At 37.9% G+C, this 72,089-nt stretch overlaps 1 protein-coding gene and 2 long non-coding RNA genes across 3 annotated transcripts; all 3 read left to right on the top strand.

The window, feature by feature from the left end:
* Window positions 1-38,947: 38,947 nt before the first annotated feature.
* Window positions 38,948-39,515, top strand: LOC145801123 (uncharacterized). Its single transcript, XM_082891435.1, has 2 exons — window positions 38,948-39,025; window positions 39,102-39,515. Exons 1-2 carry the CDS (start codon window positions 38,954-38,956, stop codon window positions 39,498-39,500), a joined length of 471 nt encoding a protein of 156 aa, XP_082747561.1. The 5' UTR covers window positions 38,948-38,953; the 3' UTR covers window positions 39,501-39,515.
* A 1,213-nt stretch (window positions 39,516-40,728) lies between these two features.
* On the top strand, window positions 40,729-41,478 carry LOC145801122 (uncharacterized). The gene is made up of 4 exons (XR_014342030.1): window positions 40,729-40,913; window positions 40,993-41,082; window positions 41,178-41,249; window positions 41,360-41,478. It is a non-coding gene; the product is annotated as an uncharacterized LOC145801122 (long non-coding RNA).
* Window positions 41,479-41,651: 173 nt separating this feature from the next.
* Window positions 41,652-54,295, top strand: LOC145801121 (uncharacterized). The gene is made up of 3 exons (XR_014342029.1): window positions 41,652-41,701; window positions 41,799-41,882; window positions 54,257-54,295. It is a non-coding gene; the product is annotated as an uncharacterized LOC145801121 (long non-coding RNA).
* Window positions 54,296-72,089: the final 17,794 nt, after the last annotated feature.

Raw genomic sequence — 72,089 nt, 5'->3', positions numbered from 1 at the left:
TATGAACAATTATTTTGATTTTAGAATACCATTTTTGAATATAAAGCTTGTTGATTAAACTTAATCGTTTGTCTTCAGGATTATTGGATTGAGAGTGGTGTGATCGGTTATCAAATATCAAATTATCAGGATTAGTAGGATCAGACTCATGTTCAGATTCATGTGGAGATTCATGTTCATTAGTTTGGAAATTATCTAAACTTTTATCAATTTTTAAAGTAATAATTTCATCTTCGAGTTTTTTATCTTTATGTTGTAGTTCTTTGATTGTTTGTTTAATTTGATTGATCTCTTGTTGCAAATCTTGTAAGGTAACTTCTTTTTGTTTATTTTTAAATCTTTCCAGAGTTTTAGATAGGCTGATTATTGGTTTATCAAACTTTGGTTTGGAATCTGAATGGATTAATAAGGATTTTAATTTATCTGTATATTTTTGTTTTAATTTTGGATCATCTAATTTACTAATTAAGTCGATTAGAGCAGATTCTTCCTGAGTACTTTTGGTGAGAACAGTAATTTGTTTAACTGGTTTACAACAAACATCATTACAACCTAGATTAATATTATTATCAGAATCACTACTAGGTGAATGATAATCGGATGAAGTATCAGATGGATCAGAAGAGGAAGAATTACTAACAGAGTGATTTAATTGGAAAATTTCATATAACTGATTTTTGGAGTTATCATTAATTTGGAGTTGATTGACTCTATCTTTTAATTTTTGTTTTTCTTTACATTTATTAGAGTAATGACCTTTTTGACCACAGTTATAACAAGTAACATCTTTGGTAGATTTAGATTTATAATATTGCTTTTTAGGTTTGGTATAAAATTTATCATTGGATTTGGAAGGTGAATAATTCTTCTTATACTTATATTTATTGGAATGTTTGTAGGAGGATTTATGTTTGGAGTATTTGTGTGATTTCCTACGAGAGGGTGCAACAGGAGGTAAACCATATTGTTCACAGAAATTTCCTAATTCATACTTAGCTTTATGTTTATCTTTATTAGCTTTTTGAGTAAGTTTGAGGTCAATACACATTTTTAATCCTTCTTTTTGGATAGTGCTAATTATATCACCATAAGTGAGGTTATCATATTCAATAACACCAGTGGGTTTACTAAGAACTTCTCTAATTTTATGAGCAAATAAACTAGGTAATCCATTAATAAATTTTTCTTTCCAAAATGATTTAGTACAGTCTTCTCTTAACATGACTCGAGAGGTAAATACATCTTTATACCAGCGGAAATCACTTAAGGTTGGACAGTTAAGATTACTAAGTTGATCATGTATGCGAGAATAGATATGGGTAGGAGTACCAATAAAATGTCGGACTATGGTATATATGAGTTGGTTAATACCATCAGGGTGACAACATCCGATAGTTTCATCAAAAATAGGGAGACCATTTTCATCAGTTTGATTAGCATATATGATTGTGTCACGTTGGTCTTCAGTGAGGTATTTTTCCCACCAAGATTTGAGCATACCAGTAAAACCAGAGGTGAGTAAAGAAACAATTTCAGGTTGAGAATATTGGGGATAATTGCTAAGATAACTATTGGCTACCATTGATAAATGATTTAATTTTTGAAGGATTTGATCTTCACTAAGACCATCAATATTCCATTCGTATAATCGTTTAGCAGAGACAGAAAATTGATTACTAATATTAGTTTCTTCAAATTGGAGGTCGACAGGAGTTGGTTTAGAATACCAGTTTTTGGTATTGTGAGGATTAACTTTGGGATAGTGGATTTTATTCAGATGAGAAGGTTGAAATTGTTGAGCTAATTGATTTATTTCATTATCAGTAGTGTCAGTGTCAGATTGATCAGATACATTATTAGTAATAGGTTGTTGATTTAAAACAGTAAGACCTTTGTCCTTAGATGTAGAAGTATCATTGGGAGTTAATTTAGTAAATAATTGTTCAATAGCTTTGACAGTAGATTGATCATTAGTAACCAGGCTAGTTCGTTTAGAGCGATGACTAGGTAAATTAAGTAATGGTTGATCTAAAGGTTTAGTTGATTTGGCAGATTGGTCATCTAAATTAGTTTCTAATTTATCTAATTGTTTACCAATTGTTTTTAGACATTGATTAGTATAATTATTTTGTTCAATAACTTTTTTGATTTCAGGATCAGTACCAGGTAACTTAAAAGGAGAGGCTGGGACTTCAGAACCTTGGTGATCAATAATTATATTTTCTAATGGAGGATGATTAGAACTGACAGAAGTATTTGGAGAAGTCTTCCATTTATGTTTTGTAATTGTATTTATCTTTTTGTAATATTGATCCATATAATCAAAGAAAGATAATTCGAAACCATATTGAACCATAAAATCATACCATTTCCTAGTTATTCGAGATTGTTGAACAGAATTATATTGAGCACTATAAGCATGTCTTTTAGACCTATTTTCTTTGGATCGAAAGTCAATAAGTAATTTGTCTAAATCAGGAGTCAAATCCTTTTTGATTGTCATTAGTTGAGGATTGACAGGTGGTATAAATTCTTCGAAATCAGTTTGTGTTGGGGAATTATTTAAAGCTATTTCTTCTTCAGGGAAATGTGAGGTAGTAGTATAAACAGGTTTACTGATTTGAGAAGTTGTAGAGTTATCAATTCCTTTTAATTTATTTTTAGAAGTTGGATTAGTTGGACCAAGATGGATTTGACTATTTTTTCTAAATAGAGGAGTGTTAAATATTTCATCTTCAGTTGATATTTCGGAAGGGACACTAGATGTACTATGTCGAGAAGATTGACTGCGATTAAATTTAATATTAACGGATCCATCAGTATTTTGCTGGATATGTTGAATATCTTGGATTGAAGATTGTTGTTGATTATGTTTGTAATTTTCATTGACAGTAACCCATTGATCAGGTAAATTAATATCTTTCCATTCAATCATGTGAGGAATATTAATGTTTGATTCATTAGTACTACTGCTTTGGATTAATAAAGTTTTATCTTTGGGACTTTTATGTAGAGCATGAACATTTAAATTAGTTTGCATACATTTATAATGAACACGATAAATTAAAGCAATATTATGAGAAGAATCTAACATTTCAGTATATTCACCATGTAATTGAATGTTCAGTGTTAATGCCTTGAGAATATGTAGATCTCTTAAACTTAATGTAAAATCAGGAAAACAGTTAAAATGTACGGGACCTTTATTAAGACCAGTTTCCATCATTCCCATTAAACTAGCATTATAATTGAGAAAACGGGCATCTCTTAAACAGAGTAAAACAGAAGTATTTTGTCCTATCATAGTTAATGGATTGACACCTATTTGAATTAAACCAATATGCATAAAATTGTAATCACGATCTAAATGTCGTTTGATTAATTTTTTATCAAATAACTGACAGGTTTCTCTTGGTTTTTCGAGAGCATAAACTTGTTCAATAGTTTTAACATGGAGAGTAACTTTAAAAACATCCTGTATAAACGAAGTTTTATAAATCTCTTTAATAGGTAGTTTGGGAATATTCCATCCAGAATTAATTTGGTCATTTTGTATTTCAACATCTTCTTCATTAATTATGATGCCTGGATTAGGTATGGAAGGCAAGGTCGTTGACCTAAAACTGACTGATGAGTTACTTCTAAATAATCGATTCATTGTTTTGTGTTAATTAATCAGTTTTACAGATATCTTAATACATACCCTATTCTTGTCAAGTTTATCACAGACCTAGTATACATACATACCCTATCTTTAAACCCAAAAGTCTGACTCTGCCTAAACCGAAGGACTTACAGAAGACTGGGAAGAAGTGGGTGACTTAAACTAGGTGGATAGAACAGACTGATCTCTTGGGTGATTAAGATGAACTGAAAACAGGATTAATTAAACAAACAACAAAGACGATTGAGCAGAAGTAGCTAAACAGTTAGAAAGAAAGTCCCTACCTCAAGTTTTGAAGAAGAAAATGAGATGAAACCCTTGAAATCAACGGTGCCAAAACCCAATCTCCACCATACACAATGTAGCCCTTGAGGAGTTCTTCAACTTTGATGAAGGAACTTGGGTCAAAATGTTTATGGATTTAGAGAAATCAAAGATCTAGTGAGGTTTGATGTAGGAAATGTAGAGAGAAAGAGGAGAAAAGGGTTTTTAGAGAGAGAGAGAGAGAGAGAGAGAGAGAGGTGTATAAAATGACATACACTCAGCCCAATGAAAGAAGAAAAAGCCAATTTTCGTACTCAGCGTCTCCCGCATGTGCGGCGCCCATTCTCGCACGTGCGGAGCATGCCTCCCGCATGTACGGCCCTCATCCCCCGCACGTGCCTCCCCATGCGTGCCTCCTCGCACGTGCCTTCATCCCCTGCTGCTTCAAGTGCATTTATTTCAGTATGCACTCAGGTTTTCTCATGTTTTCCGTACGTGCGGCCCCTCTCCCGCACGTGCGGCCCTAGTTCTCCAATCCAGAATTTTCTCAGCTCAACTCCAGACATTTCAGACCTGACCTGGCACCCTTCGAAACAAGTGAAATTCAACACCAAAATAAACAAGAACAAAAATTTTGAGAAAAAACTTCTGAACACAACAAACCCAAACGATTAATAAGGTTCCAAGTCAAACCGACACCCCAACAAGACAAACCCAAGGTTAAACGAGGGAAAACGAAACAAGTAGCGCACCCGGTTATCACAATTTTTGAGGCCTAAGGAGGAATGTTAAAATTGGGGTCTTTCATGTATAAATAATAAAAAAATATTTATTTAAATTATTTACTCTAAAGGTGTATAATGTAAATTCAAAGTTAATATAATGCAAGTCATCCCTACAATGAATTAGATCTATAAATATATAGTTTTTGATTTCGTCTTTAAGAGAGACATTTTTTTGAAATCAAATTTGAATTTGATAAAAATTTAAAAAGATATTGAAGATAAAAAAAAAAAAAAATTCCCCATCAAATTTGATGAAAAGAAAATTTTGGGATATGAAGAGAATTTTAGAAAGATTTTCATAAAATTTTAATGAAAGAGTTGGAATAATTCATATTAAATCAAGTTTTTTACTCAAATCTATAAACAAATTAAATCGGGAAAAAAAATGAAGAGTAAGAGATGCTCTAAAAACCTTTAATTTAGATTGTGAAGTTATATGAGTTGGTTTTGACCTTTATTTTTAAACCTACTAATGCCATAAGAGTTAAAATTATCCGGGGCCCTTAAAATTTGTCAAAATTTGGGGGCCCAAGGAGGCCGCCTTGCTTGTCTTGGGCCAAGGCCGGCTCTGAGTTTGATTAATTTATCTTTGAAACTAATCTTGAAGTTTTAATTGAGTTGAACTCGAGTAATATGATTTTGTATGACGTATATAACCTTATCAACATAAATTCAAGCCGAGTTAAGAAATTAACAATCTTCAAAAAAATATTTAAATTTGTTTTGTATATAATGAGCAGATTTCGAATAGGCTTTTAAAATATTGAGCTTGAGTTGAGCTCCACTAACTTAACTTGTTTTACAATCTTAAATTGAATATGTAGTAAAAAGAAATGTAGAGGTGACTTTACTCTGTTTGGTTCTTAAGAATAAAATGAAATTGAATTGATTGATCATTCCTAATTAGTGCATCCCATTAAAATGGTTATTCCATTACAATGACAAATGACATTTCTATTTGTAATACATTTTTTATTATTTTTTTAATTACCCAAATATAAAAATAAATATTTTGATAGAATAATTATTGCATTCATTTCTATTGAACCAAATACTACCATAATGTCTATGCAAAATCACAATTGGACAAACCTTGAAAGACCTTTGAGCAAAGAATGAGCACCATGTCTAAACGGACTTTAATCTGCCCCAAGTCCGTACCTCCTGCGTGTTGGGCCAGCCCGAATGAAGCTTAGGCTAGGCTTGGGCTTAGCTGTTGAATCCTAGTCCCAAAGAGCGGCGCCACTCGCAAGTGGACAAACAAAAAGAAAAAAATATAAGGGCGATTGCTCAATAAGTCCTGTATTGTTGACTTGTGATCCATATAAATATATATATATATATATATTATGTGATTCATTAGTCTTTTTAGATGTGTAATGACTTATTTATCTGTCACATTGGAGTGTCACATTCGGAAGAAGTAGACTAATGAATTTTTTAGTGTTGCATCATATCCACAACATTGAAGTATCAGATTTGGAAAAAGTACATTAAGCAGTTTTTAATTTTTTTAAAGTGTCGTATCATACCTGTGACATTGGAGTGTCACATGTTACATTTGAGAAAAAGTTTACTAAGAAGTTTTTACTTTTTTTAGAATATCATATCATAATTTTTAGTTTTTTTTAGTATCATATCATACCAGCCACATTGGAGTATCACATGATACATTTGAGAAAAATATATTAAGAAAATTTTACTTTTTTGGAGTGACATATCATATCTGTCACGTTATCACATTGGGAAAAAAAATACAGTAAAAAGTTTTTAGTTGTCACGTTATGTTCACCACGTTGTCACAATTGAAAAAAAGTACGCTAAACAATTTTTAATTTTTTGAAGTGTCGTATCATACTAGTCACGTTGGAATGTCACATGTTAAATTTGGAAAAAATACACTACGGAGTTTTTATTTTTTTTGAAGTGTCACATTATACCCTACACATTAAAGTGCCACATTAATACTTGCTATATTGGAGTGTCACATCATATATGCTACATTAATAAAAAAAAGGTATAATCGTCCACCAAAACACCATCAAAATCGAGAATAGGACCACATGGAAAGAAAATCTCCACTAATAAGACTTAACAGATCAATAGAAAAAATTTAGTATTAATTGTAGTATTTGTTTGTGAGATGAGATTTAGTGGTAAATATAAGGAAAAATTATAATTAAAAAAAAAACCGTACACTTTGGTCCTTGTAATAAAATAAATTCCCAGTTTTAAATTTAGTCAATTTAAATATTAAACTTTTGATTTGTTTTTAATCTGAACTATTTGCCTATTTTCATTAAGTAAAATCGACATAAAAATAAGTATTTTAGACATTTTATGTATATTTACATTTGATTTTAATTAAATTATTATTTTCTTTTGACAATTTTAATTAACAAAAATAGGCAAATAGTTTAAATTGAAAACAAATTGAAAAAATATAGTTCAAATTAACAAAATTAAAAATTCATGATTTATTTTATTAAAAGGTCTAAACTTGAATTATTATTATTATTATTATTATTATTATTATTATTATTATTATTATTATTATTATTATTATTATTATTCTTATTATTGTCCCCCCAAAAAAAATTATAAAAAAATGAGTGAAGCACCAATAAATCTCAAAATGTGATCTTGTGAACTGTTTAGTCCTTCCCTTTTTCTTTTTCTTTTTTATGAACCTGAAAGTCTCATTAAAGTGAAAATTACATAAAAAGATAGTCATTTACATGATTGGGTTTAATTTTTTAGGGATAAAAGTGGGTTTCTCAAAATGTAAAATTACACATTTGGGCAATCCGCACTATAGAAGTTTTGAATTTTTCCTCATTCTGGAACAAATTCAACATTACCCATAAAAACGTAAAACTCTAATGTAACACTCTAATAATATAGCACTATAATGTAACACACTAAGGTAGCGTTTGGTAACGTTTATGTTTTTTTATTTATGTTTACAAATATTTTATAAACTGATTTTTATTTATTTTTAGAAAAACATAAATAATAAACGCGCTTGATTTGGACAAAATGTTTGAAAATTTTTGAAAACATAAATAAAAAGCATGTTTGTTAAGGCCTAAAATTTTTATTTTTTTATTTTTTTTATTTTTGACAATGGAATCATACACATTGTAATAAGTATCCATAATAACCATATTGATATAATACCAACCATAGATAAATTTAATAACCATATTAGTAATGTTCATAGCAACTTACAAACCATAATAAATCTCAATTCTTCCACAAACCATAAAAAACATCTTCTACAATCTATTATACGCATAAACAATATTTCAATTGTTTCTGACAGGTTCCCAATTGACTAGCAATTTGATTCCTTACATCAGACATGTGACGTAGTTGAGGTTGACTAATGTCTACATAAATTGGTTGCTGAGAACTACTTCATGCATGTGTCAAGTTGCTACTACCACCTCCACTAGGCCCAACATTTTCAACGATACGATCTAGATTGGCCTATTTAGTGAACAATGTGTCACCTTGAGAATGTATCCTAATCCAGTTGTGTATTGTACAACATGCAATGGGGATGTATTTCTGCGTCTTAGTTGAATACGGAGGCATGTCTCTCAAAATTGGAAAACGAGCCTTCAAGACATCGAAGCATCTCTCAATCACATTGCACAGTGAGGAGTGTCGGTAATTGAACATTTGCTTCTTGTTTCTTGGTTGTCGACGTTGAGTACGAAACTCATTTAGATGGTACCTCTCACCACGATATGGCAATAAAAAGCCAGACATATTTGTATAACCCGAGTCGACAACATAGTATTTATCTGTTCAACATGTATGTATCTATTATTATGGGTTACAGAAGAATATTCATTATAAATTAACAAAATACCATATAACACGTACCTCTTGGTGGCATTGGAAATAAATTTGCTGGATCATATACGGTTTTAATGAACACTCCTGAATCATTTGCAGTGCCCTCCTAACTGGCCAATACATATGTAAATCGCATGTCAAATGAGCAAACACACATTACATTTTGCGTTGTAATAGTATGCTTACCTCGATATGGTATTTGCTCAGATGCTGGCACCCTTGCAGATATGTGGGTACCATCAATTGCTCCAACACAATCCTAATTGACAAATGACTTTAATAATGCAGGATATTTTACTAAAATTTATATTTCAAATATTCTGTTAGTGATTACCTTAAAAAAAGGATAGAAGTGTGGATTATGTCGAATTTCTCCCAGCACCTCATCAAAATCTGGAGGCCTTATAACTTGTTTACCAAGCCTACACACTGCCTTCAAGACTCATTTGAAGTGTTTGGAGATGGTCTGGCTAGAATGTAGGAATCGCTCTTGGATAACACGATTTCGTTCGTTCTGACCAATTGTTAGCAAAAATATACAAACTTGCTCTTGGACAATTAGATAATGTGAGTGTTCCAGTTTATCATATACCTTAAGGGCATGTTTGATTGGGTGGATTAGAGCATGGGATTAGGATTATTAATCCGTGGGCCCAATTATCCTATGTTTGTTTTAATATTTTGGTTTATGATTATTAATCCAATGGATAATTAATTCAAAAAATTTATAGGATTATTAGTAATGGGGTAGGGGTGTGATTATTAATCCAATGGATATTAATCCAATTGGATAGTGAATACTACACTAATTTAATAGTCTTGTGAATCAAACATGACCTAAGTGCCTCATACAAACTAATAAATACATCTGGTTCCATTCTAAAATTTTCCTTGGACCTTGTTTCATGGCTATTCAATATTTCTAGCACGTAGTCATGTCCTTGTAATATGGACGTTCGGCATGGTCTAGGTTGAAGGTAAGTATTACAATATTCATGTAGTGCTACACACACCAGAAATTATATATTTTCATCGTCACTGTCTGAGTCAAAACTCAAATCAAGAGCATGCATCGGCTCCATATATATCACTGTGATATTGTGTTGACCCCTTAAAAACAAAAGTATTAGTGATAATGAAAATTCATGAAAATATGGTCACATAAGAATTTTTTATTTTTATTTTTTAATTTTTTTCAGTAGCAATACTTGCAATCTTTATTTTTATTTTTATTTTTATTTTTATTTTTCAATTTTTTTCAGTAACAATAAAGGGGCTTTTCACACAAGTATTAGTCTTTTTTTTACTGATATGTTAGAATGGTCCTAGCAATGCTTGCAATCTTCATTTCGATGTTAGCTTATATACTCAAAATTACTATTATGAAGCATATAGCCCAACTGAAAAGTGAAGATGGAAAGTGGAAATATGTTTATTCCATTGTAGAATAAAAGGTCATAGCAAAGCTACTTTTCTTTATTGGTTGAGAAATTATTCAACAATACTCTTGTGGGATTCAACTAAAAAATTGAATGTAATGATATAAAGAAATTGATTCTTCCCATGCCATTATTTTTATTTTTATTTTTATTTTTATTTTTATTACTACTAGAGACAAATGTAGTGGAACCTAAATACCATGGAAAATACCAAATTTTTGAACCCAGATATATCTTTATTAATGTGGGCCTTTATGTTTGTCTAGTGTAGTAAGAAAATATTTGGAATGACTACCAACAAGCATTATATAGGAGAAGATCATACATACCTTTGGAATCCTAAAAAAACAAATGTAAATATGGTCATACATACCTTTTTCAATTGTTGACAATGCAGAAGCTTTGTTGGACTCTTGATAGAAAAAATACTTGGAATGACTACCAACAAGCATTATATAGGAGAAGATCATTGAATATAACAGTAGCATTCAAGTTGGGTTGTTAGTGTTCAATACTTCAACTGCCCATAAACTCCCATTGTAATAGCATTCAAGATAATTGAATATAGTTGTAGCATTCATTGAATATAGTAGTAGCATTCAAGTGCATTGTCAACAATTTTATATCTACCCATCAACTCACAATGTAATAACATTCAAGATAATTGAATATAGCTGTGGCATTCATTGAATATAGCAGTAGCATTCAAGTGCATTGTCAACAATTTTATATCTACCCATCAAGAGCAATGTAATAGCATTCAGTACAACATTAAAAACATGCTGCATACACCCAACTCTGTTTCCATAATAAATAATTCTGAAACAAATAAAATAAAATAAAAAGTACAATACACTACCAAATATTATCCAACATTTTGAAAACATTAAAACATCCATACGAACTAACATTTTTTAACTACCAAATATTATCCAACATTACTAGTAAATAAAACAACACAAACACATACCTGTCACAACCCAAACCCGCCCCCATAGGTTTAGCGTCGTAACCGGCCAGTAATCCTTGGATTACCAAAGGCCTCTTGACATAATAGCATATAGTTAGGGGCTGCGGAAGCAATTATTCAAAACATACGAAGTCCATTGAGCTGTGAAGACATACATGGAACTGAAAACCTTAAACTTTATATACATACAAGTGACGCCATAGGTATAGTATTTACACGTCACTTTCAAGTACATACAAAAGGCGAACTTGTTCATAAGAGAAAAGAAACAGTCTTATACATTCACATTGACACAACCACAATACATGACTTGATCTGGAACCTCCTCATGAGGCGCAAAGGGGTGGCTGACGAACACAAAATACCCCAGGCATCATCTTAAGCCTGATCACGAGCATACTCATCTACATACATAATAAATAACCAGTGAGCGGAGGCCCAGTGAATAATATCAAAGTAGAGGGGTAAATGAATGATATCCCATATCTGTGGCTGAAACTGAAACTGAAACTCACATTCATATTTTCATTCTGAGCATATATAGAATTCAGAGTTCATGCTTAGTCTTACATAATATATCTATCAGCGCTGACAGATCACACACAGAATATTTTAAATTATACTTGTCAGTTCTATATAAGAACCTCCGGCCGTGTAAGAATAACTTGTCAGTCCCATAAAGGAACCTCCGGACTAGAAACTTGTAAACTTGTCAATTCCACTTACGAACCTCCAACCGGGTATAGATAGCTTGTCAGTCCCATAAGGAACCTCTGGTACCGGGAACTTGCATATACTTGAATCATAGCATAATGTCATAAGTGCTTGTTAGACTTGGACAATCATTCATTGCATAAAACTTGACATTTCATAGAACAGTTCTTAGTCCATGAGCGGAAAATAATTTACTTGAACATAGCTTTACTAAGTTATTACTCACAGATAACTGGTAGCTCCAAGTAGACGGCAAAGTGGGCAATTCAGCTAACCTGAGGCGCGTGACCTACATAACATAGCAGATTCATGCATTGAAACACACACTCGGATTGTACATAACTTATTTCATTTGTTCTTAGTGTGTTTTTAGCCCTTAACCTCATTATGGTGTCTTAATTATGGCCTAGGAATGCCTAGGATAGAATAAGGATGCAAAAATGCACTTGAAAACATTTTTTAAATTTTGCTGGAAACAGGGTCCACGCTCGAGCGTGGCTTTCCTCGCTCGAACGGACATGCAAAAAGTAAGGGTTCGCTCGAGCGTGACTTCCTTCGCTCGAGCAGACTGTAAACTTGGAAAAAGTACTGGTTACTTGTTTTTCACGCCCGATGGACGCTCGATCTCCGCTCGAGCGTAAGACTTAAACCCTCGCTCGAGCGTGACTTCTGTCGCTCGAGCGTGCTGCAAACACATGAACTTCTGGGTGCATGCATTTCACGCTCGAGCGTGCCTCAGGTCGCTCGAGCGAAAGTGCACACACTCAGAGTGCTCGCTCGAGCGTGAATTCAAATTCTGGAATTTCCAGATTTGATCTCCAAGCTTCAAACTCAAGCTAAACACTTCAAAACTCAATATTTTGGGCCAAAACTCTGGGAAACATTAAGGAATTCATAAAACATCATGATTTAAAGATTATTTCATGGAATCAAGGCCCGAAAAGATGGCAAGTGCCTAAGAATCCATCTTGAAATGGAAGAACATGATGTAATTATGCCATGCCTGTATTCATTTGAATTCATGACTTCCAAAACATGATCACATGAGATATTCTTTCCCAAAACATGGTGAATTCTTAGATTACAACTATAATATGAACATGCATGTGAGAATTCTCATGAAAACAACTTCAAAACTTCATGGTATGGACATGCATGCATGGTACAGCTTAATTTTCCTTAATCCCATCTCAATTCTTGCATCAATCAACATAATTCTCTTGAATTCTTGTAGAAGTGAGTCAAAATGAAAGTTTAAGGGATGTAAGACCTACCTAAAGTTCCCAATTCTTGAACTCTTGGTGAATCCTAGCTCAATTCTCCATTTGCCCCTTATTTGCCTAGTAATTCTTCTTTTTCTTTCTTGAGATCACTCTCACTCCCTAATTCTCTCTCTCACATTTTTACCTCTTGGAGGCTCAAAGATGATATGAAAGCAAAAGGCTCAAAATGAGGTGTATAAGCCTTATGTAGGCTTAAGTAGAAGTATAATTAAATAAGGCCAAATAAATATGCATTAAATTAATCTAATTTAATCGTTCCAAATCGAATTTCAATTAAACCTACCATAAAATTCTAAGAATCTCAATTAACACATAAATCAAATCAATTTCTAGATCGGATGCCGATAAGGCCTTCAATTCGCAAACCGAACGAAAAACATGAATAGATCTTTCTACGTTAAACAGATATAAACACTATGATGCAACGCATACATGCAATTTACTCCAGAATTTTACCTTAATTACTAATTAGGCATAATTAATCATGGATTAACGTTAATCAGGGATTAGGGTTGTTACAATACCACACTAAGCTTGAACTCTCTAAGAATAACTTTCAAAGATTAAGGACCCAGTCCCTCGTTACCAGTAGACATATCAACAAATACCTCCCTTATTATGGGATTCGATGCAAGCTTGTTCACAGCTTTAGTGTAAGTAGGCGCAGGAATTTCCTCCACGACATGCAATAGTGCCATGCACTCTTTCAGTAATGAACGTGAGGCAGTAGAGCCACCTTCAATTGAACCACTGTCATCGCCAACATTAGTAATTGAAGGACTTGTCAATCACTTTTCCATTAGGTCTACCTTCCTCTTGCTATTTTCACTCATTTCTTTGAGTGCTTTAGAAATATTAGCTTGAAAAGAGCTCATCTTCTTACTCTTTTTACCTACCATTTTGCTCTTGCCCTTGCACTTGCCCTTGCCCTTGCCCTTGCCTTGGCCATCTCCATTGTCATTATCACTATTAATTTGCAATGCATCTAAGTCCTCATTCTTTACCTTAAATTCAGGATCAGAACTAGCACTACTTTTAGAAGGTGATTTGGTGGAAGGGTGAGCTAGTTTACCAGTTGCGGATGTGTCTCCCAAACGTCATCCGGTGCAGTGATAGTAAGCCGCTGGCTATCCCAACCAACACCAGTATGCTTTAGTAATGGTGTAAATTTGTTAAACATAATACGCAGCTGATTATATTTGTTTTGAAGCTGGTGTGCGTTATACTGGTATTGGGTTTTTGTGTTCATTTGATCTCTCAACCTGTCCAAGCTTGTTTGGTGAATGTCCAAGTTATTTTACTACTCTTGGTTTTCTCCTTCTCATCCATAAGGGTAATGAGAATAGCCTCATTTGCCTGAGGCCATGGACCACTGTTTCCTCTACCAACTTCAACAACATCATCATCATCATCAATGGGGAGATCATTGTGTACTGTTGTTGCCATTGCCTAAATATGTATATTTATTCATAGATAAATATTTTTGAAAAAAATGTAAGTCAAATAAAATGAAGAGGCATTGAAGAACAAGTACCAGTTACTTGAAGAGGCCTAAATATGTATATTTATTCATAGATAAAATGAAGAAGATCACATCACCATAAATTGAAGAAGCCTAAATATGTATATTTATTCATAGATAAATTCAAACAAGAGGCATCGAAGAACAAGCACCAGTTACTTTTGATCTAATTTTCTAGATCTACCTCAAGCAGTAGTTACTTTTGAATAAAATGAAGAATAACAGTTATAATATCATTAAAATGAAGAATATCATTAAAATGAGCTTCAGCCAACAATATCTTTTAAATCCTTATCATGCACTCCAAATTTAAAATGAAGAAGAAGATCTGTAGATTAAAATATCTTTTAAATCCAAATTAGCTTCAGGCAACAATATCATTAAAATGAAGAAGATCTGCAGATTTAAAATGAAGAATAACAGTAATATGTTCTTAAAAAAAAAACAAACAAACAAACAAGCACACAAACAAATTTACATGGATCTAACATAGATCTACAAACAACCATGGCGAAATAGATTTGCAGAACAGATTTGTGGTTCGGAAATTTTGCAGAACAAAGAGAGAGAGAGAGAGAGAGAGAGAGAGAGAGACTGACCTGAGACTGAGATCAATGTGGTTTGGAAATTTTTCAAAAGATCTGCAAAACAGATTTGTTGTTTTAGAAAAAAAATACCATGGCAGCTCGGTGAAACACAGAAAAGAGGGGGAGGAGAGAGAGAGAGACCTGAGATCGATTTGGTTGGAAGATCTACGAAGATCTGTAGATTTGCAACATTAGTAATGTTTTAGAAAAGAAAAAAAATTCGAAACTTGGTGAACATAGAGAAGAGAGGGGAGACAAAGAGAGAAGGGAGGGAGAGAGAGAAGAGAGAGACTAACCTAATTTGTTGAAGTTTTAGTCAACATGAAGTAGAGGAAGATGATAAGATTTAGATACAACTTTTATTTTACCGTTGGGAGAAAATAAATTGAATTCGGGTGCTCCGAAGATTTGAACCATGGTCATTATGCCGACAACTAAGTTACTGTAGCTCCATTATAGTAACTTCTGCTACAGTGCCAAATTTATAAACCAATGAAAACACTTTTTTTCAGTTTACATTTTTTGGGTCAAATTTATAAACTGAGAACTAGTATTATAAATAAAAAATTTACCAAACAAGTTTTTAGCATAGTTTTAAAAATTTTTGTAAATATAAACTGAAAATTGAAAACAAAATGGTTACCAAACAGACCCTAAACATTTACATTATGACCAATTATTTAATTATGATTTTTTTTTTTGATGCCCAGAACAGTCCCAAGGTAGGGCCCTTAGGATCCACCCTTACAAGCCAAACTAGAGGAAGTTAGCCAATCCATCTAAACCGTCGGACTTCCACTTGAGTAGTAGGGGATTCGAACCCTGATCAGTAAGGAGGTGAGTAAACTCCCTTACCAACTAAGATGACTTCTTGGTGGTAAATTATGAATAATTAATTTCTCATTGTTACCTATATTATATTGTTATAAAAGATTTCACATGTTACTTTTTGTGATATCTTATATATGTCAATATCTACATATATAAATATATTAAAAAAATATAAATGTAAATTTATATATGTTAATGTATTCATAAATTGTTAATCTGTAATGCTATATTACCACTGAATACTTTAATTTTCTAATATGTATCGTTTTAGTAATATAGTTATATTTGTTAAGAAAAAATTGTGAAATTGTGTATTGTTCTCCTATCAACTTATGTTCAATATATATATATATATACATATCACACAAACAAGTGTTAACAACAGACATTTTCAATAACAAATCAAAATTTTGCAAAACATCTTTATCACGACAATAATTGTACTTTTTTTTCCTCATAGAAAAAATCACATTATTGAGGGAAATTTTTTTTTGAAATTCATAACAATATGATATCATCTCAAACTCTTATTCATCAAAATATTTTTATTACAATGAGTTATAATGATGAGTAAGAAGAAAAATAAAAAGATGGAAAAACAAAAATTACAAAAGATCTATGACAACATACTCTCTAAGCAAAGTTAGACGAACTGAAGTATGAATTGTCCTATCTGTTGTGAAATTCAAGAAAAACAATGTACTTCATGCACACATTTTAGTCAAATTATAAGAAAAAAAAATCAAATGTTACCCAAACATTATCGCAGCAATTCAATGATACAAAAAATAAGTACATCAAATAAAAAGTTTCGATCAATTTTTGTTATATGTTGATTCTTACAGATGCCATAATAAATTATGTAACTTGACAGTTTCATGAAAGTGACCCTGCAAACACTTATAAGTATGGATCCATAAACATTGTGAAAATAATTATGAAATTCTCATATCGATCGAAATACAAAGCTACAATATCATTCCATTTTCTTAAAAAAACTATTCCACATTTCTACGTAAAATAAAAATATACTAATGATTAATATTGTATTTTTCATCATGCAAGATATTCGTAGCATAGAAAGCGAGACTCAATAACTCTTGATGTATAAAAATATATTATATATTGATATTAACGCATTCTTACACCAATAGTATGCAAATAATATGTAATAGTGGGTTTAATGAATTTGTATTATGAGATAAACTATTAAATCAAATTGTGTAATTAATTTCATACTTTCAATTATATTACATGTACGGATTATGAAAAAGTAAAGTGAAAAGTTGATAAAAAAATATTTGTGTAATACTATATATTTAAAGGACTTGCTTATTGTTTATTGTTTAAAATAAGATTGTGATCTTAATAATCTAGCTATAAATTAATGTTTATGTTTATAAAATTTCTTATTTATCATTTAAATTCTTCAGTCGAGTATGTAATAATTTCTTACTTAGTTGTATTTTGAATATAGATTAATTTATCCATACAAGTCTCAATACTTTGTATATATATCGCAGACTAATTTAAGAGACACGCATAATACAATATTAATAGTTGATAAAAAAAATCATGTATCACGTGCAACACACATTTCCAACCACTAAGTATAAAAAAAGAGTAGAAGACCTTGTCCTGTGTTCATTGATACACTTACAATAAACTGGTTTCATGCTTTCAAATCCCACACTAATTTGTTTATATTATTTCTATCATTCCACTTGGAAATATTGTCAATTATGATTCAGTTTAACTGTTGAATTCCCATATTTATCTTTTTAGACTCCAATCCAAATCTGAAATATCACTAGTTTAAGTGATCTTAGACTCAGTGAAACATTAGAATCAAGTCATTCAATGGTCTAAGCCCCCTACATTATTTTGTATTTTGCCCAATATTGGTTGAGAGCCAACCTTCGCAAGAAGAAAATGAAAATGTAAGACCTTTACTCATATTTTTATTTGATGTGACCCATTAAAAATGATTAAAAAGATTAATAATTTAGTGGTCTGTATAATAAAGTAATTAGAGGGTTAAATTGAATGTCACATTTTCTTTTTTTCTTTTTTCTTTTTTTATTAACGAAAGTTAATAATTAATTTTTAAATTAGTATTGTAGGAGAGTTTAACTCAAACCCTCTCTTTACAAGAACTTAAGACTTGTCTCTTAATTTTACTTTTATGAGTGAAATTCAAGACCTTCTTTTAATAACCAAAAAACTAGGCACATAAGTTACCACCCGTTGATTGAATGTGACACCTACTAGTGATAATGAATCAAAAAGGACATAAAAATGGAGGAAAATGATTCACTTGCTGTCCATCAAAAGGGATTCTCTTTATAGTGATAAATAAATTTGTAGGGCCTACAACAAATCAATTATAGTGATAAATAATTTTGTTCATTCACGTCATGTGATAGGTCGATGAACAAAATTCTCTTTATTTTTGTTGGTTATTTCCCGTCAAACTGTTCTAATCAACTAATTTATTATATTTTGTTAAAACCATCACTGAAATAACTAATCATTGATTGACTAAAAGATAAAACTGGAGCCATATTATGAGAGTTTGATTTTGTCCATTCACCTACAATTTGTTTGGGAATTAACTAGTTAGTATTCTTTTTATTTTTTACAAAAGGATGTGCACAATGATATAGAGGTAATATGATCCAAATACGATAATGTAATCCAAAAAAGTCAACCTTTGCTAAAAAAAGTCAAGAAATCACTAAGTCGTTTGTTATCTTTTAAAAAAGTCAAATATCACATCAATTTATTTTATTCATTAAAACGTAATTTTTTTAGTAACTTCCCAAATTTATTGACTTTTTCAAAAATTAAAAAAAACCCAAAAAAAACAAATAAGCTAATTTGATAAATTTATATATATATTTTTACTTTTTCTAAAGACATTTTAGCATAAAAAAATTTAGCCAATAAGCTTTATTATTAATAAATAAACTCAATTGTAAGTAGGGGTGGACAAACCTCGAGTCCGGCCAAGTTCGTTTTGAAATTGCACTATATAGAAGGGGAATATATGTCATCTCAAGCCTAATTCAATTTGACATTAGGCAAAATTTAGTTATCTCAAACCTAAACTTGAAATAACTTCTAAATCCCGAATCGGCCCACTTACCCCAGTAATTATGAGATATTAATTTTTTATTTTTTATTTTTATCTTGAAGGGATATTAAATTATTTAAATCCTCTTAATTATTATTTAAATTTGAAAAATTAACAAAAATTTAATAGTAAAATAAATATAGTCTTTTAATAAATATTTTAATCTAAACTTTAGAAAGAAGTATGTGCTTTTTTGTCTTTACATTTTTTCTACTTTATTATAGCTAAAAGAATATAAAATTGCAATTAATATTCTATAAATGGATAGGATGGGTTGGGTTGTGCTAAAATTCCTTATCTCAAGCACAACTTAAATATTAAATAGGTATGAAATCTTAGTTTAGCTTTGTCCGATAAACTAAATATTTTTTTGAACTCCACAAATATTAAGTTAGGTTGGGCGAAATGAGCAAACGGACCATGGCCACCCCTCATAAGATGAAGGAAGAAAATCAGACTTATGAGCCCACTTTTCTAATGTTTAGTCAATCAATGATGGGTCATTTTAGAGATATTTTGAAAAAAAGAAAAAGAAAAAAAATGACCCCAGAATAAAACAGCCCATGTGGAGTTGTAGGGAAAAGGAAAAAGACATTGTAGATTTTTATTCATTGAGATCAGATTTGCTCATGGTACAGAAGAGGATAACCATTCTTTATAGTCCAGTGCTTGAGAGAATATAAATTTTTCTCTTAAAATATGTATACTTCTATTGATGGTGTGATATGCTTTTTCTATTAAAGTGGAATAATTGACTTGCGATGATGCCAGACAAAGACTCTATAAAATCTTTAACGCGAAATTACAAAAGAAATCTCATAGTTTGAGGGAAAAATTATTCATAAATCCCATTTTAATAAATGTTGCTCTAGTTAGTCCTAAGTGTTTTTTCTTAAACCAATTAATCCTTTTTATTTTTGGTATGATATATGTTTTTGATATATTGTATATAGAGTTTACATTTTTACCCAATCTCTCCAATTGAAGTTAAACAAAATTCAAAACCCACCATTGAACAACATCATCAACATCAACATCCGAACCCTTGATTCCAGATCGGAGAAGAAGGTGATCGGCGGAATTGAGGATCAACATCAACCTCAAAAACATCATCAACATCAACCTCAGAAATCTCCCGATCGGCGGAATTGAGGATCGTGGAAGCATCGCGACTCGGATCAGAGGAGAATTGAGAGGGGAAAGAATTGAGGAAGTCTTCGGAGTCGGAGGGGAGGTAGAGATCGTCGAAGGTGAAATCAAGGTCGTCGAAATCGGCGTTGAAGGGTAAGGCAAGATCGGAGAAGAAGGAGTCAGACAAAAAGGCGGAGTCAAGGGGTGGGATTGCGAGGGCATCGAAGTCGGTAGGGATAGGGTTTGGAGGGATGAGATCGATGGTGGCCGATTGGTCCGCCATTGCGAGGGTTTCCAAAACACGTCGGAGTTGAGAGAGAGAGAGAGGTGATTGTGGGGGCCTCGAATTCGAAAACGAAGGTGATTGAGAGAGGTTAGTGTCACGACCCCAAACCGCCCCTAGTAGTTTGGTGCTGTGATGGCCAGTAATCCGAGATTACCGAAGGCCAACTTTCAAAATTCACACACAATCAGAGTATAAATATATGGGGCTCACAAGTACGGAAGCAATTCATACAAATCAGATTAGTCCATAGGAGCTGTGCTTAAGTCAAATGAAATAGCAAACATCTTCACATGGGTTACAACTTAGTTACAAAAGAAGCAAAGTACAAATTACATCTTGATCAAAAGGCTTCTCAAGCCGACGTGTGCAAAATACAAATATTACAAGCCGAGAAGCATAATTTTCAAGACTGCCGACGTAAATACAAATCAAGCCGACATAACCAAAAATCCAAAACAAGCTCGCGAATCACATCTAGGCGTCATCGCCTTCTTGCTCATCACCTACATATATATAGAGAGGGCGAGCTTGGATACTCAGTGAATGATATAGATAATAAAGGGGTTTGCATGAATAATAGCCGAAGTCTTTTCAAAACAATACATGTCAAAACTTTACATAACAAGGGATGGACCTCGTCCATCTAACAAATCTTCAAAGTTGCAAGGGATGCTTACTAGCATCAACATATTACATATGATGACATTCCGGACAAACAAACCCACGCGGTAAACCGTCAGTGGCAAAACAAAACAAAGCAAGGGAGATATCTCAAACAAGGGTGCCACAAAAGTTTAGAGTCTTCTAGCACAAAGGACCTATTTTACAAAGGCCCGTAGCCTCCTAACACGAGGGAACTGCGAAAGTTTAGAGTCCTCCAGTACAAGGGACTTTCAAAACAAGGTGTGCTGCGAAAGTTTAGAGTCCTCCAGCACAAGGGACTTTCCGAGGAGATCATCAAAACAAGATAATGCTTGATATACAAAATAGGGACAATCATTCATGCTTAACAAATACTTTTCAAAACAAAGCAAAGCAAAGCAAAGTTCATCAAAACATTGATAACATAGCTTTATTAAAAATACCACTCACATAGTTCTTCGAACGTCGGGGTCAAGGCAAGTCCCAGTCCTACAAACACATGGCAAAGTCTATTGAATGCACTTCTCAAAACAAGTCTTGCATGCATGCAAATGACGTCGGCATTCTTCAAAAACTAAGTCAAATCAAATCAAAACTCAGTTTCTTATCGCTGGAAAATAAGCTGGGCAACCACCAGGTCTAGGCCGAGGTCCCACACCTCCTTGCCGAGGTGTGGCCTCGATGGCCACAGTCGAGGAAATGAAGTCGAAAAAATCTGGGTTTCCCTCTCTTGAAGAACATGACGAACATGAAGAACATGAACATGAGGAAGATGGATGCAAAGATTAAAACTTGCTATTACAAAATCTGAGATTTCATGCTAAGAATCCGAAATCATGGACCTGGGTACCCATATTCGAGGATCTTACGAAAACAAACACAAAAACATGGTTCTAGATGCAAACTTTCGGATCAAAACAAGACTTTTCTTCAAGAACACATGAAAACCATTTTCTCTTTCTAAAACCAGCTTTAAATCAATGCATGACATGCAGAGCAGGTTTGCTCGTGCAATGCAGCTAGATGATCAATAAGAACAATAAGAGTAGTTTAAGATTCTAACCTCAAAACTCGAATCTAACGGTTCAAGCTCCAACGATCAAGCTTGGAAGTTCACTCTCTCTTACTCAAAACTTCCTCTTCTCCTTCCTAGAGCCTCTCTCTCTAAAAGACAAGATTTGATACCAAAATGATATGTTTTCTCGACAGTCACTGACCTAACCCTCTGCTGGGACACGTGGCATCGGCTGAATGGCTCTACTCAAAAAGGTGACTGACTTGACAAGACAAGACCATGACAAAGTGTGTTCAACAAGCTAGACGGCAAGAGCACTCCTTCAAGTGATGATCTCGGCTAAGGGCAAAGCTTCGGCAAGTAGGGTGACAACGACATTGGCTTGGAGGGACAACACTTGACTAAGCTGTGCCACACCTTGGCCTAGATGTGCCACACCTCGGTCTGGGTCATACCATTCCAGGAACAAAATCACTAGGGTGCAAGGATAAACATCTCGGCCTAGATGATACACATCTCGACAAATATGCCAGGGTGAAGATGGAGGCCAACCGAAGTGGTTACAAGATAGTTCTAAGTGTAGAAAGGTTCCACGGTGTCTAGGCTTAAGATGACCTCGGCAACACACCAGGCAAGAACAAAGTATGCAAGAAACACTCAAGTAAAACAAGATAAGATTTGCAAATACACATAACAAAACAAGATCATACATATATGTATGCAAGTATGACTAAGTTGAAGTGAGGGTTGTTACATCCTACCCCCCTTAAAGAAGTTTGGTCCCCAAACTTGAATTACCTTGTTCCAAAAACAATTCTGGATGTCGGACTTTCATTTCCTCTTCCATTTCCCATGTAGCATCTTCACTGTAATGCTCTTTCCATTCAACTTTCACCATTGGTATCGACTTACTGCTCAACTGTTTCACCTGCCTATCGACAACCCGTATCGGCTTCTCTTCGTAGCCTAAATCTTTATTAATTACAATTCCGAAATAGTCGATCACATGTAGTGGATCTCGAATATACTTCCTCAATATCGAAATATGAAACACATTATGGACTTGGCTCAATCTTGGCGGCAAAGCAAGTCTGTAGGCAGCGAGGTTAACCTTCTCAAGAATTTCAAAAGGCCCGATGTAACGAGGTGCTAACTTACCCTTCTTCCCGAATCTTGTAACTCCTTTCATTGGCGAAATCTTTAGGAACACATGGTCCCCGACTTCAAATTCCAACTCTTTTCTTCTCTGGTCGGCATAACTCTTCTATCGACTCTGTGCGGTTTTGATTCTTTGCTGAACGAGCTTAATCTTCTCGGTTGTTACTTGAATTAACTCGGGACCAAGCAGAGCTTTGTCTCCTACCTCGGTCCAACATATTGGCGACCTGCACTTCCTTCCATACAACGCTTCATACGGCGCCATGCCAATGCTAGCTTGATAACTATTGTTGTAGGTAAATTCCACCAATGGCAAATGTACTCCCCAACTTCCCTAGAGGTCCAATACACATATTCTAAGCATATCTTCAAGTGTTTGAATCGTTCTCTCTATTTGCCCATCAGTCTGGGGATGAAAACCTGTGCTAAACCTCAACTAGGCCCCGAAAGCTCTTTGTAGGCTCTGCCAAAATCTGGAAACCAACTTCGGATCTCGGTCCGACACAATTGACATCGGCACCCCATGAAGTCTAACAATCTCATTCTCATATAACAAAGCAAGTTTATCGGCGTTGAAGGTGGTCTTAACAGGCAAGAAGTGTGCTGACTTAGTTAGTCTATCCACGATAACCCAAATCGAATCCATACCCTTTTGTGTCTTCGTCAAACCAACCACAAAGTCCATGGAGATGTGCTCCCATTTCCACTCAGGAATCGGTAAAGGTTGAAGAAGTCCTGCTGGCCTCTGATGTTCTGCTTTCACTTGTTGACAATACAGATACTGCGACACGAACTCGGCTATTTCTCCTTTCATATTCGGCCACCAAAACGTCTGCTTCACATCCTGATACATCTTGGTGTTCCCTGGGTGAACAGCAAACTTGGAACTATGAGCCTCCTGCAAAATTTTTCTTTTCAACTTTGGGATGTCGGCCACACACAATCTTCCTTCAAACTTGAGCACTTGATTTTCTATGGTGTACCCTGATCTCTGCTTTGCGATAATCTCATCGGCTACCTTCTTGAAGAATTCATCCTCCATCTGTCTTGCCTTTACTTCCTCAACAATAGTCGGCTCCACTACGATCGTCGTTAGACAAGCCAGATCTCCAACCATCTTTCTGCTCAAAGCGTCGGCTACGGTGTTAGCTTTACCTGGATGATATTGAATCTGCATATCGTAGTCTTTCAACAACTCAAGCCATCTTCTCTGCCTCATATTCAATTCCTTCTGAGTGAACAAGTACTTTAAACTTTTATGATCTGTAAAAACCTGACAAGAAGCTCCATACAAGTAGTGGCGCCAAATCTTCAAAGCAAATACCACGGCTGCTAATTCTAAATCATGGGTGGGATAGTTCTTTTCATGTGGCTTCAATTGACGAGAGGCATATGCTATGACCTTACCCCCTTGCATTAATACACAACCCAGACCCTTATGCGAAGCACCACTATAAACATGAAACTCTTCATTACCTGACGGTAGTACAAGAACTAGTGCTGTGACTAACCTTGTCTTCAACTCATGGAAGGCTGCTTCCCTATCCTCAGTCCATTCGTAAGCCGCTCCCTTCTTAGTCAGTTGTGTCAACGGAATTGCAATCCTTGAGAAATCCTTTATGAACTTTCTGTAGTAACCTGCCAATCCCAGAAAACTACGAACCTTGGACACATTGGTCGGCCTCGGCCAATTCATAACGGCTTCAATTTTACTAGGATCGATCGAAATACCATCTTCATCAATTACATGACCCAAAAATGAAATAGCGGAAAGCCAAAACTCACACTTGTTAAACTTAGCATACAATTTCCGATCCCTCAAAGTCTGTAAGGTAAGTCTCAAATGATCCTCGTGTTCAGCTTTGCCCTTAGAGTAGATCAATATATCATCGATGAAGACAACCACAAACTCATCTAAATATGGCTTAAGGACTCTGTTCATCAAATCCACAAATGCTGCAGGGGCATTGGTCACTCCAAAAGGCATTACTAAAAACTCGTAGTGGCCATACCTCGTCCGAAAAGCAGTCTTCTTAACATCCCCGGCTTTGACTCTAAGCTGATGGTAGCCCGACCTAAGGTCAATTTTGGAAAAGACTCGTGCTCCTTGCAATTGATCAAACAAGTCATCTATCCTCGGCAACGGGTACTTATTCTTAATGGTTACCTTATTCAGTTCCCGGTAATCAATACAAAGACGAAGTGTACTATCATTCTTCTTAACAAATAAGACGGGTGCTCCCCACGGTGAAGTGCTCAGCCTAATAAAACCCTTATCTAGCAACTCTTGCAGTTGAAGTTTCAATTCCTTAAGCTCGCCGGGGGCCATCCTATAGGGTGTCTTAGAGATGGGCTGGGTTCCCGCCATGATGTCGACAGTAAATTCTACCTCTCTATCGACCAAGTGACCAGGCAAATCATTTGGAAAGACGTCGGGGAATTCATTAACAACTGGGACGTCGGCTAACTCAACACTTCCATTCAAATTACTTAATATACTACACAGATAACCTTGACACCCTTTTTGGATCAACCTATAGGCTTTCATGGATGAGATTAAGTAAGGTGGGGATACTACTCCTTTACCCTGAAACGTGACCTCGGCTAGGTTTGGGGGTTTTAACGTGACACTTTTAGAAACACAATTGATGGATGCGTGATTTTCCACTAACCAATCCATCCCCAATATGACATCAAAATGAGTTATGTCCAATGGCATTAAATCAGCTAACAATTCAACATTCCCAATCACAACAACACATGCTCGATAGATGGATGCAACATTCATAGATCTCCCAGATGGAGTAGATACAGATAACACATAATCAAGGGGTTCTAGTTTCCTATTAATCTTCTCGGCAAACTTAGTAGAAATGAATGAATGCGTAGAACCCGAATCAATCAATACATATGCATTTTGAGAGCCAATTGAGAGTATACCTGACACCACTGTCTCAGCATTCTGAGTGTCTCCTGGTACCAGTGCAAAAACTCTGCCTTGCCTCATCGGTCCCTTCCCAACGTTACCTTTCTGTATGGAACCCGAGGTATTCTCATCTTTCTTACCATCATCAGCTCTTGTTTTTGGAAAGTCCCTCACAAAATGGCCTATTTCACCACACTCATAACAAGCTCCAGACGCCCGACGACAAACCCCGAAATGTGGCTTCCCATAACTTGAACATGTCGGCTTAGTTCCACTTTCCTGCCTTGGGTTGCTTGAACTGCCAACATTCGCTTTCTTCTTGGTACCAAATTGTGCTTGGTGATTGTCATAACTCTGTCTCTTCCTCTGGCTCTCTCTCCGAACTCTGATATCTGTTCAAGTTAGCTTCGGCCAGTATGGCTTTGTCCAGTACTCCGGCGTAAGTCGGCATGTTGAGCATGTTAACTCGACCTTGTATCGGTCCACGCAGTCCACTTTCAAACTTCCTAGCCTTCATATATTCATCGTTGATCATGTGGGGCGTATACCTTGCCAATTCGGTAAAGGCATAGTCATATTCAGTTACTGTTCTATTACCTTGAGTCAAAGTCTGAAATTCGGTAGCCTTGCGACCTCGAACACTTAAGGGGAAATGCTTGGTGTAAAACAACTCCAAAAATCGGGTCCAGGTCAAGTCTGGATTGCTTTCTCGAACCATCATCCACCATCTGCGAGCATCATTATCCAGTGTAAAGGCTGCTAATGTCACCTTCTGGGTGTCGGTGCTGGGAAAGATCTCGAGCAGCTTCTCCATTTCCAAAACCCACGCTTCGGCCTTCATCGGCTCTATACCCCCTTGGAATCTCGGTGGATTCATTTTCTTGAACTCCCTGATCAACGCTATTGTGCCGTCCCCATATAAGGCTGGCTGTGGGAGTACTTGTGGTACTGGAGGTGGTGAAGGTGGAACTGCATTTCGGCCGTTTGTCTGCTCGGTCTGAGTCGATGTAGCACTAGCGTACTGCTGTCTTGTCTGCCTTAACTCGCGGGCCAAACCTTCAACTAACCTTTCCAGTTTGTCCAATCTGTCCTCGGACTGATCTCGGCCAACTGGAGGTCTACCTCTCCTCATGATGCTATGAGTATGCAAAATGTGACTTTAAAACACAATGAACAAATAAACACGTAGGCAAGTAACAATTAAGCATGCCGAGACGATGCACACCTTGTTCACATAGCAAGCAATATGATGCAATCCTAACATCCTTCTAAGGGAAAATCCTAGGTTCTTTAGGACTCAAAGTGTGTGAATAACGTATACTAAGGAACTTGTGCTCTGATACCATTCTATCACGACCCCAAACCGTCCCTAGTAGTTTGGTGCCGTGATGGCCAGTAATCCGAGATTACCGAAGGCCAACTTTCAAAATTCACACACAATCAGAGTATAAATATATGGGCCTTACAAGTACGGAAGCAATTCATACAAATCAGATTAGTCCATAAGAGTTGTGCGTAAGTCAAATGAAACAGCAAACATCTTCACATGGGCTACAACTTAGTTACAAAAGAAGCAAAGTACAAATTACATCTTGATCAAAAGGCTTCTCAAGCCGACGTGTGCAAAATACAAATATTACAAGCCGAGAAGCATAATTTTCAAGATTGCCGACGTAAATACAAGTCAAGTCGACATAACCAAAAATCCAAAACAAGCTCGCGAATCACATCTAGGCGTCATCGCCTTCTTGCTCATCACCTACATATATATAGAGAGGGTGAGCTTGGATACTCAGTGAATGATATAGATAATAAAGGGGTTTGCATGAATAATAGCCGAAGTCTTTTCAGAACAATACATGTCAAAACTTTACATAACAAGGGATGGACCTCGTCCATCTAACAAATCTTCAAAGTTGCAAGGGATGCTTACTAGTATCAACATATTACATATGATGACATTTCGGAAAAACAAACCCACGCAGTAAACCGTCAGTGGTAAAACAAAACAAAGCAAGGGAGATATCTCAAACAAGGGTGCCACAAAAGTTTAGAGTCCTCTAGCACAAAGGACCTATGTTACAAAGGCCCGTAGCCTCCTAACACGAGGGAACTGCGAAAGTTTAGAGTCCTCCAGCACAAGGGACTTTCAAAACAAGGTGTGCTGCGAAAGTTTAGAGTCCTCCAGCACAAGGGACTTTCCGAGGAGATCATCAAAACAAGATAATGCTTGATATACAAAATAGGAACACTCATTCATGCTTAACAAATACTTTTCAAAACAAAGCAAAGCAAAGCAAAGTTCATCAAAACATTGATAACATAGCTTTATTAAAAATACCACTCACATAGTTCTTCGAACGCCGGGGTCAAGGCAAGTCCTAGTCCTACAAACACATGGCAAAGTCTATTGAATGCACTTCTCAAAACAAGTCTTGCATGCATGCAAATGACCTCGGCATTCTTCAAAAACAAAGTCAAATCAAATCAAAACTCAGTTTCTTATCGTTGGAAAACAAGCTGGGCAACCACCAGGTCTAGGCCGAGGTCCCACACCTCCTTGCCGAGGTGTGGCCTCGATGGCCACAGTTGAGGATATGAAGTCGGAAAAATCTGGGTTTCCCTCTCTTGAAGAACATGACGAACATGAAGAACATGAACATGAGGAAGATGAATGCAAAGATTAAAACTTGCTATTACAAAATCTGAGATTTCATGCTAAGTATCCGAAATCATGGACCTGGGTACCCATACTCGAGGATCTTATGAAAACAAACACAAAAACATGGTTCTAGATGCAAACTTTCGGATCAAAACAAGACTTTTCTTCAAGAACACATGAAAACCATTTTCTCTTTCTAAAACCAACTTTAAATCAATGCATAACGTGCAGAGCAGGTTTGCTCGTGCAATGCAGCTAGATGATCAATAAGAACAACAAGAGTAGGTTAAGATTCTAACCTCAAAACTCGAATCTAACGGTTCAAGCTCCAACGATCAAGCTTGGAAGTTCACTTTCTCTTACTCAAAACTTCCTCTTCTCTTTCCTAGAGCCTCTCTCTCTAAAAGACAAGATTTGATACCAAAATGATATGTTTTCTCGACAGTCACTGACTTAACCCTTTGCTGGGACACGTGACATCGACTGATTGGCTCTACTAAAAAACGTGACTAAGTTGACAAGACAAGACCATGACAAAGTGTGTTCAACAAGCTAGACGGCAAGAGCACTCTGGCAAGTGATGATCTTGGCTAAGGGCAAAGCTTCGGCAAGTAGGGTGACAACGACATCGGCTTGGAAGGACAACACTTGACTAAGCTGTGCCACACCTTGGCCTAGATGTGCCACACCTCGGTCTGGGTCATACCATTCCAGGAACAAAATCACTAGGGTGCAAGGATAAACATCTCGGCCTAGATGATACACATCTCGACAAATATGCCAGGGTGAAGATGGAGGCCAATCGAAGTGGTTACAAGATAGTTCTAAGTGTAGAAAGGTTCCACTGTGTCTAGGCTTAAGATGACCTCGGCAACACACCAGGCAAGAACAAAGTATGCAAGAAACACTCAAGTAAAACAAGACAAGATTTTCAAATACACATAACAAAACATGATCATACATATATGTATGCAAGTATGACTAAGTTGAAGTGAGGGTTGTTACAGTTAGGGTTTGATCACTCACCCCTCACCATTTAAATCCTAACCGTATCTTCACATCCAGAGTCAATTTCATATACCGGTCTGTAGGTAAGCAAATATGGTACACAAACACATCATTCTCTTTACTTATCCAGTTGAAGGGGCTATCAATCCTTCACTCCAACTAGCCATATTTGATGATGTTGACGATGTTTTGATGATGTTGCTGATGTTTGATGATGTTGAAGATGTAGTTGATGTTTGATGATGTTTGAAGATGTAGATGATGTTCACAATGTTGATGATGTTGATAATGTTCACAATGTTTGATGATGTTTGAAGATGTAGTTAATGTTGATGATGTTCACAATGTTGATGATGTTTGATGATGTTATTGATGTTTTGTTGAACTTTGAAGATGCAGTTGGAGTTGATGTTGATGATGTTGCTGATGTAGTTAATGTTGCTGATGTTCGGAAAAAGAGGGAAATCTTAAAAAGGCCTATAGTAAGCTTTTTTGGATATTTTTGTCATTACAACATCAGTAAAAACTTACATTTGTCCTCCATCAAAAAAAAATTACGTGTTAAATAAATGGGTATATACGTAATTAACATTCAAATAGGATTTATTAGTCTACAAAATAAAAGGTATGACCAAATGGTTTAACAAATTAAAATTTGGAATTTATTGGTATTTTGCCCTAGTTTGAGCCTTATAACAAAATAAATTTTTAATTTTTAATTTTATTAATTTAAATTCTAATTTTTTTATTTATTTTTAATTTAAACTATTTGTCTATTTTGGTTAAGTAAAATTGATATAAAAAAAATTATATGTCAGTCATTAAACTCAATGAAAATGATATTTTAAACATTTTATGTATATCTACATTGAGTTTAATAACTAAAATACTCGTTTTCCGTCTGCTTTACTTAATAACAATAGGCCAATAGTTTGAATTAAAAAGAAATCAAAAAATTAAGTTTAAATTGATAAAATTAAAAATTTAAGATTTATTTTATTTTATTTTATTTTTTTTAGAAAGAGGATTTATTTTGTTAAACGCTCAACCCTTGAGATTTTTTTTTTGTTTTTTTTTTCTTTTATAATTGTCCCAATCTTTAATTACGTCCACTAATATCAAAATAACTTCTCCTTTTCCTTATTGAGAATCTAACTTTTATTTAAAGTAAATTACACACTGAATCCTTTTGAGGTTTAGAGAAATTACAATATATTTTATAATTTTAATATAATTATACCAATTTTTTTTTAATTTTAAAAGTCATAACATTTTGTCCTATTTTATTGGAAAATTATCATTTTTTAGCAGTACCACTATTTTTTTTTTCTATTTATTTTAAACAAATTTAGAAATAAAAAACAAGTTAACGGGGCTAAAATTATATTTTTTATTCATGGTAGATATTTTTTAGAGGCTACTTAATTACAATTAGCTGGTTTTGATACAAAGTGGTCTTTTGACAGATAACAACATAAGGATAAAAAATAATGTAATTATAAAAGTTAACAATGTTAATATATATGTTATTGGAAGAGATGTGACTGTGAGTGTAATTACCCCAAAATTATGAAAGTATTTTTTTTTTTTTATGTCAAGGTAGGACATTCCAATTGTTAGTGTGTATATATATATAGTTATATATTGTTGATTGGTAGTGATTATTGTACCTGCCATGTTTAGTGTGTGTGTGATTGATACACCTTCCTACTTAGTGTAACCTTCTTATTTAGTGTACATTCTTTCCTCCTATAAATATAGGAGTCATTGTACTTGATTAAATACGATAACATATACAATGTTTTACTTTTCTCTCTACATTATTTCATCATGGTATTAGAGCAATAAATTTTCTCTTCACTTTTTTCTTTTGTTCATCACTAGAATACATAATGTTATTTCCGGTTCTTCCTTTTGGATACTGATTACATACTGTCAGGTTATTCTATTCAATATTTTTCCTCCAACCACACCATTATCTTGCTCGGAATCTCCTCACAATTCCAACACCACCACACCCATCGTCAAAGGGCCTCTCACGCGCCCTCACGTGCAACCTCTATCACCACGCATTACTGCCTTCTGTTGCCACTCACCAACGTGCCTCCATGCGCATCTCTATGAACACTGACGTCAGCCCTCAGTCGCCGCTCTACGCCAGCCGCTGCTCCACGCCAAGCCGACTGAGCTGACTGCCGTCATCCTCTTGCTAACCTACACTGCATACCCTCACTACCGTGCACCGTGCCTCTGCCTGCTATCGTGCGCCGCGCCTAGCTGACTCATGCTAACATTTCAGCTGACGTCAACCCACCTTCTGCTGCTGACGTCAGCCCTAGTTTGGCCCATTTCTTATTTTGGGCTATTTTCACTCATTTTTGGGCTGTATTTTGGTTGGTTTGGTCACTTTTCCATCTATTTTCGACCTTCCCAACTCACTGGTACACTCTATTTTTGTCAATTTTGCCACCAGAGTGCTGTTTTTATTTTATTTTATTATTTTTAGAGAATTCCACACCATCATGGATCGATCCAACTCTGCTCATCCTATTTCTGTAATTCTTGATAGATCTAATTATGTTCTCTGGGCCCAAGCCATGTCTGGATTTCTCAAAGGCCGAAAATTATGGCGCATTATTACTGGGGATGTGCCTAAACCTACAAAGGGGGCTGAGGAAACTACAACCAATTTTGCCAACCGCTTGGAAAATTGGGACATAAAAAATTATCAAATCATCACTTGGTTCCGCAATACCTTTGTCACATCTATCAGTCTTCAGTTCGGTCGCTTTCAATTTGACTCAGTTGCTACCCTTGCTAAAGATATTTGCGACTTTCTCAAAGAACGGTATCAAACTACTAGACTTTTACATCATTATCAACTTCAGAGTCACCTCCATCGCATACGACAGGAGTCTGGTCAGTCTATTAATGATTTTTTGTCTCAAATATATTCTGTCTGGGATCAGCTTGCTCTTTCTGAACCTACATGACCTTATTCTGAAGATACTGCTTTATTTATTGAGTATCGCAATCAGCAGTGGTTGGTTCAGTTTCTCATGGCTCTCACCCCTCATTTTGAGCTGGTATGTGCATCTCTCCTACATCGCACTCCCTTGCCTTCTCTTGAGCAAGCTATATCTGAGTTTCTATCTGAACTCATTTTGGTCCTTCCTCTACTCCACATACAAACTCCGTTCTAGCCACTCCTCAGATACGAAGTTCCTTTTCTCTCCCACAAACTCCTTAGTGCAGTTTTTTTCAAAATCATGGTCTCCCATCTGCTCATCTTCTGGTTCATTGTTCAGTTAGGTCTTGCAGCTACTGTGCCGACCATCTCCAACAAGATTGTTTTCGTAATCCATCACGTGCATCCTCTACTGGACCATCCTCTCGTGGATCTCATTCACGAGGACGTTCTCAGCATTTCGGAAATCAGTCTCAGTCTATGCCTGCTCATTGCACTACTGCTATTGCTTCTGAGGACTTCTCCTCTTCTGACCCTTTGGATCCTTCCACCACAGTCTTCTCTCAGATAGATGTTAAAACCCTAATTAAACAGTTTCTCTCCACTTCTGGTACTCCTCTTTCTACTGCTTTGTCTGTCACCTCAGGTACATCTTCCTGGTACTTTGATTCTACATATTGTAACCATATGACTTCTGACTCTACTATTTTTTCTTCTACATCTTCTTCCATACATACTGCTGATGGTTCTCTTATGTATGTGAGTTATATTGGTTCTGTCTCTACATCTCACCTGTCCTTATCACATGTCTATCTTATTTCTGCTCTCACTTTAAATGTTATTTCCATTAGTCAATTATGTGAACATGGTCTAATTGTCACATTTTCTGCTAATTATGTTCCAACCTCAATCCTTCATAATCACACACCCTACGAGCAATTGTATAGTACCTTTCCCTTTTACACTGCTCTTTGGGTCTTTGGGTCTGCATGTTTTGTTCTTCTCCAACCTCATGAACACACCAAACTAAAACCTCGTTCTCGTCTGTGTTATTTTCTTGGATATGGCATTGAACATAAAGGTTATCGGTGTTGGGATCCCATTTCTAAGCGTCTTTGTATCTCTCACCACATAGTTTTTTGGGAACATAAAATGTTTGCCTCCTTTTCTTCATTTCACTTATCTTCTCTAGCTTCCACTCTCCACTTTACTGATCCGTCTATAGATTTATTTCCTTATAATTTTGATGCAGGTCTTCATTCTTTAGACACGCCATTGCTTACGCTTGATCCCATCAAGCTTGTTCCCCCTAATGGTCCTCATGATGTCTCTTTGGCTTCCTCACCTCTTCATGAGTCTTTACCCTTTCCTATTCAGCCTTCTTCTTCTGGTCGTCCACAAAGGATAACACAACCTAATGTTTGTCTTCGTGATTATATTGTTGGTTCTACTGCCTTTTCTACTTATGAGCCTTCCTTCTATCGTGAGGCCTGTTCTAACCCTCTTTGGCAACAAGCTACACTATAAGGAAAGGGACTAAAAAACACGGAAGTTTTTGCGAAAGCGAGATTACCGTCGCAAAAAATGATTTTTAGCGACGGCGTTTTATACCGTCGCAAATAAGATCTTTAGCGACGGCATTTTACCGTCGGCAATAAAACTACACGGATAGGGATAAAAATACGGAAGTATTAGCGACGGCGTTTGTTGCCATTGCAAAAAAAAAAAAATTTTGTTGAGACGGCATGAGTTGGCTGTTGCAAATTAGTGGTTCATTTGCGACAGCAAAATGTCCGTCGCCAAAAAAGCTTATTAAAACGGCGTCGTTAGCTCTAATAAGTTATCACTTGCGACGGGGCAAAATTTACCGTCGCAAAAAGTGAAAAACATTTGCCACTCTTCCCTTTCATCTTGGCGGTCACATTTGGGTCGAAATCCCTAAATGTTCGAAATCTCCAAACGACGAATGGCGAACTTTTTCCCCCTCTGGACAAGCGACGAACGGCGACCAAGGTAGGGGTGGTGCGGTGGTGCGGCGACGATGACAGCGAGGGCCGGACTGGCGACGACTTTCTCACTCAGCGTATGCTCTCTCTCTTTCTCTCTCTCTCTCTCTCTCTCTCTCTCTCCCTCTAATCACGTGAAACAGCTTCTCTCTCTCTTTCTGTTTTCCCTTGTGCATAATATATAGCTGTGCAGATTTCAGTAGAAAAGATAGTTGATACATAGATCATTATTTACTACTAGTGGTGATTTAGGCAACAGTATTCCCTCTCCTTCCTTGGGCAACGATGGTGATGAAAACGGGGTTGTGGTCTTAATTCTATGAGCTGGTTTGCCTGTCACTACATTATTTGTCCTCAACCACCTCTATTTGTGCCCTTATCAGTCCAAACCTCCATTGTTGCTCAATGTTCATCACCAGTTCCATCACATATGCTTCTAACATTCTATCACCACCATTCTATTTGCCAGTTTGGATTTGTATACATTTCTCTCCATATATCTCTTTGTTCTATTTTCTTTCTCTCTTTATATATATATATATATATATTTTCTATTAAAATATTGTGATTTCATTTTTGCACAATTAATATTCACAGTGATAGTGAAATTTCAATGCAAAACTTCACTCTATGATAGTTGATTTTCACTGTCAAATAGAAATTTCACCAAGTTATGAATTACATAAATAAACTTATTAATGAATTTGAAATGAATTGATTGAGTAATTCAAAACACAAAGAAATCTCACTGAAACAACTGAATGAAACTTCACTGAAAAATAGAAAATTTTGATTTAGCCTTAAATTGCACTGTGTTTGGCATAGTGTAGGTGAGAGAAATTTCTTGTGTTGAAATAATATAAATATTTCATTGATTTTTATTTAAAGCTCAACTGAAATATTTTGTTCTATTTTGTTGATTTAAATTGTCTTCGCATTTGAATTTGTTGCTTTTGTTTGTTTACGGTGATATTAAGAGTGAAATTTTACTTCACCAAAAAAAGTTGTTGAAAAATCATGTGGGAGAGTTAAAGCAAAAAAATCTTTGGCAACCAATGGAGGTTATTGGAAAATTATCATAAACCAAACATGTTCACATAAATTCTCTTTTCAATGCTTGTCTATTACATCTCCATCTATAATTTTCCACTTTTATGTCTAGTTTTTCCAATTTCTCTTGGACTTGTAATTCACCTTGCATTGAACTAACTGGGATAAGTATTTCATTTTTTATGTTCTCCCATCAAATCGGTAAATAACTAACTGGGATAAGACCACCTACCTATTTGAAAGAAATTGGACGGATAGGTATCATGGTACATGAATACGTAGGTATTATATTTAGAGTTACTTTGATGAGATATTTTTGTGGATGTGTACAGATGATGGATAAGAGTTGGATTGATTTGCCAAATAGGATGTCGAGCGAATACATTAATGGGATTAATGAATTCCTTTTGTTTGCCTACACCAATAGGGTTGAAGGTTCGATGATCAGTTGCCGTGTAGGAAGTGCGAGAATCGATACTATTTTGTACGAGAGGGTGTACGGGAGCATCTGATTTTGAATGGTTTTTTTAAAAAATACGAACATTGGATTAATCATGGGGAATCTTACGTATCTCTGCATGGTAATCAAGAAAATGAAACATTAGCTAATTTAGACATTGGGGATGATATGATTGGAATGATACAAGGGTCTATGGGAAATCCATATGCCGGTACAAGTGTTGAGGGTAATGAACCACAGGGGCCTGATCCCCATGCATTTGAACCCCAGCTCGGTCCAAATGCAGAGACTGCAAAGTATTTCAAACTTCTTCAAGATGCACAAAGTGAATTATATCCGGGTTGTCAGAAGTTCACATCTTTGTCATTCATTGTTCGACTTTTACATTTGAAGGTGCTTAATCAGTGGACAGACAAGTCTGTTGACATGCTGCTTGAGTTATTAAATGAGGCGTTCCCATTGGGTGTGAAACTCCCGGACTCATATTATAAAGCTCAAAAGGTCACAATAGATTTGGGCTTCACGTATGAGACGTGGGATGCATGTCCCAATAGTTGCATGTTGTTTCGAAACGAGGACGCCAATCTTGATAAATGTGTCATATGCAACAGTTGTAGATGGAAATCAAATGGTGATGGTGGTTCAAATGGTCCTAACAAAGGTGGCAAACGAATAGCTGCAAAACAGATGAGGTATTTTCCTTTAAAGCCAAGGTTGCAGAGGTTGTTTATGTCATCCAAGACGGCCAAGTTAATGAGATGGCATGCCCAAGAACGAACTGATGATGGTGTCTTCAGGCATCCTGCTGACTCCCTTGCATGGAAAGATTTTGACCGTCGGAATATTGACTTCAGTAATGATTGCCGAAGTGTAAGGCTTGGCTTAGCATTTGATGGTTTTAACCTATTCAGAACGATGAACATAGTTCATAGCACTTGGCCTGTTGTGCTCGTTCCATACAACTTGCCGCCATGGATGTGCATGAAGCAACCATTTCTAATTTTAGCCGTGCTTATTGACGGCCCAAAAGGACCTGGTGACAAGATTGATGTGTATATGCAACCGTTGATTGAGGAGTTGAAAGAACTATGGAATGAGGGTGTGTCAACATTTGATGCATCAACAAATGAAATGTTTCAAATGCATGCAGCTTTACTGTGGACAATTAGTGATTTTCCTGCATACGCAAACTTGTCAGGATGGAGCACTAAAGGCGAATATGCATGTCCTTGTTGCAATAAGGAAACTACATCGTGTTGGTTGAAGCATAGTAGGAAACAATCATACTTGGGTCATCGCAGATTTTTACCTACTGGCCATAAATTCCGGAAGGATAAAGTATCATTTGATCGTAGTCGGGAAGTTCGACTCAAACCCAAATTGTTGTCTGGAACTGAGATGTTGCTACAATTAGAATCTGAGGGTATTTTAACCCAATACAAGAGAGATGACCTTAAGGAGAGGCATAGGAGACAGGTAGAGAAGGAGAAAGTTGGACATCGCACCCACAGTTGGAAGAAAAAGAGTATCTTTTATGAATTGCCATATTGGGAGCACAATCTAATAAGACACAACCTCGATGTGATGCATATAGAGAAGAATGTTTGTGACAATGTGTTGTGGACAATATTAGGGGTTGCAGGAAAATCGAAGGATGGTGTTAATGCTCGGCGTGATTTACAAGATATGAATATTAGAAAACCCCTACATTTGCAGTTAAGAGGGTCGAATAAAGCCTATTTACCAGCAGCACAATTCACGATGACCAAGGATGAGAAAGATTTGTTCTTGAAAGTGTTGAAGGAAGTAAGAGTTCCCGACGGCTATTCATCCAATATATCACGTCGTGTGCGCTCACATGATAGAAGTATTGGAGGTCTTAAGAGCCACGATAGTCATATTCTGATGCAACAACTTATTCCATTGGCTATTCGAAGATCGTTACCGAAGAATGTAATTGAACCCTTGATTGAATTGAGCAATTTCTTTAGACAATTGTGTTCAAAAGTGAATCGTGCGACGGATTTGCAATATATTCAAGATCGTATCGCTATAACACTTTGTCATCTAGAGAAAATATTTCCTCCAAGTTTTTTTGATATAATGGAGCACTTGCCTATACATCTAGCTGATGAAGCCTTATTGGGTGGAGCGATTCAGTTTCGATGGATGTATCCAATTGAGAGGTATCTTCTTACTTTGAAGCAATACGTGTGTAATAGAGCTCATCCTGAAGGATCAATTGCTAAAGGATATCTTATGGAAGAATGCATGAATTTTTGTGCACAATATCTCAATGATGTGGAAACCAAATCTAGTCGACCCGTGAGGAACTATGGTGGTGCTGATAATTTGGGTCATGCTATTGGTGAAAACACAAGCTTTTATCTTGATAATACTTCTTGGGTACAAGCTCATCGGTACATCTTATTCAATACAAGTGCGGTTCAACCATTCATAAAGTAGGTTAAGTCACTCACTCAATATTTTATTATGTTTTATTGAATTTTCTACAAAATTTTTTGTATTGCTAAAATTTCAATCTACACAGCGAACACCTTGAAATACTTAAGCTCAAAATGCCTCGTGTTGACGATCATCAGCTTCGGCGTGAACATTTTGAAACTTTTCACATTTGGTTCAAGGAACATGTATGTATTTAACTCTATAGATTCTAGTTACTTAAGTCGAACTACATTTTAAATTTTACATTTTCGTGTTAAATAGGTCCAAACTTTGCGAAGGACTACTGATGTCATATTTTCTGAAGAGATTATTCTATTGGCAAATGGTCCTCATAACTTGGCAAGGAGGTTCAACGGGTATATACTGAATGGGTTTCGGTATCGAGTAAAGGCCATGGATGATCGTCGAGCCACACAAAATTGTGGTGTAGCTTTGAAGGCAGATACCATAAGTTATGCTAGTCGAAAAGACAAGAATCCTCGTGTTGGGTCTGTGTACTATTATGGACAATTGACAGATATTGTTGAGATTCGATATTCCAATGAGAAGAAACATGTGTTGTTTAAGTGTGATTGGATTGACAACATTCACGGAAAGAAAGAAGATGTCTTCAATTTCACGTTGGTGAACTTCAATCATTTGTTGTACCGAGATGATTGAATTACCAATGAACCTTTCATCTTGGCGTCCCAAGCAGAGCAAGTTTGGTATGTTGCAGACCCGTTACAACCAGACTGGCAAGTCGTGGTGAAGATGTCTCAAAGAGGTTTATTTGATATGAGTTTGACTGATCCACAAATCGAGCCATACATGAGCCAACAATTGGAAGAAAATATAATGCTTCGTGATGAAGAAGTTGGTTGGGTGAGGGAAGCCGCAGAAGGGGAAACAGTTGATGTTCAAATAGGCTGATAGTGGTGGAAACATTAGTAATTCAATTAAGGCCAAGGTTGTAGTTAATCATCAATTTCTTAATTTACTTTATCTTTGTAATTGTATTAGTTCAATTAATGTCATATTATAGTTGACGACAAACCATTGTCTATGTTTTTAATGTCAATTAATGTTATATTGCTTGCAGATTATTATGGGAAGGAAGAGGAAGCCTGATCATCCCCGGCACATGATGTCTGATGTGCTACATAACAGGACATCAGTAGCACCACCATCAGAGGAGGCATCACATCGGCCACTATCGGAGGGGCCTTTAGTGGCACCACAGCAGCTACCATGTACTCAGCCTCCACGCCTACCATCGGTGCGTCCACCATCAGTGGCACCACAACAACTATCATCATCAGCTTATGAGCCATCCGTAGGTATATAAATTTGCTTTGATTTGTATGAAAATTATTGAAGCATACATTTATTTATGCTCATTATATATAACTTGTTTATTCTCATTGTATTTTGCAGACCCTTCAACTTCTTCACAGCCCAGCTCAAGTTTATTTGATATGATTTGTATTCACATTATTTAAATTTGCATTTGTTTATTACCATTGCATATTGTTTATTGTTATTGTATCTCACAGGTCATGTTAGTTCTTCATCAACCTCGACTAGGCGTGGTAGACAATGTGCCAAGGGCATTAAAGAGTGGGGTACTGGTAAAAAGCTGGACATACAATTTGATGGAAATTACTGCCCAATAGGGGATAACGTGGCTAAGTTAACTACTCAACTTGGCATTATTGTGCGGAATGGTAACATTGTTCCTCTTACTTTTCTTGACTGGAACAATGTGCCTGATGATATTATTGATGCTATCTGGAAGGATGTGAAGGTAAAAGTATATTTTTGTCCACAAATTCGAATTCCAAAATTGTGTTATTATTATTTAAACTTTGAAATTGTGTTTTATAGGACAATTTGAATATATGTCCAGAGGAGCACAAGCCAATCTACATGAAAAATTGCAACAGCATATGGAAGGATCACAAGAACAAGCTTAAGGCTAAGTATTTCAAGCCTAGAAGTTCTGATCCTAATCTGAAGGATGATGTTCCTATGCACATTGTGCCAAGCCAGTGGGAAGAACTTGTGGAGTATTGGCGTACTTCCGATGCTGAGGTATACAAATAAGTTATATTTATGATATGTAAACATACAAATCATATTTACATACTCACATTTGTCGAACCTGTTATAGAAAATTGCAAGTAGGAACGCTAAAAATCGACGAGCTCACGACATAGCTCATACCACAGGGCGTACTACTTTCTCTCAGATACGGCATGAGGTTTACATTTTATTGTTTTATTTTTGTATATAAATAAACATTGTATATTTATAAATTATTTAGATTCTAATTTTCATATTTCTAAAAAAATGCAGATGACCAGTAAGGGGGAGTCTACTGATAAGATAAATGTTTAGCTTATGACACGTAGAGTAGATGACCCAGAGGTTATTCAAACCCTAGTAGTTTCCAAACACCTTTGATTGTATTTAAAGTTTATTTTTTGTGTGTCAACCATCTTAATTTGGCATATACTTGTATGTCTTATTCAATACAGGATGAGTTTAATCGTCAACTCTCTATGCTACATGAGGATGGTCGGACATTGGAGGCTAGGAATGCCATTTTCCATGAGTTGATAGGTCATGACGGACATGGATATTGTCGCACATACGGGAGAATTATGCCTCAGAGAGCGGTGTATAAAGATGGTGCTGGGCCATCATAGTCAACACCCCAGCCATTGACTATTGATCAGATCACGCAGAAAGTTCGTGCAGAGCTAAGAGATGAGTTGAGGGAGGAGCTGCGAGCAGAGTTCTCTACACATTTACAACAGATGAGAGTTGAGATGATGGCCTTAGTGTCACAGGGGGCGAGTGTGGATCCCAACAGACAGGTTTGATATAAATTAAATTGTTTGATAGTTCAATTTTCACACAAGATTATGTATAAAATTCGAATATGATTAACACATTATGTATTGACTATCATAGGTTCCTGATGCATCGAGTGGCCACCGGGCATTTAGGGAATCTGCAGAAGACGAGAATCCATATACCCCACCACCAGAAGATCAGGTATAAAATGCATCTTTGCATTCTAAGCTAAAATGTATCTTTGCATAATTTAGACATTCTAAGTTAAAGAGAGACTTGTGGGAGAAGACGGGGCTCGAATCGGGTTCCCGGTTTGGGAGTTAGAGTCGGATTTCACTTGGGCAAACTGGTTCCTTAAGAAACTTGAATTCGAGGAGTTAACGCCCCAAAATAACCAAACGGCGTCGGTTTAGCACGAAACTTGGCACACACGACTGCCTAGGCACGAGAGACTTGTGGGAGAAGACGAGGCTCGAATCGGGTTCCCGGTTTGGGAGTTAGAGCCGGATTTCACTTTAGGCAAACTAGTTCCTTAAGAAACTTGAATTCGAGGAGTTAACGCTCCAAAATCACCAAACGGCGTTGGTTTAGCACGAAACTTGGTACACACGACCGCCTAGGCACGGGAGACTTGTGGGAGAAGACGGGGCTCGAATCGGGTTCCCGGTTTGGGAGTTGGAGCCGGATTTCACTTTGGGCAAACTAGTTCCTTAAGAAACTTGAATTCGAGGAGTTAACGCCCCAAAATCACCAAACGGCGTCGGTTTAGCACGAAACTTGGCACACACGACCACCTAGGCACGGGAGACTTGTGGGAGAAGACAGGGCACGAATCGGGTTCCCGGTTTGGGAGTTAGAGCCGGATTTCACTTTAGGCAAACTAGTTCCTTAAGAAACTTGAATTCGAGGAGTTAACGCTCCAAAATCACCAAACGGCGTCGGTTTAGCACGAAACTTGGCACACACGACCGCCTAGGCACAGGAGACTTGTGGGAGAAGACGGGGCTCGAATCGGGTTCCCGGTTTGGGAGTTAGAGCCGGATTTCACTTTAGGCAAACTAGTTCCTTAAGAAACTTGAATTCGAGGAGTTAACACTCCAAAATCACCAAACGGCGTCGGTTTAGCATGAAACTTAGCACACACGACCGCCTAGGCACGGGAGACTTGTGGGAGAAGACGGGGCTCGAACCGGGATCCCGGTTTGGGAGTTGGAGACGGATTTCACTTTGGGCAAACTAGTTCCTTAAGAAACTTGAATTCGAGGAGTTAACGCCCCAAAATCACCAAACGGCGTCGGTTTAGCAACAAACTTGGCACACACGACCGCCTAGGCACGGGAGACTTGTGGGAGAAGACGGGGCTCGAATCGGGTTCCCGGTTTGGGAGTTAGAGCCGGATTTCACTTTAGGCAAACTAGTTCCTTAAGAAACTTGAATTCGAGGAGTTAACGCTCCAAAATCACCAAACGACGTCAGTTTAGCACGAAACTTGGCACACACGACTGCCTAGGCACGGGAGACTTGTGGGAAAGACGGGGCTCGAATCGGGTTCCCGGTTTGGGAGTTAGAGCCGGATTTCACTTTAGGCAAACTAGTTCCTCAAGAAACTTGAATTCGAGGAGTTAACGCTCCAAAATCACCAAACGGCGTCGGTCTAGCACGAAACTTGGCACACACGACCGCCTAGGCACGGGAGACGTGTGAGAGAAGACGGGGCTCGAATCGGGTTCCCGGTTTGGGAGTTGGAGCCGGATTTCACTTTGGGCATACTAGTTCCTTAAGAAACTTGAATTCGAGGAGTTAACGCTCCAAAATCACCAAACGGCGTCGGTTTAGCACGAAACTTGGCACACACGATCGCCTAGGCACGAGAGACTGTTGGGAGAAGAAGGGGCTCGAATCGGGTTCCCGGTTTAAGAGTTGGAGCCGGATTTCACTTTGGGCCAACTAGTTCCTTAAGAAACTTGAATTCGAGGAGTTAACGCCCCAAAATCACCAAACGACGTCGATTTAGCACGAAACTTGGCACACACGACCGCCTAGGCACGGGAGACTTGTGGGAGAAGACGGGGCTCGAATCGGGATCCCGGTTTGGGAGTTGGAGACGGATTTCACTTTGGGCAAACTAGTTCCTTAAGAAACTTGAATTCGAGGAGTTAACGCCCCAAAATCACCAAACGGCGTCGGTTTAGCAACAAACTTGGCACACACGACCGCCTAGGCACGGGAGACTTGTGGGAGAAGACGGGGCTCGAATCGGGTTCCCGGTTTGGGAGTTAGAGCCAGATTTCACTTTAGGCAAACTAGTTCCTTAAGAAACTTGAATTCGAGGAGTTAACGCTCCAAAATCACCAAACGACGTCAGTTTAGCACGAAACTTGGCACACACGACCACCTAGGCACGGGAGACTTGTGGGAAAGACGGGGCTCGAATCGGGTTCCCGGTTTGGGAGTTAGAGCCGGATTTCACTTTAGGCAAACTAGTTCCTTAAGAAACTTGAATTCGAGGAGTTAACGCTCCAAAATCACCAAACGGCGTCGGTCTAGCACGAAACTTGGCACACACGACCGCCTAGGCACGGGAGACGTGTGAGAGAAGACGGGGCTCGAATCGGGTTCCCGGTTTGGGAGTTGGAGCCGGATTTCACTTTGGGCAAACTAGTTCCTTAAGAAACTTGAATTCGAGGAGTTAACGCTCCAAAATCACCAAACGGCGTCGGTTTAGCGTGAAACTTGGCACACACGACCGCCTAGGCACAGGAGACTTGTGGGAGAAGACGGGGCTCGAATCGGGTTCCCGGTTTGGGAGTTAGAGCCGGATTTCACTTTAGGCAAACTGGTTCCTTAAGAAACTTGAATTCGAGGAGTTAACACTCCAAAATCACCAAACGGCGTCGGTTTAGCACGAAACTTAGCACACACGACCGCCTAGGCACGGGAGACTTGTGGGAGAAGACGGGGCTCGAATCGGGATCCCGGTTTGGGAGTTGGAGACGGATTTCACTTTGGGAAAACTAGTTCCTTAAGAAACTTGAATTCGAGGAGTTAACGCCCCAAAATCACCAAACGGCGTCGGTTTAGCAACAAACTTGGCACACACGACCGCCTAGGCACGGGAGACTTGTGGGAGAAGACGGGGCTCGAATCGGGTTCCCGGTTTGGGAGTTAGAGCCGGATTTCACTTTAGGCAAACTAGTTCCTTAAGAAACTTGAATTCGAGGAGTTAACGCTCCAAAATCACCAAACGACGTCAGTTTAGCACGAAACTTGGCACACACGACTGCCTAGGCACGGGAGACTTGTGGGAAAGACGGGGCTCGAATCGGGTTCCCGGTTTGGGAGTTAGAGCCGGATTTCACTTTAGGCAAACTAGTTCCTTAAGAAACTTGAATTCGAGGAGTTAACGCTCCAAAATCACCAAACGGCGTCGGTCTAGCACGAAACTTGGCACACACGACCGCCTAGGCACGGGAGACGTGTGAGAGAAGACGGGGCTCGAATCGGGTTCCCGGTTTGGGAGTTGGAGCCGGATTTCACTTTGGGCAAACTAGTTCCTTAAGAAACTTGAATTCGAGGAGTTAACGCTCCAAAATCACCAAACGGCGTCGGTTTAGCACGAAACATGGCACACACGATCGCCTAGGCACGAGAGACTGTTGGGAGAAGACGGGGCTCGAATCGGGTTCCCGGTTTAAGAGTTGGAGCCGGATTTCACTTTGGGCCAACTAGTTCCTTAAGAAACTTGAATTCGAGGAGTTAACGCCCCAAAATCACCAAACGACGTCGATTTAGCACGAAACTTGGCACACACGACTGCCTAGGCATGAGAGACTTGTGGGGGAAGATGGGGCTTGAATCGGGTTCCCGGTTTGGGAGTTAGAGTCGGATTTCACTTTAGGCAAACTAGTTCCTTAAGAAACTTGAATTCGAGGAGTTAATGCTCCAAAATCACCAAACGGCGTCGGTTTAGCCCGAAACTTGGCACACCCGACCGCCTAGGCACGGGAGACTTGTGTGTGAATACGGGGCTCGAATCGGGTTCCCGATTTGGGAGTTAGAGCCGGATTTCACTTTAAGCAAACTAGTTCCTTAAGAAACTTGAATTCGAGGAGTTAACGCTCCAAAATCCCCAAACGGCGTCAGTTTAGCACGAAACTTGGCACACATGACCGCCTTGGCACGGGAGACTTGTGGGAGAAGACGGGGCTCTAATCGGGTTCCCAGTTTGGGAGTTAGAGCCGGATTTCACTTTAGGCAAACTAGTTCCTTACGAAACTTGAATTCGAGGAGTTAGCGCTCCAAAATCACCAAACGGCATCAGTTTTGCACGAAACTTGGCACACACGACCGCCTAGGCACGAGAGACTTGTGGGAGAAGACGGGGCTCGAATCGGGTTCCCGGTTTGGTAGTTAGAGCTGGATTTCACTTTAGGGAAACTAGTTCCTTAAGAAACTTCAATTCGAGGAGTTAACGCCCCAAAATCACCAAACGGTGTCGGTTTAGTAACAAACTTGGCACACACGACCGCCTAGGCACGGGAGACTTGTGGGAGAAGACGGGGCTCGAATCGGGTTCCCGGTTTGGGAGTTACAGCCGGATTTCACTTTAGGCAAACTAGTTCCTTAAGAAACTTGAATTCGAGGAGTTAACGCTCCAAAATCACCAAACGACGTCAGTTTAGCACGAAACTTGGCACACACGACCGCCTAGGCACGGGAGACTTGTGGGAAAGACGGGACTCGAATCGGGTTCCCGGTTTGGGAGTTAGAGCCGGATTTCACTTTAGGCAAACTAGTTCCTTAAGAAACTTGAATTCGAGGAGTTAACGCTACAAAATCACCAAACGGCGTCGGTCTAGCACGAAACTTGGCACACACGACCGCCTAGGAACGGGAGACGTGTGAGAGAAGACGGGGCTCGAATCGGGTTCCCGGTTCGGGAGTTGGAGCCGGATTTCACTTTGGGCAAACTAGTTCCTTAAGAAACTTGAATTCGAGGAGTTAACGCTCCAAAATCACCAAACGGCGTCGGTTTAGCACGAAACTTGGCACACACGATCGCCTAGGCACGAGAGACTGTTGGGAGAAGACGGGCTCGAATCGGGTTCCCTGTTTAGGAGTTGGAGCCGGATTTCACTTTGGGCAAACTAGTTCCTTAAGAAACTTGAATTCGAGGAGTTAACGCCCCAAAATCTCCAAACGACGTCGGTTTAGCACGAAACTTGGCACACACGACCGCCTAGGCATGAGAGACTTGTGGGAGAAGACGGGGTTTGAATCGGGTTCCCGGTTTGGGAGTTAGAGTCGGATTTCACTTTAGGTAAACTAGTTCCTTAAGAAACTTGAATTCGAGGAGTTAATGCTCCAAAATCACCAAACGACGTCGGTTTAGCACGAAACTTGGCACACACGACCGCCTAGGCACGGGAGACTTGTGTGAGAAGACGGGGCTCGAATCGGGTTCCCGATTTGGGAGTTAGAGCCGGATTTCACTTTAGGCAAACTAGTTCCTTAAGAAACTTCAATTCGAGGAGTTAACGCTCCAAAATCACCAAACGGCGTCAGTTTAGCACGAAACTTGGCACACACGACCGCCTTGGCACGGGAGACTTGTGGGAGAAGACAGGGCTTGAAACGGGTTTCCAGTTTGGGAGTTAGAGCCGGATTTCACTTTAGGCAAACTAGTTCCTTACGAAACTTGAATTCGAGGAGCTAGCGCTCCAAATTCACCAAACGGCATCAGTTTAGCACGAAACTTGCCACACACGACCGCCTAGGCACGGGAGACTTGTGGGAGAAGACGGGGCTCGAATCGGGTTCCCGGTTTGGTAGTTAGAGCCGGATTTCACTTTAGGCAAACTAGTTCCTTAAGAAACTTGAATTCGAGGAGTTAAAGCTCCAAAATCACCAAACGGCGTCGGTTTAGCACGAAACTTGGCACACATGGCCGCCTAGGCACAGGAGACTTGTGGGAGAAGACGGGGCTCGAATCGGGTTCCCGGTTTAGGAGTTGGACCGGGATTTCACTTTGGGCAAACTAGTTCCTTAAGAAACTTCAATTCGAGGAGTTAACACCCCAAAATCACCAAACGGGGTCGGTTTAGCACGAAACGTGGCACACACGACCGCCTAGGCACGGGAGACTTGTGGGAGAAGACGGGGCTTGAATCGGGTTTCCGGTTTGGGAGTTAGAGCCGGATTTCACTTTAGGCAAACTAGTTCCTTTAGAAACTTAAATTCGAGGAGTTAACGCTCCAAAATCACCAAACGGCGTCGGTTTAGCACGACACTTGGCACACGACCGCCTAGGCACGGGAGACTTGTGCGAGAAGACGGGGCTCGAATCCGGTTCCCGGTTTGGGAGTTAGAGCCGGATTTAACTTTAGGCAAACTAGTTCCTTAAGAAACTTTAATTCGAGGAGTTAACGCTCCAAAATCACCAAACGGCGTCCGTATAGCACGAAACTTGGCACACACTACAGTCTAGGCACGGGAGACTTGTGGGACAAGACGGGGCTCGAATCGGGTTCCCGGTTTGGGAGTTAGAGCCGGATTTCACTTTAGGCAAACTAGTTCCTTAAGAAACTTGAATTCGAGGAGTTAACGCTTCAAAATCACCAAACGGGGTCGGTTTAGCACGACACTTGGCACACACGACCGCCTAGGCACGGGAGGCTTGTGGGAGAAGACGGGGCTCGAATCGGGTTCCCGGTTTGGGAGTTAGAGCCGGATTTCACTTTAGGCAAACTAGTTCCTTAAGAAACTTGAATTCGTGGAGTTAACGGTCCAAAATCACCAAACGGAGTCGGTTTAGCACGAAACTTGGCACACTCGACCGCCTAGGCACGGGGGACTTGTGGGAGAAGACAGGGCTCGAATCGGGTACCCAGTTTGGGGGTTGGAGCCGGATTTCACTTTTGGCAAACTAGTTCCTTAAGAAACTTGAATTCGAGGAGTTAACGCCCCAAAATCCCCAAACGGCGTCGGTTTAGCACGAAACTTGGCACACACGACCGCCTAGGCACGGGAGACTTGTGGGAGAAGACGGATCTCAAATCGGGTTCCTGGTTTGGGAGTTAGAGCCGGATTTCACTTTAGGCAAACTAGTTCCTTAAGAAACTTGAATTCGAGGAGTTAACGCTCCAAAATCACCAAACGGCATCAGTTTAGCACGAAACTTGGCACACACGACCGGCTAGGCACGGGAGACTTGTGGGAGAAGACGGGGCTCGAATCGGGCTCCCGGTTTGGGAGTTAGAGCCGGATTTCACTTTAGGCAAACTAGTTCCTTAAGAAACTTGAATTCGAGGAGTTAACGCTCCAAAATCACCAAACGGCGTCGGTTTAGCACGACACTTGGCACACGACCGCCTAGGCACGGGAGACTTGTGCGAGAAGACGGGGCTCGAATCGGGTTCCCGGTTTGGGAGTTAGAGCCGGATTTCACTTTAGGCAAACTAGTTCCTTATGAAACTTGAATTCGTGGAGTTAACGCTCCAAAATCACCAAACGGCGTCCGTATAGCACGAAACTTGGCACACACTACCGTCTAGGCACGGGAGACTTGTGGGAGAAGACGGGGCTCGAATCGGGTTCCCGGTTTGGGAGTTAGAGTCGGATTTCACATTAGGCAAACTAGTTCCTTAAGAAACTTGAATTCGAGCAGTTAACGCTTCAAAATCACCAAACGGGGTCGTTTTAGCACGACACTTGACACACACGACCGCCTAGGCACGGGAGGCTTGTGGGAGAAGACGGGGCTCGAATCGGGTTCCCGATTTGGGAGTTAGAGCCGGATTTCACTTTAGGCAAACTAGTTCCTTAAGAAACTTGAATTCGAGGAGTTAACGGTCCAAAATCACCAAACGGAGTCGGTTTAGCATGAAACTTGGCACACTCGACCGCCTAGGCACGGGGGACTTGTGGGAGAAGACAGGGCTCGAATCGGGTACCCAGTTTGGGGGTTGGAGCCGGATTTCACTTTTGGCAAACTAGTTCCTTAAGAAACTTGAATTCGAGGAGTTAACGCCCCAAAATCACCAAACGGCGTCGGTTTAGCACGAAACTTGGCACACACGACCGCCTAGGCACGGGAGACTTGTGGGAGAAGACGGATCTCAAATCGGGTTCCCGGTTTGGGAGTTAGAGCCGGATTTCACTTTAGGCAAACTAGTTCCTTAAGAAACTTGAATTCGAGGAGTTAACGCTCCAAAATCACCAAACAGCGTCAGTATAGCGCGAAACTTGGCACACACGACCGTCTAGGCACGGGAGACTTGTGGGAGAAGACGGGGCTCGAATCGTGTTCCCGGTTTGGGAGTTAGAGCCGGATTTCACTTTAGGCAAACTAGTACCTTAAGAAACTTGAATTCGAGGAGTTAACGCTCCAAAATCCCCAAACGGGATCGGTTAAGTACGAAACTTGGCACACACGACCGCCTTGGCATGGGAGACATGTGGGAGAAGACGGGGTTTGAATCGGGTTCCTGGTTTGGGAGTTGGAGCCGGATTTCACTTTGGCCAACTAGGTCCTTAAGAAACTTGAATTCGAGGAGTTAACGCCCCAAAATCACCAAACGGCGTCGGTTTAGCACGAAACTTGGCACACACGACCGCCTAGGCACGGGAGACTGGTGGGAGAAGACGGATCTCAAATCGGGTTCCCGGTTTGGGAGTTAGAGCCGGATTTCACTTTGAGCAAACTAGTTCCTTAAGAAACTTGAATTCGAGGAGTTAACGCTCCAAAATCACCAAACGGCGTCAGTATAGCGCGAAACTTGGCACACACGACCGTCTAGGCACGGGAGACTTGTGGGAGAAGACGGGGCTCGAATCGTGTTCCCGGTTTGGGAGTTAGAGCCGGATTTCACTTTAGGCAAACTAGTTCCTTAAGAAACTTGAATTCGAGGAGTTAACGCTCCAAAATCCCCAAACGGGATCGGTTTAGTACGAAACTTGGCACACACGACCGCCTTGGCATGGGAGACATGTGGGAGAAGACGGGGTTTGAATCGGGTTCCTGGTTTGGGAGTTGGAGCCGGATTTCACTTTGGCCAACTAGTTCCTTAAGAAACTTGAATTCGAGGAGTTAACGCCCCAAAATCACCAAACGGCATCGGTTTAGCACGAAACTTGGCACACACGACCCCCTAGGCACGAGAGACTTTTGGCAGAAAACGGGGCTCGAATCGGGTTCCTGGTTTGGGAGTTGGAGCCGGATTTCACTTTGAGCAAACTAGTTCCTCAAGAAACTTGAATTCGAGGAGTTAACGCCCCAAAATCACCAAACGGCGTCGGTTTAGCACGAAACTTGGCACACACGACCGCCTAGGCACGAGAGACTTGTGGGAGAAGACGGGGCTCGAATCGGGTTCCCGGTTTGGGAGTTAGAGCCGGATTTCACTTTAGGCAAACTAGTTCCTTAAGAAACTTGAATTCGAGGAGTTAATGCTCTAAAATCACCAAACGGCGTCGGTTTAGCACAAAACATGGCACACACGACCGCCTAGGCACGGGAGACTTGTGTGAGAAGACGGGGCTCGAATCGGGTTTCCGGTGTGGGAGTTAGAGCCGGATTTCACTTTAGGCAAACTAGTTCCTTAAGAAACTTGAATTCGAGGAGTTAACGCTCCAAAATCATCAAACGGCGTCAGTTTAGCACGAAACATGGCACACACGACCGCCTTGGCACGGGAGACTTGTCGGAGAAGACGGTGCTCGAATCGTGTTCCCGGTTTGGGAGTTGGAGCCGGATTTCACTTTAGGAAAACTAGTTCCTTAAGAAACTTCAATTCGAGGAGTTACCGCTCCAAAATCACCGAACGGTGTCAATTTAGCACGAAACTTGGCGCACACGACCGCCTAGGCACGGGAGATTTGTGGGAGAAGACGGGGCTCGAATCGGGTTCCCGGTTTGGGAGTTAGAGCCGGATTTCACTTTAGGCAAACTAGTTCCTTAAGAAACTTGAATTCGAGGAGTTAACGCTCCAAAATCACCAAACGGCATCGGTTTAGCCCGAAACTTGGCACACACGACCGCCTAGGCACGGGACACTTGTGGCAGAAGACGGGGCATGAATCGGGTTCCCGGTTTGGGAGTTGGAGCCGGATTTCACTTTGGGCAAACTAGTTCCTTGAGAAACTTGAATTCGAGGAGTTAACGCCCCAAAATCCCCAAACGGCGTCATTTTAGCACGAAACTTGGCACACATGACCGCCTAGGCACGGGAGACTTGTGGGAGAAGACGGGGCTCGAATCGGGTTCCCGGTTTGGGAGTTAGAGCCGGATTTCACTTTAGGCCAACTAGTTCCTTAAGAAACTTGAATTCAAGGAGTTAACGCTCCAAAATCACCAAACGGCGTCGGTTTAGCACGAAACTTGGCACACACGACCGCCTAGGCACGGGAGACTTGTGGGAGAAGACGGGGCTCGAATCGGGTTCCCAGTTTGGGAGTTAGAGCCGGATTTCACTTTAGGCAAACTAGTTCCTTACGAAACTTGAATTTGAGCAGTAAACGCTCCAAAATCACCAAACGGCGTCGGTTTAGCACGAAACTTGGCACACATGACCGCCTAGGCACGGGAGACTTGTGGCAGAAGACGGGGCTCGAATCGGGTTCCCGGTTTGGGAGTTGGAGCCAGATTTCACTTTGGGCAAACTAGTTCCTTCTGAAACCTGAATTCGAGGAGTTAACGCCCCAAAATCACCAAACGGCGTCGATTTAGCACGAAACTTGGCACACACGACCGCCTAGGCATGGGAGACTTGTGGGAGAAGACGGGGCTAGAATCGGGTTCCCGGTTTGGGAGTTAGAGCCGAATTTCACTTTAGGCAAACTAGTTTCTTAAGAAACTTGAATTTGAGGAGTTAACGCTCCAAAATCACCAAACGGCGTCAGTTTAGCACGAAACTTGGCACACACGACCGCCTAGGCACGGGAGACTTGTGGGAGAAGACGGGGCTCGAATCGGGCTCCCGGTTTGGGAGTTAGAGCCGGATTTCACTTTAGGCAAACTAGTTCCTTAAGAAACTTGAATTCGAGGAGTTAACACTCCAAAATCACCAAACGACGTCGGTTTAGCACGAAATTTGGCACACACGACCGCCTAGGCACGGGAGACTTGTGGGAGAAGACGGGGCTCGAATCGTGTTCCCGATTTGGGAGTTGGAACTGGATTTGACTTTGGGCAAACTAGTTCCTTAAGAAACTTGAATTCGAGGATTTAACGCCCCAAAATCACCAAACGGCGTCGGTTTAGCACGAAACTTGGCACACACGACCGCCTAGGCACGAGAGACTTTTGGGAGAAGACGGAGCTCGAATCGGGTTCCCGGTTTGGGAGTTGGAGCCGGATTTCACTTTGGGCAAACTAGTTCCTTAAGAAACTTGAATTCGAGGAGTTAACTCCCCAAAATCACCAAGCGGCGTCGGTTTTGCACGAAACTTGGCACAAATGACCGCCTAGGCACGAGAGACTTGTGGGATAAAACGGGGCTCGAATCGGGTTCCCGGTTTGGGAGTTAGAGCCGGATTTCAGTTTAGGCAAACTAGTTCCTTAAGAAACTTGAATTCGAGGAGTTAATGCTCCAAAATCACCAAACGGCGTCGGTTTAGCACGAAACTTGGCACACACGACCGTCCAGGCACGGGAGACTTGTGGGAGAAGACGGGTCTCGAATCGGGTTCCCGGTTTGGGAGTTAGAGGCGGATTTCACTTTAGGCAAACTAGTTCCTTAAGAAACTTGAATTCGAGGAGTTAACGCTCCAAAATCACCAAACGGCGTCAGTTTAGCACGAAACTTGGCACACACGTCCGCCTTGGCACGGGAGACTTGTGGGAGAAGAGGGGGCTCGAATCGGGTTCCCGGCTTGGGAGTTAGAGCCGGATTTCACTTTAGGCAAACTAGTTCGTTAAGAAACTTGAATTCGAGGAGTTAACGCTCCAAAATCACCAAACGGCGTCATTTTAGCATGAAACTTGGCACACATGACCGCATAGGCACGGGAGAATTGTGGGAGAAGACGGAGCTCGAATCGGGTTCCCGGTTTGGGAGTTAGAGCCGTATTTCACTTTAGGCAAACTAGTTCCTTAAGAAACTTGAATTCGAGGAGTTAACGCTCCAAAATCACCAAACGGCGTCGGTTTAGCACGAAACTTGGCACACACGACCGCATAGGCACGGGAGACTTGTGGGAGAAGACGGGGCTCGAATCGGGTTCCCAGTTTGGGAGTTGGAGCCGGATTTCACTTTGGGCAAACTAGTTCCTTAAGAAACTTGAATTCGAGGAGTTAACGCCCCAAAATCACCAAACGGCATCGGTTTAGCACGAAACTTGGCACACACGACCGCCTAGGCACGAGAGACTTGTGGGAGAAGACGGGGCTCGAATTGGGTCCCGGTTTGGGAGTTAGAGCCGGATTTTACTTTGGGCAAACTAATTCCTTTAGTTAAAATTATTTACTAAACTATCTTTCTAATTATATGGTAGTTAATTTTTTTTTATTTTTTTCTGTAATTAAAATTTTAAGACCATTATATTGTTATTAGTTATTTTTATTTTGTTTTTTTCAGATATTTCTTGAGTAGCAGTTTGCTTCGTGTGGAATGTGGGGGCATAAAGATTATGACCAACTTCTGTTTTTGTAACTCACGAAAGAATCAAGACGAAAACTTTTGGTTTTGATTTTGATTTATGTTATTTAAATTTGTGACCAACATTATCTATGTATTATGTGACCAACATTAGGAATTTTTATCATTTGCCAACTTTTGTTTATGTATGGATTTATATTATTATGTAATTTTTTGATTTTTTTTTAGCTATTTTTCACTTGCCAACATTAGTTATTTTATTTATGTATTTATATTATTATATCATTTGCCAACATTACAGGTTATTTTTATATTTTAAATAATTGTAAAACAGGGGGTTTTTTTTTTAATTTTTTTTGAGACGGCAGAACACCCCGTCGCAAAAAAAAAAACTGTGCCAGGCTTTTTGCGACGGCAGCCATACCGTCGCAAAAGGTGTGGAATTTATTTGAGAAACAAGGCTTTAGCGACGGTGCAATTGCCGTCGCCAATAGTCATTAACGCCGACATTTTTTGCGACGACATTTTTTGCGACGGAATTTTGCCGTCGCAAATATCTATTTTAGCGACGGAAAGCTTGTGCCGTCGCAAAAAAGCCCAGATCTTCATCCATAATGGCGACAAAAATTTGCCGTCGCAAAAAAGAGATATTCCTGTCGCAAAAGCAATGGCGACGGCAAGTGCCGTCGCTAAAGGTCTTTTGCAACCCCCCTTGTTGCGACCCCCACGTGCCGTCGCAAAAAGAAAAAATACCGTCGCAAATAGCTTTTGAGACGGCGTTTGGATTATTTGCGACGGCGTTTTGCCGTCGCAAAAAATAATTTTTTTTGTAGTGCTATGACTGATGAATTGCAAGCATTAGGCAAAACTCATACTTGGAATGTTGTTGATCTTCCCCCTGGTAAGACTGTGATCGAGTGTAAATGGATCTATAAAATCAAGACTCATTTTAATGGATCTATTGAGCGCTACAAAGTTGTTTGGTTGCCCGGGGTTTCACTCAAGAATGGTATTGATTATGAGGAGACTTTAGCTCCTGTTGCTCGTCTCACTTTTATCCGTAGCTTGATTGTTGTTGCTTGTAATTGGGGCCTTTTTTAGATGGATGTGAAAAATGCCTTCTTCAATGGTGATCTTCTTGAGGAAGTCTATATGCAACCCCCTCTTGGGTCTACTGTTCTGATCCATAAAGTTTGCAAACTGCAACGAGCCTTATATGGACTTAAGCAAGCTTCTCATGCTTGGTTTGCTAAGTTCAGTACTACTATACATGACTTTGGCTTCACTTCTAGCTCCTATGACTCCGCTTTATTTATTCGCACCACTGCTTAAGGCACCATTCTCCTTCTTCTTTATGTAGATGATATGATTATCACTGGAGATGATGAGGCTAGTATTCTTCACCTTAAACAATTTCTTAGCAGCCACTTTGAGATGAAGGATCTTGGTACTCTCAATTATTTCTTAGGTCTTGAAATCTCTCATGACTCGTTTGATTATTTTCTTTCTCAGGCCAAATATACTTCTGATCTTCTCACTCGAGCTGCACTTACTGATTGCAAAACTACTTCTACTTCAATTGATCCTCAGACTCGTCTTACTCCTCTTGATGGCACTCTTCTTTCTAATGTTACTCTCTATCGGCAATTGGTAGGCAGTCTTATCTACTTTACAGTTACTCGTCTTGATCTTTCATATGCTGTCCACATTGTCAGTCAATATATGTTGGCTTCTCGCACACCTCATTATGATGCCCTGCTTCACATTCTTCGCTATCTCAAGAGCACTCTATTTCATGGTCTTCACTATTCCTCTCTATCTTTTCTCAAACTTCATGCTTATTCTGATACTGATTGGGCTGGGGATCCCACTGATCGTCGCTCCACTACTGGCTTTTGCTTCTTCCTAGGGGATTCACTTATTTCTTGGCGCAGCAAGAAACAGACTCTCACTGCTCGCTCTAGTACAAAGACTGAATATCGAGCTCTTGCAGGTACTACCTAGGAACTTCTATGGCTCTGATGGCTCCTTGCTGACATGGGTGTCGCTTCTATTGATGCTACCTCTCTTTATTGTGACAACCAAAGTGATATTCAAATTGCTCATAATGATGTTTTCCATGATCGCACTAAACATATTGAGATCGACTGTCATTTTATCCGCCAGCATGTTGTTCGTGGCACAATCCATCTCCATTCTATTGCCTCTACTAATCAGTTTGCTGATATCTTCACCAAGGCTTATCCCCTGGTCGTTTCAGTGACTTAGTTTCCAAACTCATGTTGGTTAATGTCTATCCACCTTGAGTTTGCAAGGGGCTGTTAGTGTATATATATATATAGTTTTATATTGTTAATTGGTAGTGATTATTGTACCTGCCCTATTTAGTGTGTGTGATTAATAAACCTCCCTACTTAGTGTATATTCTCTCCTCCTATAAATATAGGAGTCATTGCACTTGATTCAATACAATAACATATACAGAGTTTTACTTTTTTCTCTACATTATTTCATCACCAATTAATATTTTATTTTTTATTTTTTTGAAAGGGAAAAAAGAAAAGAAAAGTGACCTATTATTTTATTATGATATGTCATACTAAACTAGCAAAATTGAGTAGCCAGTGAGCATAGTGGTATTTTTTTTTCCATTTCTAAAGATTATTAAAAAAAATTATAAAATTTACTAAATTCTAATAAATAAAAAATATTTTAAAAACAAGTTTCATTCATTCTTTTCTTTTCCATCCTGCCCTTCGATAAATCCATCTATCTCTAGTGGTGAACAAACCAATCTCGTAATTACAACTTTTTCTGACCAGCTCCTTCTGTTTGTAATCACCTCTAGTCACCATCTCTCAGTTCAAAACAATTTTTTTTTTTTTGTAAAATATGTACTAGTATATTACCCGTATTATACACTGGATTTTAAAATATATATAAAAAAAAGTTATTATATAGATTTTTTATAATGGATCTTCCTTATCAAAAGATTTTATATACAGCTATCTTATACGTTGATCTCTAGACCTGTTAACCATTTCTTTTTAAAATGTTTCCTCCGATAACTCTTTTCAGCCTCCACCCTTCGCCGACTATCATCTTTTCAATTTTCATCATCTGTCCTTTAACCACATCAGCTCATATTTAAAGCACATTTACTACGCGATTACCTCAACTTGTAACCTTTATTCCCTACATTTTCCCCCAAGTCAACCTCTACCCCCACCCATAATCTCTCTTTTCAAATCTCAAATTACCTCCACCCTTTCTCTTATATTGTCTGTTTGTTTGGCTCATTTGAGAATAAATTAATTGAATTGGTATAGAGTTTCAAGTAAGCTCAGACTTGACTAGTATAAAATAAAGAATAATTTATATATGATGTATGTACAAATAATAATAAAAAAATGAACAAAAAAAAGCTTCTTACTTAGTATTTTTGTCATGCTATGAAAATTTACACAATATAAGATTTATTAATTTCCATTTACGTCATCTTATTTCCAATCAACTTCTCCAATGCTTAACATATATATGGAACATAAAATCTCAACATAGGCATTACAATCAATCCCTAACATGAAGATTCATTAAACTCTTGAGATTTTACAAAAGAATGTCCCACATGCGGTTATACATTCAATATTTCTAGAATATGAATCTATAGCACGTAACATGATAAGTCATGTACAAATTAATACCCTCAAGGGCTACAAATTCCAAGACTTAAGCCCGGTTACACAAAAATGGTTTTCCGAACCCATACATGTAAAGCCATTGGCTTGTCAAAACAATTACAACAAAAGAAAATAGCCTCGTGCTCTCAAGACATATTCCACGCCTCTAACTCGACGGGATCACCACATCATTTTCTACACAAAATCTCATAAGGTGAGCACAAAGTCCAGTAGGAAAATCTTCACAAAGTATATACATTTTATACAATTTCATGGGATGAATGCATATGCCATGCCCTGTTCAAAACCCTATCTTTTCAAACTTTTGTGCATAATGCAATCTTGAGAATTTAACAATTCAATAATTTCAGTGTAATTCAAAGGGGCGGTAAATACGACTCAGGTAATCCTTATGTTGGTGTCTACAAGTAGACATAACAAGTACTACCAATCCCCACTTTACCGGCAGCTAACTGGAAGGCATGTGGTACCTCCTCCATGTGTGTTTCCGGTCTTTCACCATGGACACTCAGGCCAACTTAACCAATACCAATTACACTCCCTATCTAGATTTACCAACGTATTTACCCCCAAAACAAATCAATATGATATTGTTTCACAAAACAATATCCTTACTCAAAGCAATACTTTTCTAATGAAAGATTCAAAATCAATTGCATCTATGACAAAATGTAATGACAATGCAAAATGTCCAATGCATTAATATAATCCATTTTTAATTTCTTCTACACATATCTGCATTGTGATCACTTTCCACATCTCTTATCAATGCAACATCATAATACATTTACAAGAGATAAAATAATAGAATATAAATTTTCAAGCATTTTTCATATGTTAATCATCATAATATAATTCTAAAGGATGATATAACAACCTCAACATTCATGTATTTTCCACCTGTTCAACATCATTTTCTAAATCTTGATTTTCCAAGACAACTCAACCATAAGCATCAAAGTCAACAATTTTCCATTTCCTCCATGAAATTCCTCATGTAATACAACTATAGAAATTTCTCCATTTCTTCACAAAACAATTTGTTAAGCATCAATTTTACAATATCTCAACTTTTTTCCAAAATCCCCAAATTCTAAGATATCCACCAAAACAAGGTTTTTGTTTCATTTTTTAAAAGATTTTTTCAAAACAACACCCATACCTTAGAACATAACTCATATTCTCAAAAGTTTTGAAAAGTAGATAAAATCATCTTCTAACATCATCTAGGGCTCAACAACCCAATATCATGACTCAACATGTAATAAATTCTTCAAACAAGCATAATCTTGCAAATATGTATACATAACTCAAAGATTATCCTTACCTCAAGCTTGGGAGATGAAGAGAAAGAAAACCCTAGAAATCAACGTTGGCGAAAACACAATCCAATCGGTTATACATGTAGCCCCTGTCACCCTCTTCGATTTGGTATAAAAATCCCCCTCAAACTTTTGAAGATTTGAACTAAATCTTAGAGAGAAGTTGAATTTGGATGTGCTTTTAGAGAGAAGCGAGAGAAAATATGAGTATAGAGGAGAGAAAGAGAGAGAGAGAAGTGAAAAATATGTGTCTATCATGTTCTAAGGAAAAAAAAAACACAAAAATCGAGATAGACGCGCCGAAATCCGCCCGAGAGCTTTCAATTTCGTACGAACGGAATTTCCAATCCCCACAAGTGGAATTTTCTGTCTCATGGGTGGATTTCTCTAGAGAGCTGCCCAAAAATTTCACCAAAAATCCACTCGAGCGGGACCCAAAATCCGCTCAAGCGATTTTCTGCCCAAAAATCGGAGTTTAGTTTTTGCAATCCAAAACAAGTTCCAATGCTCAAAACTCAAATTTTGTAACCCAGAAAAGTTAAGAGGGGTTAAGTAGGAGTAGAAAGGGAATCTCAATGACCCGATACGGTAAGCCAAATACCGAAAGAAAAGCATACTACCCTACTACACAATACTATTCAAGCCCAAGACCCGGGACATCACAATTTTTTGTAGTGTTTTTCTTATTATTATTGCTGATTTTTTATTTATCAAATCATAATGATGAAATTAGTCAGTGAGGTTATTAGGTTAAAATCAATTTTTAGATTGTGTGATCATAGTACATGTAGGTATGAGAAAACAAAAGGGAAAAAAAATTACATATACAAAAAATAATTCAAGTTTGAAAAAAATTATTCACAGAGCAAAATTAAAGTTTGCAAAAGAAAATGATCAAATGTGTCATATATACTTGTATAAGCTAAGGAAATCAAAATTCTCTTCATATGTATATCAAATCATTTGATTTTGTAATTGAAAACAAAACAATATCAAATTAATACCATAACCAATTTAAAAATTATGAACAAAAATCTAATAGATCTCCTTTACCTATAAAGATATACATATTCTAATAATAATTATTAGTCAACACTACACACACATTGCATACTTGATGTTCAAAAACATATTTGAAATTTATAAAAAATATTTTAATAGCAACTCATAGTTAATCAATAATTTTTTTAAATCACGGTTAGCCAAGCCAATAGTTAGCCTTATTTGTAACAAATACTTTAATAGTAATCCATAATTAATCAATAACTTGTAAAATCATAATTAGCCTATAGAATATTCTAAAATCATTGGTAGCGTAAGAGTTTCCAAAATGTTTTTTTCTTAAAAGCTCAATTTAAAAAAAAATATCACATCTCTATTTCAAAAAACAAAATAGAGTTTAAAATTTATCAGTGAAAAATCAAAAATACCCGAGATATTGATTTATGATTATGTTTCAATTTTAATCAATGAATAACAATCTCAATCAAACAATTAAAAACAAATCGACACAACGATTTAATGTGGAAAAACCACAAGTGGAACGCCTCCAATTGTGATAGAAAAAACCATGGGCAAAAGTTACAAAACAATCCATTAAGAATACAAAAAGAAATTACACAAATGTACCTTCAATTACCTTGTGAATCCATGCCCGAATTGAACTGACCCCAATGTGCAACTTCCACCACCGTCTTCATATTGGAATTGTCTTGTCCAATGTTGAATGCACAACACCGATGTCGAATCCACGATGATGAGCCACTCCAGAAACCCCCAAAGTTTTAGGCCCAAATTCTCCGAAATCCACTAAATAACAACTCTCTTTTGTGAATAAAAGAAAACAAAGTTCATGAATCCATTAATCACTGTTAGATCATCAAGTAAACACCACAAAGCACTCTTTAATATAAAACACTTCGTTTTTTCTTCCTCTCTGAAAATTTGGATGGCTCAAATATTGAAACAAGCAACAACACAGTTTATAGTAAACTGGATTGCGAAGACCGCTCAAGCGTACACTTCACCCCCCGAGTGCGCACTTCACTGCTCGAGCGGTGTGAGTAAGGCGGTACGAAACATATAGGCCGACCGCTCGAGGGCACCTTTCACCGCTCAAGTGGTAAAACTTTCTTCCCAAAAGTTCAAGTGCGTTGCAAAAGTACTGGATAGTCCTTTTCTCTACTCAAGCGCACAAATAACAGCTCGATCCCTGTACATAGTCAGCGAAATGGCAAACATGAAAAGATTAAGATCACAAACTCCTCTACATAAACAATGCCAATACTATACATTTATGTATCAATGCATTGAAAATTCTCAACTCATCTACACAATCCTCCATTATAATCAAATTCCACATCTTTTATCAATGCAATATCATAATACATTATAAGAGATAAAGCAATACAACATTAACCTTCAAGTATTTTTCGTATATTAACCATCATAATATAACTTTAAAGGGTGACTTAACAACCTCAACATTCATATATTCTTCATAAGTAAATATCTATTTTCCATTTGGTCATTTGAAGACCAACCAATAATGAGCTATACAACAAGTTTCAATTTAACCATTTCTCATTTTCTTTTCATGGAACTTCCTTCTTACACACAATCATAGGAATATCCCAATCACATATACATCATGATACTCAATAACCAAAGATTTCTTAACATGTTATCATTTTCCCAAAATAATATCACCAATTTTTAGGGTTTTCAAAAAACTAGGTTTTTCCTCATTTTTGAAAGGATTTTCCCAAGGCAACTCCCCCATTAACAATATAGATCATACCCTTCAAAAATTTTAGAAAACATTGAGGAAAACCCACTTTTAAGATCATCAAGAACTCATAAGCCAAAATCAAGGCTCAATACTACAAAAGGAAGCTCCAAAATCAACATAAACTTGCAAATATATATATATATATATATATAACTCTAAGAGAATCCCTATCTCAAGCTTTGGAGAGAAAGAGGATGAAAAACCCTAAAAATAGATGTTGAGAAAAACTCGATTCGAAAAGTGAGACCGTAGCCCTCGCTGCCTTCTTCGATTCGGTGTAAAAAGCTCTCTCAAATTCTTGGTAGATCTTGATAAATCTTAGAGAGAAGATTGAAATTTGGTGGGTTTATAAAGAGAAGTGAGAGCAAATATGAATATATAGTGTCCTATATAAGTCACATAAAAGCACATAATTAAGGTAACCTTCAAATTTAACAGTTAATCAAGGAGGCGGGTGTTATAGTCTCTCCCTCGTAGGATGTTTGGTCCTCCAAACTTAATTACCTTCTTCCAGGAAGAGTGTAGGGTCTAATGAAAATAATTCGGGGTATTTTCGCTTCATATCTTATTCTCTTTCCCAAGTCGCATAAATTCCACTGTGATTTTGCCAATCTACTTTTACCAACGAGATTTTCTTATTTCTCAACTTCTTGATTCGGCATTTAACAATCCGAACATGCGGTTCTTCATATTTATGACTACTATGCTTTTTGTATGAAATATGGATCTGTTAAGCAAACGATTTAGATTTTCTGTTTACGGCTATCATTAACCGATTTGAATTATAGTAAGGACATCATTTTTAAACTCTTTACACTGTTGTTATTCACTAGGCTCTAGCTCATTCTTTGATATATGTATGTATTCCCGCCAACTGAGGCCACATGAAAAGAATTACCCAACTCATGACTTAGAGCTTGTCGCAGTGGTTTTTGCATTAAAGATTTGCCGCCACTATCTGTTGGACCATTTTAATATTATTTATTTATTTATATATCTTGGTTATAAATGGAGTTTCATTACTTTGGTAACCTCTTGGTCATGAATAGAGATTAATTAGAATTCATGACTTTGGTGGTGAGTTAATTTTGGAGTTTCTCCATTTTCTCTTGGTTAATGGTCATTATTTTGGTGTAACCATTTTCTCTTTATTATTTGGAGTCTCTCTATTTTCTCTTATTTAATGGTCATTATTTTTGGTGTAACTGTAAGGTCCTAATGGCCTATAAATAGTTCATCTCATCTATTCTTTTCTATTCTAACACATTAACTATTTTCTAGCAAAGAAGGGTGTTTTATTAGTGGAGCTTTGGGTTTACCATCTTGTGCAGAGTTGGCCTGATCCATATGACAAGTGGTCGGGCTGTTGTATCCTGGAGGGGACAAGTCGTAGTTTTGTGACTACTACATCAGTATTGGGATTCTTCCTACCGTAGTGAGCTTGATCTCCTTAAAGAAAACGAGATATCCGTGCCTCAGCCTGATTTATTTGTATCTCATTTTCTTTGCATCATTTATCAATAAAATATAATTTTTTCTGGTGTTTTCACCAACAATTTTAAAGAGATCAACCATGGAACAAGTACCAGAAAAAACCAATGATGGAATTGGAGATCTCAACAAGCCTTTGAAGTTCAAAGGAGTTCATTTTAAGAGGTGGAAAGGAAAAGTTCTTTTTTACCTTAGCCTTTTGAAAGTTGCATATGTTCTTACTGAGAAGAATCCAAACAAAATCCCAACCGAGGAGATGAATGATAAAGACTACGAGGCACATGAAGCAAAAGTGGCTTCCTATAATACAGATGAGTATAAACGTCGCTTTTATCTCTTAAATTTACTTGCTGATTAATTTTATGATTATTACTATGACACCACATACACTTTGTCATCTATTAATTTTTTGGCATGCTCACTTGTGTCATATTAACGGTAAATATGTGGGAATCATGAGTAGTTTAGGATTAATTCCTAAAGTGACAAAAAATTTTGAGAAATGTGAAGTTTGTAGTAAAGCAAAAAAGTACCAAGAGGCCTCATAAAAGTGTTGAAAAAAATACCGAATTGCTAGAATTATTTCATATTGCTTTGTGTGAGTTTGAATGAATTTTAACTCGGGGTGGTAACCGATATTTTATCACTTTTATTGATGATTTTTCAAAATACACAAACATATATTTATTAAAAAATAAAAGTGATGCTTTTGAGAAATTTAAAGAATTTCTTCTTGAAGTGGAAAATCAATTCGGTAAAAAGATTAAAAGAATTAGAAGTGATAGAGGCCGGGAGTATGAATCTCTAGGATTCAACTCTTTTGTTCAGTCATTGGGAATTATTCGTGAGACTGCTCCACCATATTCACCTTCATCAAATGGCGTAGCTGAAAGAAAAAATAAAACGTTAATTGACTTGACAAATGCTATGCTTATTGATTCAGGTGCTTCCTCAAATCATTGGGGCGAGGCTATTTTAACAGCTTGCCATGTGATAAATAGAGTGCCACACAAAAAAACTCAAATTGTACCTTATGAGTTGTGGCGGGGGCATAAACCAAATCTAGGGTTTGGGGTTGTTTAGCTTTTGTAAGGCTTGCAAATCCTAAACGACCTAAATTGGGTGAACAAGCAACCACCTGTGCTTTTCTTGGGTATGCGTTGCATAGTACATCTTATAGATTTTTTGATATGGAAAATAATATTATTTTTGAATCAGGTGATGCTATTTTCATGAAAATAAATTTCCTTTCAAATCTAGAAATAGTGGGGGTCAAATAATTTCTGAAAATATTTTATCTATGCCTAGCTCTTCTACTCCTCAAGTTTTTCAAGAACAAGAAAATTCTCAAATCCAACCAAGGAGGAGTAAACGAGCTAGAGTTGAAAAAGATTTTGGCCATGACTATTATCTTTACAATGTGAAAGAAATTCCTCTTACGGTGCAAGAAGCTTTATTATCACCTGATGCTATTTTCTGGAGAGATGCCGTAAATGATGAGTTAGATTCACTACTTTCAAATAAAACATGGAATCTAGTGGATTTACCTCCATGTTGTAAAACTATTGGGTGTAAAAGGGTCCTTCGTAAAAAACTTAAACTGGATGGAACTATAGATAAATGTAAAGCGAGGCTTGTCGCTAAAGGTTTTAAGCAACAAGTTGATCTTGATTTCTTTAATACTTTTTCTCCGGTTACTAGAGTTACATCCATTAGACTGTTGATTGCAGTGGCTGCAATTCATGATTTAAAAATTCATCAAATGGATGTAAAAATAACTTTTTTAAATGGAGATCTAGATGAGGAGATTTACATGGACCAACCCGAAGGTTTTGTGGAGCCTGACCAAGAAAGCAAGGTGTGTAAGCTAACTAAATCCCTTTATGGTTTAAAACAAGCTCCTAAACAATGGCATGAGAAATTTGATTCCTGCATGCTTAAGAATGACTATAAGACTAATGAATGTGATAAGTGCATATATTATAAAACTTGTGAGAATGCACATGTGATTATTAGCCTATATGTGGATGATCTACTTATCTTTGGCTCTAATTTGCATATTATAAATGAGACTAAAAATATGCTTAATAGCCACTTTGATATGAAAGATCTTGGTGAAACCAATTTTATTTTGGGAATTAAAATTACCAAGACTAATGATGGTATTTTTCTTGATCAGTCGCATTCTGTTGAGAAAAAGTTAAAGAAATATAATTTTCTAGACTGTAAATATGTTGCTACTCCTTTTGATGCAAGCATACATTTATCTGTTGTAACAAATGAAAAAGAAGTGATTAATCAAAAGGAATATGCTAGCATGATCGGTAGTTTGAGATATGTTACTGACTGTACTAGACCTGACATTGCATATACTGTTGGAGTACTTAGCAAGTTTACTAGCAAACCAAGTCGACATCATTGGCTAGCCATGGGAAGAATTATGAGATATTTATCTGGGACCAAATATTATGGTTTTTTTATAACAAGTATCTTGCGGTACTTGAGGGATATAGTGATGCCGATTGGAACACTTTGTCAGGTGATTCTCTCTCTACCTCGGGTTTTATTTTTACCTTGGGTGGTGGTGCTATATGTTGGAAGTCGAAAAAACAGACTATAATAGCTAATTCAACTATGGAAGCTGAGCTTATAGCATTAGTTTCAGCATGTGAGGAAGGAAATTGGTTAAGAAATTTGTTACATGAAATCCCTTTTTGGGAAAAACCAATTCCTCCCGTGTTAATTCGTTGTGATAGCACTGCTGCTATTGGTAGAGTGAACAACCATTTTTATAATGGTAAATCCAGACCTATTTGAAGGAAACACGGTAATGTGAGATCCTATTTGAGTAATGGCATCATAACTGTGAATTGTGTAAGATCTTGTGATAATCTTGCGGATCCGTTAACCAAGGCCTTGGCGAGAGATAGGGTCTGGAATACATCGAGGGAGATTGGTTTGAAGCCTATAAAATCATAAACCATGTATGATGATACCTAACCTAGGGACCAGAGATCCTGTAACTAGGTTCAATGGGAAGAACGAATCATATGGTGGTTGTAAAAAATGCACTCTTTAATATTTTGTTATCCATCCCTATGATATAAGTGCATTTGTCCTGTAATGTTGGAGGGTTGAGTTTTTATACTCTTAATGAAATTTTGTAGCTCTTGTTGAGTGGGGTGTGTCAATTACAGGAACATCCTTGACAAATTTCACCTATATGAGCATGAAAGTGAGGCCGCTTTCTATGAGAACAAGGCTTATTCTCGAATATGCTCATGAAAACTGGGATTAGCACAAGGCCGTAATGTGCTAGCTATTAAAGCTCATGTCAACACCTAGATTATTATGTGTGAGCAGTAATTCTTTATTCCCCCTAAACAGTCATAGTTCAAGTCTGAGACCACTACTGACTCTAGAGTAGAGGTTGTTGTTTCACTAATAAAGGTTCAATGCAGAGCACACCTTCATGATGCATACTAGTCTACCTTTGTTTGGTAATCTCTCTTACCTTGTTGATATTAAAATGAGTGGGGGATTGTTGGATCATTTTAATATTTTTTATTTATTTATATATCTTGGTCATAAATGGAGTTTCATTACTTTGGTAACCTCTTGGTCATGAATAGAGATTAATTAGAATTCATGACTTTGGTGGTGAGTTAATTTTGGAGTTTCTCCATTTTTTCTTGGTTAATGGTCATTATTTTGGTGTAACCATTTTCTCTTTATTATTTGGAGTCTCTTTCTTTTCTTTTATTTAATGGCCATTATTTTTTGTGTAACTGTAAGGTCCTAATGGCCTATAAATAGTTCATCTCATCTACTCTTTTCTATTCTAACACATCAACTATTTTCTATACAAGAGAGATTACTAGCAAAGAAGGGTGTTTTATTGGTGGAGCTTTAGGTTCACCATCTTGTGCAGAGTTGGCCTGAACCATACGACAAGTGGTCGGGCTGTTGTATCCTGGAGGGGACAAGTCATAGTTTTGTGACTGCTGCATCGGAATTGGGATTCTTCTTACCACAGTGGGCTTGATCTCCTTAAAGAAAACGAGATATCCGTGCCTCAGCCTGATCTATTTGTATCTCATTTTCTTTGCATCATTTAACAATAAAATATAATTTTTTCTGGTGTTTTCACCAACACTATCCATACGGGGCAACATGTGAGGTTTATATGGATCACAAGACTCTCAAATATTTTTTTACCCAAAAAGAGTTGAACATGAGACCACGGAGGTGGCTAGAATTGATAAAAGACTATGATTTGCAAATCTTGTACCATCCGGGGAAAGCTAATACCGTTGCCGATACCCTCAGTCGAAAATCAACTGGAAACTTGGCTTATTTACTCACCAGGCAAAAAGAATTGCTGCATGACTTAGAATAGATATTTTGTGTTTGGAGCTCAACAATGGGTAGGGGAGAAAGAGAGACTAAATTTGAGAGAGAGAGAAAAGAGAAAGTTCTAGAGATTTAGGAGAACAAGAGGAAGAATAAGGAAAAGAGGGGAAGAAATGGAATTGAGCAAATCTTCACCAAACTAACCCTTTAAGGTAAGAATTCTTCTCTAAATTCTTGAATCTAAGTTGTGTTATCCTTGAACTCATAGAATCTAAGTGGAAAATTGGGGATTGGGTGGTGTAGTTCATGTCAAGAACCCTAAAGGGAGAAATTGAAAGAAATAGTTGAAGCCTTTGTCATACATAGTATCATTCTTGTTCAATTACTTGTTTCTTGCATGATTCTTGTAGATGGAGGAAAAAATTCCTAGATTTTGAATTTGAAATTTTACATTTCCATGGTTCTTGATTTTGCCCTTGAATTTAAAGTTTTCATCTTTTCTTTTTCAATGCAAATGGGTTTGTTTTGAAGACATGGTTTAATTTGAAGTTAGAACTTGGTTATTCAACATGTTTTTGTGAGTTTTGGGTTTTGATTGTCATGAATTTGAAATTGGATTTGCAAAAATGGAGCTTCAACTTTAAAGTTGGCTTAAGCACCGTACAAGCGGTCATGGCCACCGCACGAGCGGCCAACCTTCTCCTGCTCACCTTTGCATTCTACTCACATGAGCAGTCCAAGGCCATCGCACGTGCAGTCAGTAGGGCCGGCTCAGTTTTGTTTCCTTTCTGTTTTCTCTGACTTCTAGATCTCCGATTGCATGGTTTTCAAATGTTTTTCATGTGCATTTGCATCGTATGAATACAAGGAAAATTAGTGACTAAGTAACGAATAGGTTATGAAGTGATTGCATGAGAGGATTGCATGTTGAACCATTGTGTTTAAATCTGTTGTGTAGGTCAAACGTCGTGTCCTACTCACGCGTTTCTAGGAGCCAACTGTGAGTAACAATCGTGTAAAGATATGTTCAATTATAAATATTTTCTGACTTATACTAGGCTCTAACCACCTAGTCCAACATTTAATTTTAACCTTATAGCTTAACAATTTAGACATGTCTTTTTCACACCCTAACATATCTGTCAATCAAAACATACTTCAAATAACTCATGGCACATAATTAACACACATATAAACATATAAGTCACATAAAAGCACATAATTAAGGTAACCTTCAGATTTAATAGTTAATCAAGGAGGCGGGTGTTACATAGAGAGAGAGAGAGCTGAAAAAATGGTCAAAACAACCTTTTCGCTTCAGTTTTGAGGAAAAGAGCACAAAAATCGAGACTGACAAGCTGAAATCCACCCGAGCGGTTTGAATTCCACACGAGCGAAATTTTTTCCCTTTACGGCCAAATTGTTCCAGAGAGCTGTCCAGAAATCCATCCAAAATCCGCTCGAGCAATTTTCTACCCAGAAAAAATCTAAAAATGTTGAAAAACCCTGTGAGAATCCACTCAAGTGGTTTTCAATTCCGCACGAGCGGTTTTTGTCCAGAAATTCAGAAGGTAATTTTGCAGATCAAGGCAAGTTCCAATGCCCAAAACTCAAAGTTTACAACCCGGAAAAGTTACGAGAGGCTAAGTAAAAGTAGAACAAATTTTCAATGACTCAAAATAATGAACAAAATACTGTCCAATACCCTAATTTGAAATCAGCTACTTACCAGCCTTATTTTGTAACTGAAGAAGTTGATTTCACTGTCGTCGTTGCATCATGGAAGCATGGAAGAAAGCCAAATTCTTATCCCCATAATTCAGCCATTGAATTCTCGAACATTGGTGGAGATGCATCTCTTCTCTAGCCATAACACTTTCCAGCTCAGATTTGATCCATGCTTGATTCTATAAATTTTCATCCGAGGCATCCTGTGCTTGAAGCTTTAACAAATCTGATTTCAATTGGCCTATACAAAGCTTGTTATTGTCAAATGTAGCCTTGCTCCAATCCTATAAACCATTTGCATGACTTCAACTTTTGTTCCAATTGAAACATAGGGGACCCATTAATTTCAACATCCCACTTTGAGTGAATAACATCCAGAGAGTCAATATGGGTAGACAACATTGTTTCAAACTTGAACACTCTTGGCACCTTTTTTAGAGGAACTTGACAATTTAGGACAAGGGGACAATGGTCAAAACCCACCTAAGCCTCATGAAAGACTTGAGCATAAGAATAAAGAGCTCATCATTCTATTGATGCCACTACACGATCCAGCTTTTGCCGAGAATTTGCCGCACCTATCTGATTATTTGTCCACGTATAAGGGGCACCGTTAAATTCTAAGTCCATAAGGGCATAATTTGACAATAACTCTAAGAAGATTTGAAGCTAGCTCATACGGCATTTCGTTCCTCCTTGCTTCTCCCAAATGGAGCCTATTTAATTGAAATCACCAATACTCAGAAGGGGATATTGATTATTTGAAACCATCCTCTGAAACTGCCCGCAGAAGCATCTACAACTCCCTCTCTAGGGAGGAGCAAAAAAATAAAGCAGCCCAACTTCGAAGATTACTAGGAGGTGACACCACCGCTCTAATCAAATTTCTAGATGTGAATCTAATGTCAATATACACCTCATATGTCTTGTGCCCACAAGACATAACAAGTTACTATGATACTTGAGTAGGCCCATCTTAGGCCTCTTTCAATGATCTAAACTGTTTAATTCATAAAATTTATCACAAATATTATTTATATAAAAAATCAAATTGATCGGATACTAATAACTATATGTTCATGTCCTAATTGTTATAAAAAAACAAAAAAACAAAAAAACAAAAAAATTAAAAAATGAACTATCAACCAAAGGAAAATTTATCTATAAATCTCATATGGGGAAATGTTGATCTATTTAGTCCTATGAGTTTTCTTATGAACCAATTAGTCATTTTTTTTTTTGAAAGTTGTATTTATTTGATTTGGTACCATTTGAGATTAAGTAAATTTCGTTTTGTAATTCATTTTTTCAATTTTATGATTCGTTTTTGGGATGAGAATAGAAAGGTGAAGTGTGAAAGATTCTTTTTGAGGGGATTGGTGGCTGAAATGTTAGTTCTCAAGCGTGGAAATCTATATTTTTGTTAGTGATTTTCTAGTGTTACATTGGAGTGTTATATTAGAGTGTTACGTTCAGAAAACGTACATTAAGGAGTTTTTGTGTGTTACATTGCTTGGAGTATTATGTTTGGAAAAAATACACTAAGAAATTTTTTTGAAATGTTATATTGTTACGTTTGAGAAAAGTACACTACGTAGTTTCTTAGTGTGTTACATTGATTGAAGTATTATGTTTTTAGAGTGTTACGTTTAGAAAAAAAAAAATACACTAAGGAGTTTTTGTATGTTGTATTAATTGGAGTGTTATGTTTGGGAAAAGTACAATATTAAGTTTTTTTAGAATGTTATTTTGTTACGTTTAAGAAGAGTATACTAAGTAATTTTTTTGTGTGTTACATTGGAGCGTTACGTTTTTTGAGTATTACGTTTGGAAAATGTATACTATGAAGTTTTTTTGAAGTGTTACATTTAGTAATTTCAACATTATAAAAAAACTTACATTTGTCGAGACTCTTTATGTAATGCACACTAGAATGAGCCTTTTGGGTCCATAAGAAAAAATAGAGGACCAAACAGTTTATAAGATTACTATTTAAGATTTATTAGTGTTTCACCCTAAGAAAAAAATGTGAATATTTTAAAAATATAATTTGTTTTTAAGAAATAAAGGATTAAACTGCGTGAATAATTGAATGCTCACATTACTAGCAATCAATACAGGTGTATGAAAGCATTATTTGAGAATTAGCTAAAAGACTAATTTATTAATTGAAAATAAATATATAAAAAAAAATTATGTTAAAAGTATTACCTTGTTTGATGCATTTTTAATTGTTTAGTTTTTCCAATGAATTTATAACCTCAGTTAGGCGGGGAAAAAAAAATCTCTTTAATAAAGTATAAACTTTCTTAACTTTAACAAAATGACGCCAAAGTCATCGTTGTGATCACCAAGGATCCTCTAGAGTGAAATTTTCCTAAAGTTTCCTAGAGTGTTCCATTGTGTGGTTGAGATTTACTGGCAAG

This window comes from Camellia sinensis, chromosome 10, assembly GCF_055761805.1.
Source record: "Camellia sinensis isolate YWXY chromosome 10, ASM5576180v1, whole genome shotgun sequence".
Lineage (NCBI taxonomy): Eukaryota > Viridiplantae > Streptophyta > Magnoliopsida > Ericales > Theaceae > Camellia > Camellia sinensis.
The sequence above is the reverse complement of the archived record's forward strand: the minus strand, read 5'-3'. Positions and strand labels throughout refer to the sequence as shown.

Coding starts and splice junctions, on each gene's coding strand:
- LOC145801123 (XM_082891435.1), top strand. CDS start 38,954: ATGCCTCGTGTTGACGATCATCAGCTTCGGCGTGAACATTTTGAAACT. Junction 39,026..39,101: donor ACATTTGGTTCAAGGAACAT/GTATGTATTTAA, acceptor CGTGTTAAATAG/GTCCAAACTTTGCGAAGGAC.